The sequence below is a fragment of the Marmota monax genome, unplaced genomic scaffold (assembly GCF_021218885.2).
Source record: "Marmota monax isolate L192 unplaced genomic scaffold, Marmota_monax_Labrador192_F-V1.1 WCK01_AAM20220418_F8-fsc00031, whole genome shotgun sequence".
Taxonomy (NCBI): Eukaryota; Metazoa; Chordata; class Mammalia; order Rodentia; family Sciuridae; genus Marmota; species Marmota monax.
The window spans coordinates 2,690,358-2,754,111 of NW_026695197.1; the positions used below are offsets into that span (position 1 = coordinate 2,690,358).

The 63,754-nt window shown below is 35.0% G+C and overlaps 1 protein-coding gene across 2 annotated transcripts; it reads right to left on the reverse strand.

Moving 5' to 3' along the window:
- Positions 1-14,272: 14,272 nt before the first annotated feature.
- On the reverse strand, positions 14,273-60,678 carry Dsc3 (desmocollin 3). Of its 2 annotated transcripts, XM_046428362.2 has the most exons (17): positions 60,340-60,677; positions 54,527-54,611; positions 52,734-52,933; positions 51,354-51,473; positions 49,102-49,257; positions 47,630-47,774; positions 45,575-45,741; positions 43,034-43,168; positions 42,258-42,443; positions 34,439-34,698; positions 34,185-34,327; positions 32,683-32,907; positions 30,082-30,306; positions 27,902-28,023; positions 23,277-23,531; positions 21,171-21,213; positions 20,944-21,080 (listed from the first exon to the last, which is right to left on the reverse strand). In XM_046428362.2, the coding sequence occupies exons 1-16, from the start codon at positions 60,406-60,408 to the stop codon at positions 21,187-21,189; spliced, it is 2,520 nt and encodes an 839-aa protein (XP_046284318.1). In that variant the 5' UTR covers positions 60,409-60,677; the 3' UTR covers positions 20,944-21,080; positions 21,171-21,186. The 2 variants fall into 2 exon arrangements, with proteins under 2 accessions (XP_046284317.1, XP_046284318.1); XM_046428361.2 differs by lacking the exon at positions 21,171-21,213 and having other exon boundaries at positions 14,273-21,080; positions 60,340-60,678.
- Between the last annotated feature and the right edge of the window lie 3,076 nt (positions 60,679-63,754).

Here is a 63,754-nt window from a genome sequence, read left to right on the forward strand (position 1 = left end):
CATAATAGCAGCATGTTTCATTAAGATAAAAAAAGATAAAACCTGAAGTGGTGGTATTCCAAAATAAATCAGCCTAGCTCTATGCTGATCAGCTTTAGCTTTTGCATTACTATATGGCTATGATGGATATTTTTCAAAGCCTAGTTTAGACAAACTGTTCAGAAAGGAATGAGTTCTCCTGATCAAATGAAAATTAAGGTGAAAATAGATGTCCTTCCTCCCTCCTACCTTGGGAATATTTAAGAACAAGAGACAATAATTTCTCAGTACTGTTAGGTCCTCTCAGGGTTTTTTTTTTTCTCCTTCATACATTATGCAGCAACTATTTTAAACTCGGCCTATCTCTGCGGGGTGGAAGACAGAGAAAATAAATGAAGGAATGCTAGTGAAGATCATCCTTTCTGGAGACAGAAGGCCTATGTCTGCTTCAGTCCCATTTTCCTATTATTCCATAGAAACCAAGAGCTCATATCGTTTTTTTAAAAAACATTGAATTTCTCCACTTTATTCATTTCTCAAGTAACCACAGGATGGCAGCATAGGACGATAAATCAAAATTGATTGCTTAATTCAAAATCATCCACAGAGGTTATTAATCAGACTTGAATCCTTTCCTGCCTAACACATGGAACTGGTAGCAAATTCATTCACAAGGAACGTGTGTGTGATATTTAGTTCTATCCATGTGTGATTGCAATGACCCCTCGAAGTAATTTCTCAATTTAGTCCAGTTAAAAGGCCATGACAGAATCTTTCATGCTATAGCATGTTGAAGCATCACAGCTTTATCAATCTGAAAAAGAATTTGTAGTGAGAAATATATGGCTTCAGAGAAGATGTAAAAGATCTGTCTGTGACACCCTTAGACTTTGCTGTTTTTTGTTTGTTTGTTTGTTTGTTTTTTGGAAATAAATGCCCAGGTTCTTGTTTCGACTCCCATTTCTCTCTCACATAAAAGAAAAATTAAAATGTGCAAAAAAAAAAAAAATCCATCTGACTGCATTAATTTATTTTTGGCTCATTAACACAGGGTTTTTTTGAAAACCTTCCCATTACCTTTTATAGAACAAAACATAATTTATTTCCAAGCAGAATGAACTAGCCAGTGAATATTAGGTGCTTTTTAAAGGGTAAAACTTACAATCTTTTTAAAAATTACTTTGGATTTAGAGTACCCACATTTGATGTACATATATTCTTGCTTTATATTTAGTTTTCATTTTCACACATGCCTACTTTTACTTCAAATGGTATTACTTGTCATGCTTATAAACCCTCACCAAGAACAGCATTTTCCCTAAAGAATGTTCTCTAAGGAAATGTTGTATTATAAGGATTCCATTTGGGAAATTTCACTTACTTTTCCTTTTTTTTTTTAATTTTTTATTGTTGGTTGTTCAAAACATTACATAGTTCTTGATATATCATATTTCACACTTTGATTCAAGTGGGTTATGAGCTCCCATTTTTACCCCATATACATACTTTTCCTTTTGAATAGAAGGTTTATACATTATACACACTGATACATTAAGTCTCTTAAAAGTCCTTCAGAAAGAACTATTTTATCTTTTATAAATCCAGCCTTTTAAATGCTATTACCATGTACTCAGAAATGCTGATTTAAAACATTTAAGCCAAAAACGTCAATATTATATTTCAAGAACTATGATATGTATCACTTATAGCATTAGCATTTTGATACCACAAATACTGAATAAATATCCAATCTATTTAGTTGTAAACTCAAGAATATTTGTTGACAGTGGAAACCCAAACAAATTTCAAACTCCATGAAAACACATTTTAATCCCATTTTAAAGTATCTTATGTTTCAATTGATGTAAATTTTTCAGTTTTTTATAATTTTTGTGAAAATTGTGCACCGTCTAACTGAAACTTGGATTCAATGCTAAAAATGATTCAATTCATCGATGTATATTGCCATCTAGTGGCCATTTTTCAAATCACAGTTGGAATGGACATTTGGTGAAAAGGGGCCTTTCTACTACAGTGTTCACATACAGAAATAGAATTCAGAGAAGATCATCACTAAATTTGGGTTAACTTTTAATTCCATCATGACAAGAGTTTAATTTGTGATGACCGTTTTCCTTAGGAAATCTATTTGATTTTCATTTAATTTAGCCATCTTTTTTTTAATTTATTGAGTACACCTAAGTAAGAGTTAACTAGTATTTCTAGAGGTTTGAATATTAGACCTCTTTTAACCTGCCTACTTATACATATTTCTGTCTGGCTGTTTATCTGCAATTCAATTTATAAATTTTCCAACTATTGTGAGACTAGGACAAAAGGACAGTCTGTGTAGACAATGAATGATTGGGTCAGGAACACAGGGGTTGATTCAAAAGGAAATAAAATAGTCAACACCTCCAGAACACTTTCCCTTCTCACCACCAGTTGCCAAGGTCACCTGCCTCCAGGGAATTATTCCTCCCAGTAAGAAGTTGTTAAAGAATGCTCCCTGGGTAGCTTTTTTCCTGCCTTTCTGGGCAGATATGGAAAAAAAATATGGAGAAGTATCCAAGGATGGCTCCTTTTCCACCTTTGGCCACCTAAGCAAAATAGGAGGAGGGGGCAAGGAGAAAGAAGAAAACCTAAAATCTACAAAAGGGGCAGGACATCCCTCCTTCCTTGGGGTACCAGCTCTGGAGTCCCTCCTTTTTGGAGCAGTCCCTCCTTTTTGGAGGAGTCCCATCCACCCCCACCCACTTCCACCCCAGTCTCCCTCCCCTTCTCTCTCTCTGTGTGTTCAATTTTCAACACCAGAAGAACAAGGGGACCCAATCCTGGTTTTCAAGACTGGTTTCAATTTCAGGTAAATAATAGTCATGATGCCTTTCAGAAAAAAAAGGAATAGTTATAATATCTGTTAATTGTACATAATTAAAATTGAGCTTGGGTTCAATTCTCCCAAGTGATGCCATTAACCCTTAAGTATAGTTCCATTTCATTTACTTAACAAATGCATTGAAATATTTACTTGGTACCTTATTATATGCTTATAAACAAAGATAACTAATAAACAAGAAACATCTAACCTCCATGTCATGACACTTTTGGGAAACCAAATAAATGCTAAGCAAATCATTACACACATACATACACACTCACACACACACACACACACACACACACACAAAAACCAAACATTTCATTCAAATTTAACCTATAATCTTTTCTAACCTTTCCAGAACCATCATCCTGTTGTCTATTGGAGAAGGAGTTTTTGCTTAACTACCCATTTGTGCACCCACCAGCTACTTGTCTGTTCTGCTTCCTGAGCTTTGCTGCAGATATTACCCAATCACACCGCAAAATGGTTTTTCTGTCTTCCCAAAGGCCTTAGGAGGGTTTGTTTTTTCTTTATTGGGTTCTTCCTTTGTTTCTCTAAGTTCCAAAACAAAAGCTTACAAAGGCATAAAAGATATAGTAGTAAATGTTTTGGAGATAAGTGAATAAAGAATTACAATCTATAGAAGAAAAACCTAAAGATGATGCTTATTAGAATAAAAAAAGAAAAGAGAAACACAACCTTCAAAACAGACCACTTGGGAAGTACCAAAATTCCTAGCAGTGTCTCCCTGTCCTTGGATCCAAATTCCTTCTGAAACACTGGCTTTTCAAACCTTTGCATAGATTCAAGGCTGTCAGCCTGTGGGCCATTCAGGGATGCATCATTCTTTCTAGTTTTGGGTCTAGCTGGTAACACTAACCTGGCAAGAGCATGCAAACATTACTTGATTCATGAATCAACCTCTGTCAGCTCAAATAAACTCTTTAAAATTTAATATGCCTAAGTTTATCTTTTAAAATCACCACTGTGCTTGCTTATGACCTCCTTTTCCTGCTTACTTCCAGAAGCAGATGCTGGGTCATCAAAGTCTGTATGGCAAACAGTTAAAAAGAGGAGGATAAAATGGGACAGTGCCACCACACAAGCTGAGCTCCATCTTTGCTTATGCAGGCAGCAATTCTGATAGAAAAAGGAAGATTCAGGTTAAAAGTTAAATATCTCATTTTGTTTAAATTACAGGCAGTGGCAATTGTTACTCTTGCTTTAAGCAAACTTCCAAGAAGAAAAGAAAAGCCATATGACCTGGAGAAGAGGTAACTAGTCAAATAAAAACACATAGACATGGATCTTGTCTTTCAGCAGCTGAAACACAAATCAAAAAAGCATTAACCATCAGTGTCACAAAATAGGGTGCAGCACCCTGGGCTGATTTGTTCACTAGATTAATTTCAGTTCCTTTTCTTATTCAGCACCACCCAAGGTCTTGCCACTGAATTCTAGGTTTTTTCCATGCTTCGATATTATATGGCAGCTGCACTTATTTCTTCCCATTTGATTTACTATGGTTCTGCCCACACTGGTTTTTCAAGTATACAAGCACATCGGAACAAGAGGCCAAACTCTTACTGTTTCAAATTATCTGCATGATCTGTCATAATTTATTTTTTTTATTTTTATTTATTTATTTGTTTATTTTTGGTTCTAGAATTGAAGTGCTCAGGGAACACTTTACCACTAAGCTACATTACTGCATCCTTGTTTTGTTTTGTTTTGGGCTTTGTTTTCTGGACAGGGTCTCCCTATATTACTAAAGTCTTGCCTCAAGTTTGTGATCCTCCTGCCTCAGCTTCCAAGTCACAGGATTACATGTGAGTGCCCCTATGCCTGGCTAGCCATTTTAAATCATACTTGTGTACTTGCTTCTCATTCACCCACTTTTTTTGCTTTGGTCTCCCTTGATGAAAATTCTCCTAAGTAAAGGAAATCTTTACCTAAGTAAAATCCTCCTTATTTCCAGTAGATTCTTCTATGATATAACGTAATCCACACCCTTAGCTTGAATGCTGTTCCTTTGAAAATGTTTGCTTCCAAAATTCTAGTTTTTCCTTACTTTCTCTAAACTCTGGCAGGAGTTTAATCTTTCTGCAGGAGGATCTTTCTCTTTTTTATTTCTTTCAGAGATAGTTTATTTAGTAAACGTCTGGCTCAAATTTTGTTTTCAGAATAAATTTTAGGGGTTTTGTCTACCATTTCTCTTAGCTTCAGTATATGGTTTACTCCTGAAGATTTAGCTCACCTCCTCAAAGATTGCTTTTTATCACATGGTATATATTTCTCATCAACCACCCTTCAACTCTTTGATCTCAAGGATCTCACTTAATTCCAGGAATCAGAAAAGTATCCATGCCCTACTAGGGTTTCCTTCTCCTCACAAGTTGGACATTTCTTTCCCTCCTCACTATTCTCACACAGAGATTTTAAAACTCCATGTCTGCAAAGAAAAGGAAATTACCATGAAGAATTTTAATAGATGGTCTTGAAAGATTTAGAATTATTTGTCAATAAAATCTATTCTCTTGCACCCCATGTAATGAAAATAACTCATGTCTAAATTTACCATCAATTATAGGAGAAAATATTTTTCATATGAAAATTTTCTGAAACACCAAGTATTCTGGTATTTTTCCCTATAGGACAATTGTATATAAACTAAATGCACAGCAAGTCAGAATGAAAATAAACTGAATAAAAACTGAACAACTGCTAAATTGTTCAAGTGAGTTTTGAGTTACAAATTCATCTTTTTGTTTTTAATTTTTTATAGTAAGATAATATTGTTTTCCAAACACTACAAATTTCTTCATAAATTACCATTGTTTCCATGGACTAAGGACAGATGATAATTTTTAATTTAGATTGTTAAAAAACACCTGAAGATTGTTAAAAAATCAACAACAACAAAAAAAAAACACCTGTTAGAGTTTGCTCTTACCACCCAGATTTTTGATATTGGAAAATGAAGCTAGAATATGAGAACCCAATGTGTACACACCTAGATAAATCACCAATGGTTTCTTCCTCAGACTTTATTATAATCTAATATAAAATGCATTAAAATAAACTCACCTTTTATAATCAAAAAGGAATGAAACTTAATCATATGCTCCCAAAACCTTGAAAAGTGACAAATAAAAAAAAAGATTTATAGTTTTATATGTAGCTTTGTTTCAGACCCCATTCCACCCAATGAGAGAGTACTGAGAAAGAATATACATTATTTTTTCAGTCCTGAGTATTTCTACCAATAGCCTTCAATTTTGAAATAAGCTGAAGGATGCTGCCAGGGAAATTACAAAGGAAAAATCTTTGAGGGGAAAAAAAAACTGCTGGCAGCAAACATTCTCATAGTTCACCTTGAGACCTCGGCTTGGGTTGCAAGATCACACACTTTTCATCTTGTAGAGCACTACACTGAATGGAAGATGAAGCTCTGCTACCACAGGAAAGGGAAAGATCCCTAACAGGGATAGTTCTGATCTGCAAAGCTTAAAGGTGATATGTACTTTGTTATTTATGCTTTTCCTTCCATGTTTATATTTTTTAATAATGAGCATGTATCTTTTATTACAACAGTATTTATTCATAATAACAGTACAATTAAAATTATATAATGAAATAATTAAAGACACAAAATACATGCACAAGAAGACTTATCATGATATTAAGTGGTCATTGACTTCCTTGGGCATTGACATTCTAGCACACTTTTATAGGCAGTTGACACCACAAAGCAGCTCATCTCTCTCTAATGTGTGCCCTTATTTCATTATTAAAATAATCCCTTAAAAGTGCTTGGTTGACATTCTCTCAAAATGACCCTTTTATTCTCAAAGGTCTTATTTGGACAAAATTTTATCCATGAAGCACTTCTTAGTTAATTGAAAAGGTAATTGGAGGCAAAAGCCAGCTTTAAAGCCTACTTGTGAGGATATTTTATAATTACTACATTAATTGGGTTGATTAAATCAACATGATTTTGAAAATTACCTTCACAAAGACAGTTCCTATGTCCACATATTACAGTTCTCAGAAGAAAACATATATTTTTTTAAAAAAGAAAAATATGTGAAATCTGTAAAATCTTTTCTAAAAAGGACTTCAAAAAAGAATTCAAGATATTTTATGTTGTATTTTGTAAAGAAAAAATAGGTATATGTTCTTTTAAGTTAAAAGCAAATACTTGTATGATTCTATGATTCAAAAGAAATGTTAAGTGGCATTCAAAGTAAATATTATAGCATTTTAAGTATAAAGGTATTTACTAACTCTGAGGAAAATCAAGCATAGTATCATAAAATGTTTTACACAAATATCACTTAAATCAGAAAACATTTGGTGAATTTTCTCTATAGTAAATATTAACATTGAGCCTAATTCATTCGGATTTAATATCTTACCCTTGATTAAATGGAAAAGAAAGTTTGAGCAGGCAACAATGCATCCTTTGATTTTTTTTTTTTATTTCCTAGCACATCTTTTCAAAGATAAAATGTCTCAAGGTGGTAGAAAAATGGAAAAAGTTGGAATTATTTAGGTAGTTAACAACCCATAAAATCCAACTTCAGCATAATGACAGATTAACACTCCAGACTCTCTTTCCTCCACAGACACATTGAAAAACAAGAGGCCATCAAAATCAACTCTGTAGGAACTCTGAAGGAACTCTGCGTTCAATTCCCAGTATCATCATCTTCATCATCATCATATTAGATAAGGGTCTAAATCCATGTGTATTCAAAAAAGATAACAAATATCCAATAAACCCATGCATGAATAAAAGTTTAACATCATTTGTAATCAGGAAATTGCAAATCAAAACCACAATGGAATATTTTTCATTTGTTAAAAAAAATGAAATAATGATACAGGCTATGACATTAATAAACTTAGAAAATATTATGTCAGGTAAAAGAAGCCAGCCACAAATGGAGACTAATTAAATGACACTACTGGTATGAATTGTTCAAAATAGGCAAATGTGTACAGCCAAAATATAGACTAGTGGTTGCATAAAGTGGAGATATCGCAGGATTATACCTAGTAGGTATAAAATTTCTTTGGGGGTTTATGAAAATGATTTTTAATTGTAGAGATAATTGGACAACTTTGTAAACTATAGTAAAACCCATTCAATTACACATTACAAATAGGTGAACTGTATAGTATGTGAAATACATTTCAATGACTGTTATACATATATTCTACATATATACATACACAAATGTAAAAATCCTTATTCATAGAGATATAATCAATTTTTTAAATAAAACTGGATTGGTATAATGAAGTCGGGAAAGATTAATAAAGGAAAAAGAACAGATGAGACTAAAATAGAACAAATAGCAAGATGATAGACTGAAACCAAACTATATTAATGATGAATTACATTAAATGTAAATGAGTTAAACCCCTCAATTAATAAGTAAGGGTTGTAGGTATTATAGGAAAAAAGTCAATCAAACTACATGCTCAATGCAAGAAACACACACACACACACACACAAAATATGGCAAAGGTGATGGGATTTTTCTCCCTTGATTAGGATATATCCTGGAAGACTCTTTTTAGCAGAGGACTGGCAGAGAGCATAGCAGCCATGTTGAAGGAACTCACATGACAAAGAACTTCCCTGGCCTTGTATGACCTGAACGCAGGCCTCAGAGTTAACAAAACAGTGGAGATCTCCATTCTACAGCTACAAGGAAATGAAATTTGCCAACATCCTAAAGGAACTTGGAAGCAATTCTTCTGCTTTGGGCCTCTCAAAGGAGAATACAGGCCAGGTGACACCTGGTTTGGAGCCTGTGAGGCCTAGAACAAAGGACCCAGCTCAGCTGCACCTGCATTTCTGACTCTCAGAAAATAAATCCATAAAGTTTGAATCCACTAAGTTTGTGGACATTTGCTGTGGAGCGATAGAAAATCAATATGCAGGGAGAGCCCTCAGACAACAAACTCTATACCAGAGATGCTAAAAGCAGCTGAAATCAAGAAGAAATCATATGATGAGGGAAGAAGCAGTACATTAAAAGAGCCAGTGGAAATCCTCAAAAAGTGCCAATAAAAACATTTTCCTTTAGTGAGAGCTCATGCTAAAATAGAAAGATATAGAAGCTGTTTTCAGAAGTTGTATGGGTTCTGGAGTAAACATGCACCAACAAGGACCTAAGTCAGTTCATAGACGAAAAGAATGCAGCATTGTAGAAAGCACAGCATCCATGCACCATAATTGTGGAAATTTACAGAAGAGAGGAGTTGGGGAGGTAATTGGGCCCTCCTTCTTACCCCCATGAAGCTCCTTAGCAAGTGGACTCAGGAAATCCCATTTTATTTAATGCTAATCCTACTTACTCTTCCAGGGAGGAGAAAAAGATCATTAGTTTCACTGAAATATTCAGTGATATTTTAGGCTAATAAAAGAAATGTGATCAAGGATCACCACAGGACACAAACTACACCACATAAATAATAATATCAGGCAGTGTTTTAAGTATTTTCTATGTACTGGCTCAGTTACTCTTCAGATCAATGTCCTGGTATTCTATTTCCTATTCCATCTCATGAAAAGTCACCCGTGGGCTCTTTTCTTTATTCAGTACACAATTTCTGACAAGAAATTTACAAGAGACTTGTAAGTCACTAACGAAAAAGAAAAAAAAGAAATGAGATGAAAAAGAAAGAAAAATGCTGCAAATTTCCTTTGAGGGAAATTTGAATCCAGAAATTATACCACGTTAATGTTTCATGTTGCTAAAACCGGAACATAAGCTGACAGTTAAAATTAAACACGTTTGGTATTATTAATACCTGCCTATTTTTTCTACTTGGAGACTTGTAGTGACATTTGTAAAACTCCCAGCTATACGTCAGAGAATTCCATATGGGCCTTCCAAGATGCAGGGATTCTGTTGATAGATTTTTTTTAAAAAAGAAAAAACTTATCTAAAGATATAGAAGCAAGTATGTATAGTATCTACAAGTTTGACAAATACTATTTGAGGTTAAAAAAAAAAAAGTCAGTAAAAACCAAAAGGCCCTCCAATTAGTCTCTGTCCTAAAATCTTAATACCAAAAATTTAAAAATAGGATTTAAAAAATAGGACGCAGTCTAAAACTTGAGATTTTTACCCAGTGTTGGCAAGGTATGGAAAATAATTTTACCATGAAAACATGTTAGCTACATTTGATTCATATCTGGTATGAACAACAGCAGAAAGACATTTTTTCTGTCCTTATGAATAGGTATCTAGCACACACATGAATTACCCTGAGCTTTTATGGCTTGTGAAATAAAATATTGGATTTTAACTACAGAAGGGGAAAAGGGGGAAAAGAAACTGGTATTTAACTATAGATGCAGGTACAGTTGAAGTAACAATAGATGAAATGGATTAATAATCACCCATCATACACTAATCATGTTAATGCCTTCCGAAGTTATATAAAACATGTTACTTAGACACATAAATAAAGTCAGAAATAAAAAGTTCTGCAGTAGAACAATTCGACAGTTGTCTTCTCTTTACAGTGAACGTCAGTCAACACAATTGGAAGAACTTTTAATTTGCAATCAAAGTGACATAGATTGCCAAATTTAATCTCTTAAAATCTTTGTTTTAATCTGCTTAAGCACCAAGAAGAGTGTTCTGCATGCTTGTTCAACAGGCTTCTTGGAGCATAAATATTTATATCTTTTACCTTTCTTACAAGCATGTAAAAATACAGGATTATTGGTTCAGAGATGAATAGAAAACCCAGACTGTGAGCATACATGGACCAAAGCATGACATAAGCTTAGTGAAGACATACAAGCTCTGTTTAAAGGGAGATGTTTTCCAAGCTTTATAACAAAAGTGGATTGGCTCAGGGCGGAAACAAAATATTCAAAGGCAATGTAAACCAGCTGGAGGGCAAATAGCACAGTTGAAATCAGATCAGGCTCAAGGCTGTAAAGACATGTTGGAAGAGAAGTTGGATTCCCACTGTTACAAGAGGAGCAAGATGCCAAAAGTTGGTATTGGCGACTTAGAACTTGCTGGTTCTTGCCTTTTGTGTATTCCAAAGGCCCAATGGAGGAAGCCGCCCCTGTGACATGCCAATAAGGACATCTGGCAAATGATAAAGTGAAGATGCAAACTCAGCTCTAACTCCAGGAAATAGTAAAAAAACACAAATAAAATAAAGCTGATGGAGGACAAGAGGAGACAAGGAAGAAACTCAGTGGGGGAAGAAAACTAAAAGAAGAGAGGTTGAAGCCAAAGGAGCGAAAGGAAGAGAAGAGGAAGAAAACTCATTTAGCCTGTGGTGTTAAGGACTATTGGAGCTTGGGTGTCTCCTCTTCTCAAAGCCATCCTAGAGTCTCCTACTTTATTAGTGTAAGATGCCAGTCAATGACTAAGGTCACAGAACCCTGGAGACCTGGCTTCTCCCCTTGGCCTTGCTCCCATTCTTCCTCTCTTCCACCCAACTTCAGCCATACTAGCTATACTGAACATACCAACCAAATCCCAACCTCAGGGCCTCCATGTTCCCTGTTTCCTTTCCCTGGACTATCTTTTCTCATTTTCTGCCCTGAATCTACATGGCTTGCTCTCTCACTTCCTTCAGGTCTCTGTTCAAATATCTTACTATAAGGGCCTTTTTAGACCACTCTTAATAAAATAAAAAGTCTCCCGTCTTTCTCTAGGCCCTTAACTCTAATTTACTTTGTTCATATCACCCATTGCTGCAGGATGTATTATTCCTGTATTTCTACATTTGTTTATAATCTATCTTCCCTCTCTTGCAGGGATATAATTACCATTAAAACACAGATTTGGGTTATTATATTAATTGCTCTGTCTTTAGCATCTAGAATTGTGCTTGGCCTGTGGGAGTTGATCGAAAAGTATGTCATTGACTGATTGAAAGAATGAATGAGGAGCCTTGTTTAAACTATATACTGAAGCTCAGATAAACTAAGTATTTATCCAGGTTACTTGGCAAATGAAAGGTTTTCCCATGTTAGGCCAAACAATTATTATACCTGTTCTGAACATTACTTGCATTCAAATTAGAAGTTTATCTTTTGTTCATATATGTAAATGTTTGTTTTTCTGGTTTGGGGACCTTCTCTTTGGATCATTGTTTTTAACTTGTCTTACTCTCATCTATCAAGATGATAACTTCATTCTTTTGTTATATGATTGGTTTGCATGTTAATGTACAGATTGAAGACAAGAATTTAGTCTAACTGGCTGGCTGAAATAATTTGTTTAATTATATTACCTAGCAAATCTGGTCAGAAATTGACTAGAAGTGCTTACATCGTTTTGAAGTATTAGCAAAACACTGCCAAGGTCTAGCCCCAGCAGGGGGAGTGGGGTTCCAGGGATCCTGAAGGAGGAGTGGCTTCGGCAAAAGAAGAATTGGGACAACAGGTTGCAAGTTACAAGCAGCCTCCGAAAAAAATCTCTGCTGCCCATGGAGGGACCTTTACTTTTATACCTTTTTTACAGGTGTTTTTTCAGGTAGTTAATGGATAGCTTCAAAGTCCGAAACATTTTTTACTTACATAATTTTCAAGAGTTACAATCCTTTCTGACATACATTGATTACCTAAGATATTGAGGACATTGTTCAAAATATTTTTCTTAAGCTTTTAGGTTTTTACCTCAATCACTAGTTACGAGGCAACGCAACTAGACTGCATGACTCCTGACCTATTATTCACTTCTAACTTTAAAGCATACCTATAATTATTTCATTAACCTTTAACTTTAAAGCATACTTGTGATTATTGGTAAGCTTTCTTACTTCTAAACTAAAATCCCAGTAAAACCCACTTAAAGTAATGAAAGTCTATTATTTAAAAGACTACTTACTCTGAAGTGCCTCTAAAATGTATCTATGTTGTTTTTACATTATTCTATTTTTAATTTCCAAAGTAATTTTCTTTTTTCATATGACCTATTTAACTGCTTTCTTAAAGAACTTCCTTGATCCTTGGTCAAAGCACACCAATTCTTATGTCTTTGTAATCTTTAACTAAAGGGCAGGCTTTACACCTCAACCCATTTGTCATTTATATTAACTATGTGTTTTCCATTTTCATCATAAGTTTCTGTGTAAGGCAAAAACCCAGACAGTGAGCAATGTATTTTTATTAGCCTCTTTTCCTCAAAAGGGATACCATAAGTTACATACGGTGGTCCTTGTACTGTTGGCACAGCAATTGTTTTTCTGTAGCTGGGCTATTGTACAGGTTGTGGCTTTAGGATGGGATAGGGGTGGGAGGGCTAGTGTAAATTGTTAACCATGGGATAAATATTTCTTGTTGTTCAGGCTTGAGGAGTAACTCTATTGTTTGTATCCTGAGAGATATTGGAACGTACCTCATGGCATGTCTCAATTGTATCCTTAGTCTCATTCTGGGAATTTTCCTGCAATCTCAGGAAATACATACTTTTATTAACGATTGACATATGCCCTGTTATCTATATCATGAGTATCATAAACAAAACACTTAACATTCCTAATGGTTCCAATTTCCAGATGGTGCGGCCCTGCCGCAGCATCCCCCACGCTATGACCCTGTCAGAGAGCCGGTGCAGGAACGACACCTTCACCAAAAGACAATTTTAAAATAAAAAGTGTTGGAGAATCCTAGGTATAAAGATCTCAAAAACAGAAGCTCTTCACCAATTATGTGAAAAGGAGTAAACTGCTTGAAACTTAGACACAGCTCAGTAATAGAGGAATGAGAGAGTCCTAATTGTAAACTACTAATAAAATTATATTTTTATTTCATTTTTTTTACCTAGGTATAAGGGCATGTGTGTGTGCCAAAATAAAGACAAATTAAGTTATGAAGAAATAAAGGTATATTTTCAACATCTTTAAGGGTATAAGAATTTGTTGTTGGGTTTGTTAGTTGCAGCCTCAGTTAGTATATAAAATTTAGTTCAAGATACAGAATCTTTCTTTGTCAAGAGAATGAGGTGAACAGGGTTCCTTTTGAAGAATACGGCCTTTTAAGATATGGACTGAGGAACATACTCATGTCTAACTCTGAACACTGTTCTCATTATGGATATGATATATTCCCCTTCACCAAGTAGAGTCACATAACAAAGATGTGAATAAAGCAACTTGATTCCAATAAAACTCATTGCATTCTTTTCTCTTCCTAGCCTAATATGCTTAAGCCATTCTTTGGCATTTCCCCCAAGTAATCTTATATGTCTGCTTTAACTTGTCTGTGATGATTCATATTTAAAGAAGAAGAAGAAGCTTCAGTGTAGGAATATCTGTGAAATTGCCCTTTAGCCTGGAACTCATCACATCATGTCAAAGAAACCTACATAGTACATGAGCTGTAAGTTCAAAAACAAAGCACAACTCTACAGCCAGTGACACAGACTCAAATTTTATATGTAAAGAGAGCAAATCTGTTTAGGTGACAATTGAAATCTATCTTTTTAATAAAATGAATGTGTATGCACTTACATCACACAACATACATTTACCTTAAGGCACTTTGAAAAGAAAATAATAAAATCAATATAAATTGTGTTGAGAATTCAGCAACAACATTTTTAGTGTCCCTGTGCATCTGTATCTATTAGCCTGGGCCAAGGAAAATGCTAGTTGGTAGTACCCAAAGTGCATGTTCTTCCCACAGTGATTGCATTGTTCACAGGAGTCAGAGAAAAAATTATACAAGAGAGAGTTTATAAGTTTTTCTGCCAGAACTTAGCATTTTCAAATTTGCCCCTGAAGAACCTTCTACTTTTGAAGTTATATGTACTAACAACATGATTCCAGGCTCTGTCAATGTGTTTGTCCTGCCCCAGGAGCCACTCCTGTTCCCTCTAGAGGAGAGGAGAGGTGTGAAGGTGTGTGGAAGGGTGTGCCCCCTCTCTCTGGCAGATACTTGAAAAGAAGCCATGGACACTGGGAGCCAGAGGCAAAGGCATACACCAAGCCTCTCCTACCTTCAGGACTCATGTAGAACTTACCTAGTCAAAAAATTAAAAGAACAGTGTAAACCAGTTTATTTCTTGGATTTATTTCTAATGGCTTCTTTGTTGAAATATAGGCAAGGATCTTTGCATCTCTCATATATCCCAAAAATATATTTTCTTTTGTTTTTATATTAATAAGTTTCTATATCAAGTCTACCTTGAGCCAAGTGATAGAAGATGAATCTCAATCATTTAGGGTTTTATTTTCACCTTGACTTTTCTGAGGTTTAGTGTTAATATTTGCCAGCTCTGATCAGGGAGCACAAGGGCAGGGGAAGGAGAGAGGCTGATGTTTGGAAACTGACTCATACCAGTGGTCACTGAGGCAGTGCCCACACTAATCACAGAGCAGAGCTTCTGAGGGCTTCAAACCAGGAGGCTCTTTTAATCCTATGGTAAACCCTCAGAGAGATTAATCAACACAAAGATGTCTGCTTAAATGGAATTGGAGTTGGGTGCTGAGAACAAATTAAATTGCCAGAAAGAAAAAATAAATTGCAAAAATTTTTGTGTATTACAAGCTCATATTTTTGGAAAAATAATAATTTCTTTATCACCCTTTTTCCCTCCCCAGTCACCCATAATTAAACTCTTTGGCTTTTCTGTTCCCCCAAGTCCTAATGTTTGTCAGTCCTCAGACAGGGACAGTTTGAGAGTCTCTTGAAACTCCCTAAGGCACAATCTAGAAGAAAATGTATCTTATATGCTGGCAAGTCTGATAGTTTCTTTATAGATAGATACGAGACTGCTAAGCTTTGGTGAATTTATTTTCAAGCAGAGGCTAGTATTTCAGTGATGAATATGATAATAAGATGAATATGCAAAATGTAGACAGGGACTACCTAAAGTTCAATGATGCTACACAGAAAGCATCCCAGCACAGGACACAACATGGGCCTTCATCAGAGATCACACTCCAGATCCAACTCCTTCAGGCAGCATGTAGAGGATGGATAGACAGAAAGACAGATACAGTTCTACTATTCTCATCAGAAGAACAGAAAAAATAAAGCCAATTGGAAGTGTGAGTTTCAACTTAATAGAAGAGTTTACCGTTCTGAGTAGGGATAGTAACATTACGACCAGGTTGACAAACTTGTTTGGAAAATATTTTCCAGATAAAATTAAGGAATTTTAATTTTCTGAATTCTTGTACAACAAAATTAAACTTGTCCCAATTTTGTATTCTATATCTCACTGAAATTAATTAAATACGAATAAATATCTTTGTATTTTAATATAAAATTGATGCATTTGCTCAATTGAGTATTTGTATCAAACATTACCTATTATAGCATTGGTGTTCAGTTTTCTTTGTGACCATTAACAATGACCATTTTTGTAGCTGTAAATTCTTACAAAAGGGTACAATGTTTCTACAAATAACAAATTAGTATATACTGTTATTCTTATTATCAGATCTGTTTTTGCTTTCATTCATTTGATTGTCACAAAAGGATCCTGATTTTCAATTAGACAAGAGAATGATAGTCCTATTTATTTCTGAAAATATTCAGATCCTTTCAGATGTCCTAGGATTTCTTTCCAAAGTGAAGGGAGGCATTTTTAAAAATATTTTGTTTTAGTTGTAGTTGGACACAATACCTTATTTTATTTTTATGTGGTACTGAGGATCAAACCCAGCACCTCACATGTGCTAGGTGAGTGCTCTACTGCTGAGCCACAATCCCAGCCCCTGGGAGGCATTTTTAATTCCTGGGGCTGTAGAGAAATAGGGAATGACTGCTTAAATGTTTTCCTTCTGCAGTACTGAAGATGTTCTGAACTAGATTGTGGTGATAGGCGCACAAATTTCTGAATGTACTAAATGCAACTGAATTGTACAATTACCAATGGTTGAAATGGTGAAATTTATAGTTTGTGACTTTCACTACGATTTGTTAAAAAACCAAAGACAAAACACAAGCTTTGAAATTCAAATGTGGAACCACAATAAGTTATCAGAGCATAGAGGGTTGCCAACTTACCCTGGACACTAAGTTTTCCATTTATGCCACCAACTCTAATTCTAAATAATAAAAAGCTGAAAAGAAGCTGTTTAGTCTGGTAGCACCTTACAAACACACACTTCAAAATTTTGTTCTTTGGTTGTAGAAAATAAACTCAGAATGCAAAAGTCAATCATAATTCTATTCTCTTGGAAGACTCTATTCAGGTTTCTTCCCCTCCTTCCCCTGAGGTAAGCACAAACATTTTGACCCTGAAAAAAGAGCAGATATTGTTTTATAGCATATTCAACTATATGATTTTACTGACTATATACCTAACCCAATTTTCTACTATGTGCAGGCAATGCTCTACATGCTTTAAATATGTTCATTAATTTAATCATCCCATAAAGTTGATATTGTATAAACTTTAATCCCATAAAGTTGATATTGTTGTTCTGATGTTAAAGATGAAAAAGCTGAGAGAGGATACAGAGCCTAAGAGACCCCGCTAGTAACAGAGCTGGGATTCACATCCAAGCAATTTGGCTCTAGTGTCTATGCGCCCAACTATTATGACTCAATATTTAACTAAATCAATACTGCTGGACACATGGAATTTAGTCAATGTTTTGCTACTACAGACAAAAATCTAATGAACATCCTTGAAGTCAAATACTTGCACACAAAAATAATGATCACAATAAAAGTTCCTGCAATTGAAATTCTGTTCCAAAGTATATTTAAAATTTAAGACTTTAGATTCAACTAACAAATTTTTGAAATGGAAAATCTCACCTTTGTAAGGGATCACTTTCATACATGGGGAAAAGATTCACTATGAAGTACACACCACCTTATTTGGTTTGGATCATCTTGTGATAAAAGTCAGACATTATCTATCAAGTAAGTGAAGGAACCCAGATTGGAATATTGAGTGCCTGCTTTGGATTTTTGTTATTTAAACTCATAATGTTTTCCCTTGACTATACTGGTCCTCAAAATAAAACTCCTGTCTGAGTGAACTATTTCTGGAACACCTTGCAATTATAATTACCTTGTAATAATATTCATGAGAAATCAAACTCCAATGTAAACATACACATAGGTAGATACCCATTTAAAAAGCAGTACCTCAAAATAGCAATCTCACCTCAAAGTATAATATATATTAATGATATTGACAACTTGATAATGTCCCATTCTTTGAAATATTCCCCATAAATACAACAGTGACTCTGTTGAGGAATTCTATTTCTATGCTAACCTGAAAAACAATTTTGCAATTTATACCAAATCAGTCTCTAAACACAGTACAGACAAGAAACCACATTAGCACTATTTTATTATATTGTATGACTGTAAGTACTATTTACACATTGAATCTTTGCTTATTTTAGCCTGCCAAGTTTCTTTAAAACAAAGTAGTTTCTTCTAATGACAAAATTAAAGCTGTATTTAAAACATGGCAAAATAAACCCCATTGCACTTGAGATAGTTAACTGCTTCCTTATAAATGTAAGAAAAAAACAATCTGCATATTTACAATTTAAAAACCCAAGGAAAAAATGTAAATTTTTTTAAAAAAATTCTTATACACTAAAATAGCATAATTTTCACCTTACACATGGAAGAAAAGAACAACTCTACATGTTCAAATGATTACATTAAAATTAGAAGTCTTGGAAAATGACTGTATCAAAAATCTAAGTCTAAAAAACCTAGAGTTCAGCAGTAAATGAGAGAAAGGAAAATGGAGAACCCAATCCGAAGTTTAGAACCACTTTTAGGGTAAAGACTTTCTTCATGTCCAGAGGGAATCAGGCTTTCTTCTTGAGTGCCTTGTTTGTTCTGCACAACCAGTTCAGACCCATCCTGAAAGCCTCAGGTTCATCATGCAGCCCGCCCTCTCCCTATTCCACACTCCAAACAAGAAGAGACATGACGAAGGGGTTGGCAGACACTTCTCCACAATCAAACCACTGCTGCACTGACTTAAGAAGGGAAAAGTAGGGCCAGGCATAGGAAAGAGTTATGAGGCAGACCACTGGCCTTCACTACCACTCCCAACGTTTGCTGGTGTCTCTCCATGACCTTGAAGGCCTGTTGCTCTCTGACTTTCCAAATACTCCACTCAGGCTGGCCCTCTTCCAAAATGACAATTTGATCTCTTGGGCCTGCCCTCCACTGTGTTCTCAAGGACAACTTGATCTCTTTCTTTCATGCATTCTGAATTCCAGATTTCTTCTATGCAACATTTCTTGTTCCAAAATAAATTGATTAAAAAACAATACTTTACACTGAAAGATGATTGAAAATCTAGAGTACTGGCCACTTAAGTGAATGTCTCCTAGAAGTTTGGAGGACAGTGATGGGAGAGAAATAAAAGAAGGGGGCTCTTGAAACCTGGCTTATCTTGAATCAAGCCAGTGCCACTTTATAACAAGAGAGTGAGTCAGGAAAACATGTCATAGCCCCCTGTTTCTGATTAGAACGCAGTATAAATGGTGATAGTCTATAGGATTGAGTTGATGGACAGCCACTGCCAACTGGATGGTCTCAGTAAGATTTGCCTCCCCGTTCCATGTAGCCACTACATTGTGACTTAGAAGACATGGGTATTTGGTTCTAAATAAAAAAAGATGTTCATAAATAGGAGAGAGAGAAAAAAATGGTGATAGAGGATTTAATTTCAGCAGAGATAAGGTTTAAAATATGGTTTTAGTATTTGATCCCAGGAAAAACACCTTATTTATGGAACCTTCCACCAGAAATCTGGGAGTCCTAACTATGGCGGGTATTTCCTTGTCTGCTACTAATTTGTGGACACAGAAATCTTTATATTGCAAAACAAATTTACCGTTCCAGTTGGTTCCCTCCTTTCTTCCTATTGAAGAAGTATAATTTAAAAAACAAGTATAATTTGCTTACAAGTTTAAGCAAATTATACATGTGAACATAAACTATCCTGATATACTCAGTTATCACATAGTATGTAAGAACTAGGCATAAGAAGCTCTGGTTTTTTTTTAAAACCTCTGATTGTTATTAAAGGACAAACCACAGCCCAGCCTCATTTTAAGTTGTCGCTTTCATTTTTGTTTTCATTTCATTTTTAATGTTAAATTGATAATAATTTCATACCCATACATATTAATTTTGAACATATACCTATAGACTATTGCCACTCAAATAGGCTAGTTCAGCAAATTTTGCCTTCAAGGTCAAATGAGGAATTTGATAGTGAAAATGGGGTGAGGGTTGATCCCAAATCTTCAGAGCAACAAAAATTTTAATTTAACTTACTCTTAATGATTTTTTTTCTCAAAACTTTGTTCATATTTAACATTTCTTGTCTATTTTTTAACCTATCCCTTGAAATTAGTATATGATAATAGCTTTGCTATTTTTGAACTAATATTTACCCAAAACATTTATCAGAAAAATATCTTTAGAGAATGGATCCTTTATAGACCGTAATTCCAATACTATAGCATGATATTTGCTAGTTGTCTGTTTTAACATTTTTCACTTCTTGGAAAAGATAAGTAACAAATTGCTTCTAAAATACAAATTTGGTAAGTCATATATTTCAAAATCTAGAACAATCCATTATATATACAGATGCTCCTCTACTTATGATGGGGTTTTGTTCCAGTAAAACTGTCATAAGCCAAAAACGTCATTAAACTGAAAATGCATTTGATACACCTTATTTACCAAACCTCGTAGCTTAGCAACGCAATATCCTGTGAAGCATCAGTTGCTTCCCGTCATGAAGGCCCAGCTCACTGGGAGCTGAGGCTCATTGCTGCTGCACAGCATTATAAGAGTGTCATACAGCCTATTGCCAACTAGGAAAAAGTCAAAATTCAAATTTCAAAGTCCAGTGTCCCATGAATGTGTATCATTTTCAGATTATCACAAAGTCAAAAAAATAACAAAAACCTGTAAGTCAAACCATTGTTAAGTCCAGGACCATGTATATCTGATTTTGAAACATCCAGAATGCCTCACAAGGACGTGTCTAATTGCAGCACTGTGACATTATCTCTTCGTGCATGCTTCTGCTAATGTAAGAAATTTGGGTTCCAAATTATTTAGAAAGTCAAGTCCATCGTCTTCCTGTTTTTCACTGCAGCAACCTACAGAACCAGCTGGAGATCCCCTTCCTTCGTAATTATATGTGAGGACATAGTCTTGCGATGGCATGTGGTCTTCATTCTGATTGCACACATGCAACTTCTGTAAAATTTTAAAAAAAGAGAGAGAGAGAGATTGTATTATTGTTTTAAACAACGTAAACATATGAACATAAAATTTATTTTTATTTACCTTTCATGTTTAATTTTTAACCAGTGTGTCCTCTAATGGATTCCTATACACAAAAAATGCACATGATTGGTCTATATTATAACCATATCATAAAGTCAATATATTTTACATATCATAAAGTCAATATATTTCTAATAATCCACACAAATAAAAGATCACGTATACAAATGCTATATTTAAGTATATCTGTATTATCATTATATTTGTTCTTATATTTTATTCTAGCATTCAGGCTAGTCCCCCTAGACAATATATATAGGACTGGAATTTGAGCTTTCTTATAGAACATCTTTCATTCTGAGTCAAAGTTCTGGCTTTACCAACTAACTATGACTTTGAAAAAGTTACTAATAAGACCTTAAGTCTCCATTTTCTCATGTCCAAAATGAGAATAAAGACAGTAACCAACTCACATGATTACTTTGAAAATTAATGATAAAACAACACAAGAAATAGACACTTATTATGCCAAGCATATTATAATTGTACAGTAAATGTCAACTAAAATCACTATTATATGCAGTTATAGAGTAGGAAAGAATTACCATATTGACTTCAGAATCAAATTTCCAAGATAATTAAAACATGCAAAATACAGAAATGCACAAGAGAATTCACTGAAATTAAAAATAATCAACATAAACCACATTGCAAAAACTGGATTTTTTGTAATAAAGCAGTCGACCATATCTATTCCCATTGCTATCTTGTCTGGCAGACTGTCAAACTTCTGTTCCTCCTCCCTTTCCCCACCTGCATGCCCACCTTTCTCTAAACTGATGTTCCTTTGGTTGGCTGATGTTATCAAGTGCCTTTCTTCATGACCTTGTTCATCTTACCTTTCATTAATCTCATTAGCAGGTGTGTGCTTTGTAGAACTCTCCTAAGAGTGTCTTAAGCTTTCCTCTTTCTCAACCTGATCTTACATGAATAGAAGAGTATTCATCCGTCTTCAAACAGATAAAGGATTAACATTTGAAATGACAAAAAACTAAAAATGCTATGGACATATGATAACCTACAGCCCTACCACAGGATATTGCCCATTTGCCGTCCACCCAAGGGACTAAGCTTCCAGTCCTTTCTACAATGGCAATGGTACCCTAGGTTCAAAGAGGTAAAAACTTAGCATCAGCAAAAATATTTGATCCAGTGGCTTTCCATCCTAACTTAACATTTAGGTCACCTTAGAAACTTTTTAAAAGAAGCCAAATCAATTAAATTAGAACCTTTCCAAGTGGAGCATTGGCATTTGTATTTTCCACAATCTTCTTAAGGGATTTTGATGTGAACTGAGAATCCCTTGTTCTTTCACATTCTTGCTTTCTTCTAGATTAAAAACACTTCATTTTTATGTGGTGATTTATCTACTAAAAAGATTTCATACAAAGGTGACATTTAAAAAATATTTCAAAATTGCTAAGAGAGCAAATCTCTAATGTTTTTACCATACACACATACAAAAAATAATGGTTTCTTGGGTGATTTTATCATTCTACATCATATATAGATACCATACCCAATATCAATATACAATTATAATGTGTCAATGTAAAATAAACTTAAAAGCTAAAAAACAAATAATAAATAAATATTTCATATAAATAATGTTCATTTTCATTCTCAATAGCATACAAATATTTTTGTTTTCACAGAGAAATACATGCTTGAATTGGGAAGTTTGGAATCATGACAAATTAGAATTTTCCCCATTCTTCTATATCAAAAGAATTCATGACATAAGTGAACACTTAAATTTAAAACTTTAATAAATGGTACTAGACCTCTAATTTTATGGAAGTGAATATGACAGAGGAAATGATTTTTTAAGTAGCTAATGTAACAAAATCAAAGAGCTTATTTAAAAAAATGACCAGAGAAAGCAAGAGAAAGAACATGGAACAATATATAAAAGCAATCTCTAAAAATATACACGTCAAGAGCTTTGTAATGTTTTGAACAACTAATAATTAAAAAAATGTAAAAAAAAATAAAATAAAATAAAAAAGGGCTAAGGAGGTGGCTCAGTGTTAAAAAAAATTAAAAAGTTAATGTAAAAATATACACATATTAAACTTCAAAGTTGAAGCACATAGGGAAACTCACTTCTCCAAGTCGGGGCTGAGTGAAATTGTGCCACTCGGAGTAAGTGTATCTGCAGTTGTCCACATCCACATGTCCTCCCCTGCAGGAATCCAGTGTGTGATGATGCCCAGCCCCCCGGCAGGAGTCCAGGGTCTGGTGTCCTTTCACCATTTCGATAGTTTCCTGCCCTCCATTTCTGATTCCAGATCCCAAGGTGCCACAAAAGCCATGACTAGAGTTGTTGGCAGTCTGGGCTGTGAATCCATTAGCAGAACACTACAATTTAATACAAATAAAGTAAAACCATCAGTGTTGGGAGGAAACGAATTTCAAATAAAGTAGCAAGAAGGCAGAGGGAGAGAGACCATTCATTCAACCTTCTATGTATTCATTCATGTTTTCAACAGACATTTATCAATATTTACTATAAATGCAAAGGCACAGGGATACAAAAGTAGACATAGTCCCTCCGTGACTGCAAGAAGCTTTTATTCTAATAAGAAAAAAAAAAAAAGATAAGACTTTTAAGAATGTGTTTACTCTGCTGTGTAGGTGAACACAAAATGCTAGCAACACAGAGGTCAAAGATTAAAACACAATCCCAGAAAGAATAAGTGGAGTAGACTGGGAAAACTCTGAACTGAGGGACTAAAAACCTGTAGGAGTTGGGGAAGAATGCAATACTCTAGAAGAGTCTGGAGTCAAAGGTAAATGGGGTACTTACTGCAGGGGTCCTCAACTTCAGTGACTTGAGAATGGCTACCACATGAAGTTGAGAGAGAGAGAGAGAGATAGTGACAGGCACAAAGAGAGATGAAAGAGGGCCAAAGGAGAAAAAGATTGCACAGAGAGATGAAAGAGAAAAAGTCCTCCATGATGTGCTAAAAAAATTCCAACTTTATTAATGAGATTATAGAGACCCAATGAAGTGTTTTAAATTATTACAGAGAGGAACACATTTTAAAAATATTACTCTAGGCAATAATGTAAAAGATAAATAAGATGGAGACAAATTAATATCATGAAGATCAGATGGGGCCACTGAATTTTTCCCCATGAAAAATTATAAGGACCTAAACCTAGGCAGATAATGATGAACTCAAAGTGGATGGACTCCATACAGAGTGTTCTGGTGGCTAGATGGATAAGCAGCAAAGGGAGAGTCAGGAATGACTCCTTTTACTTGGCCAACTAGATAATAATACAATTCACTGAAATAAGAAAGAAAAATGTACTTGAGGGCAAGAGGAGGGTGAGCAACTCAATTTTGGAGTCATGTATTTAAGACACATGAAGTTTCAAGTTGAACATATAAATATGCAGCCTTAGAGCTCATGTGAGAGACCTAATCTGAAGACATAATTCTGGGAGTCATAATTTTGGGGTGATAGTTGAAACTTCAGGAATAATTAAGGTACTCAGAGAAAATTGTAGACCAAAATTTAAAAAGGGTTAAGGATAGAACCACAAGAAAAAATCAAGTCTAAAAGCACGGAGAAGAGAAATACAGCTGTGACAGGATCTGTCTAAAACAACCGCTGAGATAATAGAGGGAACTAAAAAAGTAGGACTCTGAAGCCATGCAGACAGGATTGTGAGAAGGAGGGAATGACCAAGAAATTTTTAAAAATTTGGAGCATGATAAGAATTAATTCAAATACAGGACGTTGGGGCTGGGGTTATAGCTCAGAGGTAGAGCGCTTGCCTTGCACATGTGAGGCACTGGGTTCCATCTTCAGCACCACATAGAAATAAATAAAGTAAAGATATTGTGTCCATTTTTTTAAAAAATCTTTTTAAAAAATACAGGATATGCCCATTGGATATAAGTAAAAAAGTGGAAAAGTAGTCATTGGTGACCTTTGTCAAGGAAATTCCAAAAAATACCAAGTAAATAGGAAGTAAAATTATAGATGAATCTGGTATATATTTTTTTTTCTTTCCAGAAGTTAGTTCAAAAAAAGAATGAGAGAGCGAGGGAGGGAGGGTAACTAGCCAAGTGTCAAGGAAATGCTTTGAAATAAAAGAGATTGATTAAACATTAACTTAGCCCTGGACCTTCACTTCAGCACTCTGGGCCACAGGTCAGGGGTTATTTATAGCAGTAAATTGCTGTGTCAGCTGACTATACACCATTATGCTATGTCACAACAAGAACCTTCACTATAATCAGACTGTCCATTGTGCCATCCTCTTATTGATTTAATGTTTCTACTATTTAATGTCTAGAGTCTTTAATGAAACTGGAAGATATTCAAGTTCAAATGATTTATATAACCTGAAATATATCTACAAGTCATGCATGCTATCTCGTTGCCTTTGGGGGGAAAAAATCAAAAAAAGAGAATTGAAAAGTAGCCATTTGGTGGCAGTGCTACCCCATATTTAGATTGCTGCTACAGTCAAATTCCATTACAAGAAAAAATTAATTCCTGACTATAAAATCTCCATGATGGTGAAATTTTGTCATAATAAATACATATCCAAGTTAATGAAAGACCTGAAAATACACAAAAATCTATGCCGATGTTGACCCCACAGTGCCAGACACTGGATCTATTCTCTGTTTTCTTCCTGCTCACATTTATCTGCTTTGTCCCAAAGTTTCACAGGGTATCAACTACTCCCTACTCAGGTCAATAATTCCCCAGATTTACTTTTTCTGATTTTTCACCCAACCCTCGACCCTCTGTATACTTTTAACTAAAACTCTGACCCAAAACTAAAATCATCACCTTTCCTCATTGTACTTATGAGACTTTATGTAATCACTATGAAATGTTGTTAAAGTTTGTAAAAATTTGCTTAAAATTATATTCTGGCATGAATGAATGATACCAAGCACCTTATAGAATACTACTACTACTTCAATTTCTACTAATTATAATAATAATAATAGTAATAAAAGTGTTCCTAATAGAGAACAGGTAAATATGGTAAAATGGCCAATCAATACCATCAGCTCTAGCATCAAATGGCAAAATACAAATATTAAGTAAAGCTTATCAATTCCATTTTCACATATAAAATAAGAACTTACTATGACTCAGGGCTACTTAGCACCTAAACCCATTTTCTGACATACTTTACAATTATGGAGATGATAATAGCATTCTGCAAGTAGACATGTCAAGCATACATGGCTATGATTTTGCATAACGGTGAGAAGGAGGTAAAGAGTTACATGGTAAATAAGAAAGTCTTCCTCACTTGGAGATATAGAAAATGACATACATAGTCATTGTTCCTGCCTATACCCTCTGCCACTTTATCTATACTTTTTACTTTGTCCTTCAAATTCAGTAAACAGCTAAACATTATGTCTTCAAAAATATGTCTTTTTCATTCCTACTTTAAAATTCACTTTTCCATTATCCTAATAGTGCTATCTCATGTTTAAACTCTCAGAAGATCTAGAGCCTTAACTTCCTCCCTAACACACACACACACACACACACACACACACCAAAAAAAAAGGCTTCCTATTCTCTTGATCCCCCATCCCAGGAGTGACTGGCATGATGTCACTCCTCTGAAAAAGTCTGACCTGACTCTTCCTACCAAGAAAATAAAGTCTTTCTTGTGATAAAATCCCAGCTCCTACCTCTCCCTTTCAACCTTTCATCTGAAGCCTCTATTCCAACATGGCTTCTTCCATTCAAAGCAATTTATTTACTATTTGTCCCAACAGTCCCTAGACTTTGCCATCACCTTTATTATTCTTTAGACAATTTTCCCCTCTTTAGTTATTCTCTCCATCTCCTCTAAGTTACAATTAAAGCCACACCCCTTTTCCCAGGCCTTCCTAGTTGATTCAAACCATAAATGTTATACTTATAGATTATAGGTGTCTTTGAATTCCAACCGTGTTTTATCACACTAGTTTACTGTCATATTTTTATTTATCTTTTCCATTAAAGTAGATTCTGTTTCCCGTAAGAAGAGCCATGCCTTGTAAGTACTTTTTCATATCTATCCCACAAAATGATAAGCATAGAACCAAGCAGCTCTAAGGAAACAGGGTGACAGTAATGGTCCAAATCCCCCATCACAATTTTTAAACAGATTATTTTCCTACTTATCTTGAAAACTTTTAGAAAGTTTTTTAAATCTTATTACAAAATAATCAAAGAATAAGATTAAATGAATAAGCTTTGGAAATGTAATTGAAAAGAGTGGCCAAAATATTTTTGTCACAATGAATTCACATCAAAGAATCAGCTTTAAATCATAATACTAAAGAAAGAAAAAAATAATTCCAGAAAATCATATATTTACACTGTGTGCATACATGAAGATATAATAATGAATCCCACCATTATATACTAATGCACCAGTTTAAAATATGGAAAAAAGAAATTTTTTTAAAAAGCAGTCAATTCATTTGACTCAAAGGTCTCAAAATAAATAAATAAAGTCAAAAAATATAACAAAAACACAAATCTGGTTTAATATATTTAATAAATACTACTATAGAAACATTTGAATACTGACAAACCAAATACTTATACTTACAAAATTGGACCTGATTAGAAATGTAAATAAACTCCTATATTTTGGAAAAGCTTCATGAGGATGAGTTAAAGGAAGCAAACTATAGTAGATAGATAAAGATTCATCCAAAAAAAAAAAAAATGCCTACTTACCACTCTATCATCTCCAGGTGCTTCTGTGTTCGATATAATTAAGTTCTGCTGTGCTAAATCTTCAGGGAAACTTTTCCCTTTTCTGGCACTAACAACTCCACATACTAAAGTCAGCAATACAGCTGAGTTAAAAAAAAAAAAAACTTAATTTAACATATGCAGAATAAAATAACCACGTACAACTACAATCATTCCTCATTTCTCATAACTTAGGGGCTACTAGAAGAAAATGAAACTAACAAGCACAATTTCCCGTGAATTATCTTGGCCTTCTAAGTTAATAAACCACAACTTAGCTTAGATTTTAAAATTTGAAAGGATCGTATATGTGATTTGACAATTTTCTGATTTAAGGGAATTCTGCCCACCACATTAAAACATATGAGTTAAGTAACACATTTAAAAATCACTGACATTCATTTAATACAAAGATATTAAAGAGATTTACTGATTCCCAAAAGGGTGACTAGTCTATATAAAAACATGACAAAACAGATCCTTTTCTTTTGGGGGGTAGAGGGCTACTGGGGATTGAACTCAGGGGCACTCAACCACTGAGCCTTATCCCCAGCCCTATTTTGTATTTTATTAATACAAATAAGCAACTCAAGGTCCCTCTGAGTTGCTTAGTGTCTCACTTTTGCTGAGGCTGGCTTTGAACTTGCAATTTTCCTGCCTCAGCCTCCCCAACTGCTGGGATTACAGGCATGTGCCACCATGCCCAGCTCAAAACAGACTCTGTTCTAAGAGTAGATTTATCTCTAAGTATCTTCATTAAACCTAGTTTGCATCTATCTATCTAGAATTTTTGTTCTATATCATAATTATGGGAGGTTCATAATTTATGATAATAAAACCAATAGTAATACCAACAACTCTACAATGATTTAAAGACCCTATAATAGACTGGCAAAGCTATAGCCTCAAATCGCCCACCATATGTTTTTGTATGGACCATGGGCTAAGACTTTATATTTTTAAATGATTGAAAAAAAAACATAATAATAAAAAACAATAAAAATAATGACATGAAAATTACATGTAATTTGAATTTTTAGCTTCTGTATCAAATTCTATTAGAATACAACTATGTCCATCATTTACATATTTCCTATGGCTACTTTTAATTTCAAGGGCAGATTTGATTAAATACAACTGAAACTGTCTGCACAGTTTAAAAAATATGCTTTCATGTCCTTTATAGAAAAAGTGTACCAACTTTTGCCTACTCAAGAGTGCTCCTTTTCTGGTATATAGTAGATGTTAAATATATATATATATATATATATATATATATATATATATATATATTTATTTATTTATTTATTTTGTATAACTAAAAAGAACCAATAAATTATATATACATATTAATATATATCATTTATGCTATAGATAGATAAGATAGTTGGGCTGATGAAAAATAACAAACACTTACTAGAAATTTACCAGACACTTTTCTAAGCATTTCAGGTGAATTAACTCAGCTAATCCTCAGTGCCACCCCATACAGTAGGTTATCACAACTGTCCCCTTTTGCAGATTAGAAAACCTAAAGTTACATAACTTGCCCCAGGACCTATAGCTTGCGATAATAAGGGCTGGGTATAAATCCAGAATCTTGCTCTTAAGCACTACTCCTATCACAGAACAGAGCTAATCCAAGCTAGAGCATAGACAGAAGTAAAAGCAGAGGGGAATTATGGTGCCATTAGAAACTACATAGCTGGCATGAGGGAGGCTAATAGAATTCAAAATTTGCAAGATAAACCCAAGATGAGATTTCTGTGATCTGAACATCTCCCCCATGTCTTTGGCTGAAAGGCAAGAAGACATGAAATGAAAGGCTTTTGTGAACTCTCATATCAGGAGTTTTAGATGCTTCTCTTTAACCCTAAAAGGTGGTAACACCAGGATCAAGGAATAGAAACTGTATGTTAGTAGATTTAGTGCAATCTTAAAAAATATTTAACAATTCTGTCCACAATATGAAATTTTCTATCTCAAGAAAGAGCATGTTTCCTTCCACAGTAAGGTCTCAAAACAAACTCAGATAATAACATAAAGGGAACTTTTGAGGATATTCACATCTGATGGATGCTTGCACAAGCTGACTGAAGACCCAGTCCTGCACTCAGATCTTCTACTATGCATGTGAACATGAAGTAAGTGACAATACTTACAAAACAGTAGTGCTATGCCCAGTAATATTGCAAGGATGGCCCATTTTCCAAGTGACACGTCTGCACTTCTTGAAGTTGAGACACACTGACTGGGGTGAGTACAGTCACAGAGATCAACTCGCAAGTTTCGGGTTGCAGATTGGCCCGCTCTGTCTTTCACAGTAATAGGAATGATATATTTTTGAAGTTCAGCATTTTTCCGGTATGACAGACGGGCAGCTGTATCTGTAAGAAAATTTTGTAAAAAATAAAAAAGTTGTTTTCGAATGATCATGTGTTTTTTCCCTTAGCATCTGTTTGACCACACTTGTTTTTAAAGGCATTATTCTTAGGAGTTGCCAGCCATATGAAAATAAATACAAATGGAGAAATACCTTCAACCCTTTCAAAGAATACTATAACTTAACATGTTACCCCTTATAACTCTGTGGAAGGAGGCCATAAAGAAATAATTTGGCATTGGAATGACCCAGTAGCCTTCCAGCAATATTTAATATTCCTATCTATGCAAACTAGTAGTGCTAGATTCAATCTTAATATGCAGCTCAAGCAGTTTTCTTTAGTACCAGTTCATACACACATAAAGAATTTGCATTCTCTTATCCATTTACCTTCTGGTGTCTGTTCCTTATCTTTAGGGGGAAAGAAAGTTTTTAAGGCTCTCAATAGATCTTTCATGATTAATGCCTTACATCTGGAAGTAATTGCAACACCAAAAAGCTGATTGTATCACTCAGACTAATTATAAGACTGATGCAAAAATAGATAATGAACATCATAAAAGTTTGTTTTCATTAATGTCATAGTTTTCTCCCGTGGTCTTAATACCTTACTTTAAAAACTCCACAGACTTTCAATGGTAATCACAACCTCCTTGAATTTTTATAACAGACTTAAAAATATAACCAACTAGCAAAACGTACATACTAGAAGTCATCTGGAATTTCTAACTCTGAGAACTTGAAGGGTTTGGCTGAACCTCATATCTTAAAGTCCTTCAAGGAATGTGAATTACTACTTGGGTTAATTTGGGAGCCTTCAGGACCATAAATGTCTAGAGTGAGACTGTCAAGTCCCACTCCTCCTTCAAGATTACCAATTGAGCCATGGTCATGTTTTATTTATTCACAGAAGTGCAGCCTCTGATGTTCCTTATCATTCAATTATGCCCTCTTCAAATTGTCCTCCTGTCACCAATGTCAACTTTATAGGGCCTAAATCTGGATATGGCGCTGTCCTCTGAGAACATTTCCTGTGCATACCTGCTGTCACCTACTGTCCAAAGTCAGTTAACTCAGTCTGGCTCCTAAGACTCTTCATCGCCAGAATTTCCTCCCAAACTGAGCATTCCTATAAAAACCTTCTAGACTCTAATAACAACAATCCACTTATTCCTCTAGTATGTTTCTTCTTTTATGAATACTTCTTAATCAAATATTGATTAAATACTTTTTAAACAGTTAGGAACTGTTAAGCACTGGACTAGGTACTGGAAATAACAAAGAATTACAAATCTTGTGAGAAACCCATGTGCTAGAGGACAGAGGAACCCATGTGACAATGCAAGATGAAAGGTGAAATAATGCAGGTAGCATAAGGCTGTGGTGCTGCTCCTTATAATTCAAGAAAGACTTCACAGAGGTTGAGCATCCCAGCTGGGACTGTGTCTGTTATTCATTTATACATACACACACACACACACACACGCACGCACACACACACACACAAACACACACACACCTCCTTGGGATCTTGAACACTGCCTAATAGTAGGTGTTCCAAAAATATTATAAATCAATATAAAGTAAGAAATAATAAAGGAGTTGTTCTAGGAAGAAGGGACAGAATATCCAAAAGTCCAGTTGCATAAAACAGCACGACAAATCCCAGCAGCTTCAGAGACTGAGGCAGGAGGATGGCAAGTTCAAAGTCAGCCTCAACAACTTAGTGAGGCACTGAACAACTTAGCAAGACCCTGTCTCAAAATAAAATATAAAAAGGGCCAGGGATGAAACTCAGTAGTTAAAGCACCCCTGGATTCAATCCCTGGTACAAAAAAAAAAATGACACAGTAACAAAACAACAGAGTGAAATATGAATGAAATACAGAGAACTACATCCCCCCAAAAAAACTATGATCATAGGAGGTATCTCTTGGGGTTCCAATGCCAAGGCCCCTTTTCATATTCCACCATGTTCCTGTACAGAATACCACAGTATATTTGTCTCATTCACCCAGAGTCCTCACTTCCAGAGCCTGTTTACAATACAATTTAAGCTACACATTTTCTGGTCTCTCTTTTCCCTGACTAGTATTAATTAAAAAACACGATGAAAATTTATCTTAACAATAAGCTGCCCAATATTTTGAAAAGCATATTTTGTCTGTCTTGTAAATGTAAATTTTGCTTGCATAAAAGTCACGATTCCCTTCATTTTATTTATAATATGTAACACACTCACCACACAGTATTTGTAAAAGATTATTTGACCTCCTGAAAATCAATTTTGCATTATGTTTTGTGTAAGTAAACAAGTAAATCCATCCTCCAGTAATTCTTTCATTTCCGAGCATATAAATCACGAGTTTTGACTAAATACCATTAACTTTGTTGATGGTCCATATTCTATTGACTTCTGGAGAGGTGTTTGCCAAGCTGAAATGAAATGGAGCTCCATGGACAGGTTCATCAAGATCGATGGCTGAAATGTCAACGTATGTCATCTTTGGTTTGCAAACTACAAGGTAATCTTGGAGTAACTGGGGAGGGTTGTCATTCACATCTTCAATGTTCACTGCAAGAGTTCCAGTACATGATCTGCCATCTGAGAAGAGGAAGAAACCAGGTTTAGCATTGCTTCTAAATTCTTGTTTTGTGGTTTCTTAAGGGGAAAAAGTCATTTATAATCTATATATGACATATGAATTCTTTTAAAAAAATTTTAATTATACATGACAGTAGAATGTATTTTGGCAGAACATACGTACATAGTAAAAAAAAATAACTTATTTTACTGAGGATCCCACTTTTGTGGTTGTACGTGATGTGGAGTTTCTCTGATAGTGTATACAAACACAAGACTAGGAAAGTTATGACCAATTAATTCTACTCTTTCCTATTACCCACCCCCTCCCTTCCCTTTGTTTCCCTATGTCTATTCCAGTGGATTTCTATTTCAATCTCCTTTGTTTGGGGTTAGCATCCACTAATCGGAGAGAACATTTGGCCTTTGGATTTTGAGGATTGGCTTATTTCACTTAGTCTGGCAGTCTCCAGTTCCAATGATGTATGAGTTCTTTAAAATAAACTCTGATTATTATAGGCATGGTGAATAAGAACATGAATAAATAAAATCTGCAGATAATTTAAAATAATTACAGCTGTTAATAATATCAGATAAAAGTTTTAACACATCTTTTACCAGAATTACTACCAAATAATAAATATAAATGTCTGAAATGCAAATTCTGTTTCCTTGAATTCCTGGTGCAAATATTAATAAGCAGCAAGACAGTTACAGAAATTTATCCTAACTTTAGTTAGGTTTTAATCCCATCATGTATTTAAACCACTCAGGGAAATTTTTAAAATATATGATTCCCAGGTTCCACAACCAGATATTCTGATTCAATTGGTCTAAGGTAATATCTATGCCTTGACATTTTAATTTTAATATGAAGCCAGACTTGGGATATTCTAGGATAATTTATGAAACATAATTCAAGGAAAGGATCATCTTGACCTAATAATCACCTGGACTATTTAAAAGCTCAATTTAAAGTGACACAAAGAGACCTGGAGGAATCTCATGAGTCTGTTTTATCTAGTTCTAGATTTAAATTTTATCTTTGTCCTTTAACATAGAGAACCACATAAGCAGTTGAGGTCCTGTCATACATCTTGAGAATACACAGATAAATAAGAGATGGGTTTCTGTTGCTAAGCAGTTTCACCTTGTTAGATGATTAAGACAGATAAGAACAGTCTTTAAGATAATTTCTAAGAATTGCATATGCTTATCACAAAAATAATTCTGCACAGGAATAATTGTAGTTTGTTCTTCCATTCCTTTATGAAACACTAGATTTTTTTTTTTTTTACCTTGGTCTATTGCCAGGACTGTAACATTATAAACATCATTTCTGGGAGCCATAACTTCTCTGTCCAGGACTTTGGAAACTGTTATTAATCCCGAAATTTCATCTATGCTGATCCATTCTTTAGGATCATGCAATTTTTTGTATCTGTTAAAAAAAATAAGAATAAACTCTGGCATCGTGATATGTTTTAAAATAAGAAATTATTTCAATTGTGACAAATGTATTATTAATAAATGATTATAGATTTCTTTGTACCTTAAGCCATTGCTATTTTTAGTTTCAGGGTCATATGCCTTATAGCCATTGACCTTTAACCCCGCTGCTGAGTTTTCTTTAATTCGCACATACTGAGCTGGAGGGTTACATTCAGGCCCTTCATCCTGATCCTTCACTCGAACAGTAACCAAAGCTCGATTCATGGTGGGTACTCTGGTTGCAATATCTCTAATAAATGGAACTTCATTGTTTACTCCAATTTCTAAGATCATTTGATGATTTTCTTCATAATTCAGTGGCTTTATAATAAAAATAAAAACAGATGTATCCACATCAGTGTAAAATACATTTGATATTTCAAACAGCAAGTGAACTTTTGTCAATATGAACAATAAGTTCATTCTCACATTTTTTTTCAATATTGACTTCTATCCCTTGTTAAGGACAGAGGTGATTTTGAGCTAAAAAGCCTTTGGTAAGACTCATCCAAAACTTTATGTAGGTAGTTTTATAAAATTGTAGGAAAGAAATTCTATATTTCTTTCTTACTAAGGAAAACTTTCTTTTATTTCTTTCTTACTAAGGAAAACTGTCCTGAAATATGGAAATACCATAAAATGAAGACAATATTTAGCAGACTGGCCTTAGGAGTCACCTAACTTTCTAGGGAAAAGCAACTGTGACTGTTTCCTACTGACTTGGGGACCCAGGCATTTGACAATTCTTCTAAAGTTAGATATTAACTTCAACAAAACTCAAAAGGTACAATGATTTTATTTTCTGTCTGATAGATGAGATAGTCCAAATGTCTGCTTTAATTCCCTATAAGGCTTTTAACTAAGGCATCTCATAGCAGCTTTTTCTTTGATCAAATCCATCCAGGGTCTCATTACTTCCTAGGAGTCTACTTTGTCTTTTTGTTGGTTCCCTTACTACCTATAGTTATGCAAATTATGTTTTTGACAATCGGAGAATAATACATTGGCATTGTCTATAGTTAGTTTTTCCAGCGAAATTCTGATAGAGGAAACAGAAAGGAGTCAAAGAAACACGAGGTCTTAATGGCACTTGTTAAATACACACCCCTTTTCTAAGAAGTGAAGACAAATATACTGAATCCTCATACTCTCGTGGGGTAGGTATTATCATCCTCCCCATTTTACAGAGCTGCAAACTGGAAAAGAGAGAGATAAACTGATTTTCCTAAAGCCAAAAGTATGTGTTTGAGCTGGAATCTGAAATCAGGTTCTTTGGTTCAAGTCTTTTTCCTTAACCAGCTGGCTATAATCCCTCTGCTAAACTAAGCTGCTTAATTGGTTCACTAGCCTCTGTCAATTTTTAAGTCAACACCTTAGTAATTGATTTTTAGGTAGTAAATCCAGCAAAACCCTTAAAACACTATTTTCCACCACACAGTAAAGTTAAAACACACTTTCTCTGATTCTCTTTCTGCTTATCAATACAACCACTGGATAAACATTGAACAAAATCAAAACTGATAAATTAAATTGTTTTTAACCTGTCCTTACAACCAGGTATTAACAGAATGAGAGATTGATAATCATGAACCCTCTAAGAAATCAAGAAAATTTTTGAATTATACAATACATAAAACATAGGTGAAGCTTTTTATTTTTATGAATATCCCAGACACTATAAAGTCAAGAAGAAAAGAAGGCTAATATTTTCTTTTTGATGCTGATGAACTCCATCTCAACAAATTATAGATGATGGCAGGCCCATGCAGAGTGGAAGGGCAACTGTTGGCAATGTTGCACAAGTAGAGGGGCAGTTATGTGATCCAGAAAATCTTGCTAAGCTTACAGTTTCTTCAGGTAATTTTTCAAGGCTTAAGTTGGATATTACCTTAGTTCCTTAAAACTCTGCAAAAGATATGAAATCTGGTAGGCTGAATCTCAATGACTAATGAAAAAAGGTAAATTCTCTTCCACCAGCAGTGTTTTTGTTTTATTATTTGAAAAAAAATCTTCATGTTCATGTACAAATACAGCAGAATGAATTTTCTATTATGTCTAATTATAATGCACCAATGGAAAAATAAGAATTGCTCAAAAATATCCCATATCTTCCCTGAAATTTTAGTAACTCCTTAGGACATGTATTTTAGCGGAGATGGAACTGAGAGCCATCCAGATTGAGAATGATGAAGAACAATGCTGTCCTCACTCAAATCCATATGCATTATTGTTGGCCCTGACAGGAAAAGAAAACACTGAGGTGGAGAGATCTTCCAGGACTCAGATAAAGGCACAGTCAGCTCATACTATAGTTACAGAAAAGTCATCTGTTATGGAAAAGTGTAACATTGGTCCCAAGAATATGGTATGACTTTTTAGAATAAAATAATAAAATTCTATAGTTCACCAAGTGCTTTCACTTTCATTGTGTTTGAGTAACTATTAGTTAGGCAGAGAGAAGCATTATTTCCATTTTACAGATAATACAAAGATAACTTTCCAAGGTCACAACAAAGAGAAGCAACTTAACATAATGCTTAACAGCACATGCTTGGAACCATAGACATATGTCCAAACCTTGTCTGTAATACATCTATGCTAAGTGACTTTGGGACAGCTTCCTATCCTAAACTTTCTGGTCTGTTCAGTTGGTTTAAGAATGACATTTATTGCTTTAATGTACAGTAAGTGCTTTACACTATTTTCCACCACACAGTAAAGTTAAAACATACTTTCTCTGATTCTCTTTCTGCTTATCAGTACAACCACTGGCTAAACATTGAACGAAATCAAAACTGATAAATTAAATTGTTTTTAACCTGTCCTTACAACCAGGTATTATGCAGGAAAATTGAGAGAATAGTGATGTGTTTGTTGCTGTTGTTAACAGTCAAAATGCTATAAGGCAATAATAAGATAAACTAACAAAAAACAATGTTTGCATTTTATTAATTTATTAAGCAAAAGAAATATAACTGAACAATTCTTAATTTACTCTACTGATTACTTAATCCTTCAGGTATAAAAGAAAAAGAAAAATGTGCATTTTTCCTGAACATGATTCTCAAAAGTAAAAACCAGAACACTGGAAAAGGAGAATTCCCTTAGAGTAGAGAAGAACACTGCATATTTCACCAACAAGGAGGTCAATCCTCATTGGAAGACAGGCTACCAGACTTAAAGATGAATTTCAAATGCACTGGTAAAAAATAGAAGATGTCTCACTTGAGTTTAAAGGTACAACTACACAGTCTCAAACATTTTCCAAGGAAAAGAATTTGATACTTTTAAATCCAATGTGGCTACTAAAGGAACTCCAATAAATTCAGGTTTTCTAAGATTTTCCATAAATATGGAAAGGAGACATAATATGACAAATACAATTTTTATTGATCAAAATGTTAAAAAATAGCATTTAACTCAGATTAAAAATGAATAAGCTTAGCAAAGGAGCTGATAAGGACAGAAGGTGATTATTTAAAAATCAAACCCAGAAAAATAGAAGTGAATCAAAGTTCCAATAAAAGAAGATACCCTGATGCCAATGAAGGTGTTGCTTTATCAAGCCAAGTAACACAAGTGTACCCAGCTGGAAGAACAGCACAGGGATTATGAATAAGGACCCTGCCTTCATAAGGTCTGGGTTGGCATTCTGAATATAAAAACAGAGCTATCTGTCCTGGATAATTACACATGTGATGACCTAAATTCAGGGGACAAATCATCTGTCCTAGGCACCTATGAATTATAATATATTACTTGTCTCTGTCTCCTCATCTGGAAATGGGAGGAGGGAGAGTAAGAATCACCTGGTGTTGCTGTGAACATGAAATACATTTTTTTTAATTCAATGGTGTTTGAGTTTTTTAAAACTCTTTCAAAGCATGGAAAAAAGAAAAATAGATATATTATTTTAATGAAACAAGCATAAAATTGATAGTAAAAAAACATCAATTATACAAAAGAAGTAAACTATAAGCAAATCTCTCATTTGTGGATTTGGACATAAATCCTAGATATAAATTATCTATAGATAATTTTCCTATAGATATTAGGAAAAAAACCTCAACAAGAAAAGAACATTAAAAATTTAATTTATCACATAAAAAATAGAAATTATCTTAATTAAGTGATTCCATTTCTATAAATTTATCTTCCATTATTGTAAAGTGATATGTATACATGGCTATTCATTGTAGAAAATTTTGAATTCACAAAAGAGATTATAATTCCCATTGATAAGCCTAAATTTCAGTTTATAGGAATTGATAAAACATTTTATATTCATGTTATATGAGTATTATACTATAAAATCTATAACATATAGCTATTAAAGATGAAAACATCATATCTAATAGGTAATTTTCTCAGAGATAAGTTGTTGAATAAAGAATGATATGATCTAAATTCATGGAGAGGGAACAGGTTAAAAATACTGAAGCAGGCCAGAAACCCCCACCCAGAAGACTCTTGCCATAATTAAACAGAAACCCCCATTATATTTGTAACATATAAATTCTTCTTCTTCAGAAAGCTTTCTATCAGCAAAAACTTCTGCATGCAGAAGGGCACTGTGGTTGGTAGTTTCCTCTTTTTTATAAATGCCAGGTGTGCAGAAAAAAAGCAAACAAACTTGTGAAACCTCTGTGTACTCCCCCCCCACACACACACCCCTACCCCAGCCCCGTTCACTGGGTATAAAGTTCAAAGAATTTCTACACTCATTGTTCAGAGGAAGAATTCTTAGGCCAGAGCCACCTCTGAATCCTGCTGTCAATAAACATGCTTCTTGAAAATTCCTCAGGTGTCCAGCCCCTTCTATTCTATCTACTTCAAAATACTGTGTTCATACCATGAAATATCAGAGTGAGAAATATAATAATTTCAGAGATATGTTAATACATGCTTAATAAAGAAACATGGTAAAATTCCTTAAACACAATTGCATGTACATAAAATGCCTTTGAAACAATATCAATAAATGGGTAACACATTTATTGATTCTTCCAAGAACTGAGTGTTGGGGGACCTGGGTAAATTACTTTTTATTACACACTTTTACTTTTGTACTTCTGAATGGGCTTCTTACTCAAAACTTAAATTAAAAATGAAAGACATGTTAATTATAAGTTAATTATCTATTGACATCTAAAACAAATAAGATACTACACTTGACATGAGGTCTTGCACTCAGGGAATAAAAAATATTAGTCATTATTGCAACTGTTGGTTTACTATCAGTTGTGAATGTGAGAATATAATTGGATTCTGCAATAAGAAGCAGCAAATGGACACTATCATATATTGAATACAGAGTGCTATGTGGGCTTAATGGGGCAAGACTGGAAGTAATAGAGAGATCATTGACTTTGGAACAATATTAACCAGGTCTGTATTCCAAGCTGGATAATTACAGTATATTCAATGTTTGGGAATTGAGTTACTTCCATCAGCCCAGGTTATTATTGTTTTTGTTGATGTTATTATAAATTGAAGAAAATAATGCTTAGTCCCAAAGGGGATATGACAATTAGATATAACATACATAAAGGACCTAGTATCATTCCCCATGATATACAGTGTGCCTGGTTCATAGCAACTACTTTTAACATTCTTGAAATACTAAAAGTAGTTACTAGAAGTAATAGCTAAGATAAAATTGTTAAATAAAAGTTGGACTATATTATGATAAAAAATAATGAAAATAAATACTATTGGGCAGAGAATGTTTTATATTTTTCATATATGAAATTTAAGTAAACTGAACTAGAGACAGAATAGGAAAGTATGTCATCTAATCAGTGTCCATTCTGGGGACTCCTGCAGTGTAATACAATAAGACATTCATAAGAAGTGAAACTGATGTTTACCACTCACTTGGAATCAGAAATATTTCAGGATCTAGGCTATAATTTCCAAATAAATTTGGACAAAAACTTTAATATCTGTGATCAGTACTCCTTGGGAAAAAAGACATACTGAATATATTTACCTATACTCAGTGATGAGGTTCTTTTAAAATGCATTTTTTGAGAAAGTTTACTAGAGATTATTTTTAATTGGTCAAAATTTTTAATTCTTAATGCTATTTAAATTTTGTTTCCCTAAGCAAAACAAAACCATCGAGATTTTTAAATAATAATAATAATAATAATGTTTATGATACAGTTTCTTCAAATGGGCCTTGAGTACTGGCCTTGAATGAGGGAAACCTAAAGAGTTGCCTTCTGACAGAGAAGCAGATTGGGAGCACTTTCAAAGTTCTGAGTTTGGGTCTCTTACTTCAGGTGGCATAAACTATCCACTCTAGATCTCAGACTACTCCTTTGACTTATTTCCAGGAAGAAAAAAAAAAAAAAAGATGTGTGTGGTAGGGAGGAAAAGGAGATGCAAGGAAAATATTTGCAATTACATCAATTTTGAATCAAATTCCTGTACTACAGAAGTCTCCAGCCTTGGAAACTGCACTAGATGCATAACAACACTTTTTATAAAAAAAAAAAAAAAAATTATACACCACAACCCTTCAATCCACCCTTAAGTTCAGCCACAGCTGTGGTGGACAGAGCTCATTTACACTGATTCACATCTGGAACACCAAAGATTCAGCTCTTCAGACTCAGAATTTCCTCCGAAGCCAGAAAGTTCCTTTGACAAATGGCAGGCACTGCCCAGCCCAGAGTGCAGGGGAGTGATCTAAGGATGGGGGTAATGGGTAAATGCCTAGGGTGACCATCTTTGAACAGGTAATTCTGGGGTACAGTCTAAAAATTTTCTTGAATGCTTGAACACCCAAGAATTCAGACGTGATTGGCTTTCATCCTTCCTTGTCTTATTTGCCTGTTTCACTCTGGCTTCCAGGGATTCTCTTTCTAAATATCTATCTATATTGTTTTGGACTTGGTTTTCTGGAGAGTCCAAGTACAGGATGGACCAGTAAGGCAGAAAAAAATAATTAACAACATTTTCTTATTTCTTCTTATTTTATTCTTAATATAAAGCTTAATTTTTTAAAAGTAGCTGGTGTTTACTATTCAAACTGAAAAAGGGAGAAGTTTGAATATATTTGACTGTTCACGTCTGGATAGAACTTGCCATAGTATATCATCCCTGAAAACTCTTAAAAAGAAAACAACTACAAATAGGTCTATGTAACCAAGATGCCACTATATTATTGCACTACATTATTTCCTTCATACAGTGAATGACCTACTCTTTTTTGTTCTTGTCTAGAAATATAAAACCAGTATCCTTTTCAAACAGAGCCCATCCTTTCTTAAAACCTGAGCCCTAGAATGTAGCAGTTCTACCAAATGTGCAATATATAGAACAAAAAATAAGTTTATTCTGTGCTGTCTGAAATGCTACTATACTTAAACTTCAAAATTGCCCCTAAAGGAGCAGATGTAACTATATATAAATAATGAGAAGTGTGATTCTAACTTATATTATGTAAGGATTAAAAGAATTAGGAATATATCCTAGAAAAGAGATATGGCAGCATTTTCCAAAATTTGTATGAGTTCTCAATAGCATTAGAAGTAGAATCAGGATGAAAGACATAGATTATAAGGAGAATAATTTGTGCATAATAGGAGTAATAATTTCTGAGAATCAGAACTCTCCAAATATAGAATAATTTGCCAATGGAGATATAGAGATCCTGATAATTAATATTCAAGCATATGCTCTGAGACTAGTAACTGGCAGTAAAATTACAGAATAGGCAGGCCTCAAATAGGAAGAGCCAGACTAAATAGGTTTAAGTTCTCTTTGAGCTGGTAGAGTCCATGATCTGAAACTACTTATAGTTGATTAAACCATAAGCTGATAAAAATATGTGAAGCTTCCACATTGTTAATAAATTGTTGTTACTGTACCTTTACAACACAGAGAACACCTTCATTAGTTGCTTTGTCTGTGCTAATTTTGAAGTAACCATTTTCATTTCCTTTTAAAATGGTAAAATTAGCCCTCCAATTTTCAGTATTAATTGAATCCTTATCTTCTATAGGTATTCGTAAGATTTCCACATTATATGTATTTTCATCTACTGTTGCTTCATACTGAAAGAAACAGAATTCATTAAAAATTTGATTTGTAAAGAAAATTTTTACAAAGAAAGTAAAATGTTTCCTCCTCTTTAAAAATAATTATTCTTAGCTGGGCACCAGGCATGGTGGCACACACCTGTAATTCCGGCAGCTCAGGCAGCTGAGGCACAAGAATCCCAAGTTCAAAGACAGCCTCAGCAACTTAGCGAGGCCCTAAGCAACTTAGTGAAACCCTGTCTCAAAAACTAAAAGGGGCTCAGATGTGGTTCAGTAGTTAAACATACCACACACACACACAAAAAAAAAAAACATTTATTCTTATAGATTATTTTAAGACCATGAATCATAAGTAGAACTATTTCATTCAATGTTATCTTTTAAATAAAAGAACTTCCCTACATGAGAAGACTAGAATGTCATTGGCCTATGAGGTAGATCATATAAATACTATAGTATTAATAAATGAAAGTATTATATAATGTACATAAATTTTAACATTATTCATGAATTACATGTGTTTCAAAGTATGAAAAATATTTTATTAATTCAGATTAATAAAAAAAAAGAGACAAGACGGACAGATTTTTATATTATATACTTACAGCATTTTGTCTGAAAGTAGGTGCATTGTCATTTGAATCTTTTACTGTTATGATACAAGTTGATGTACTGGACAATCCAAAAAATTGACCATCCATGTCTTGGACTTTCATTATCAATGTGTACTTGTCTATAACCTGAAAACAAAGCCAATGCTTAATCTTAGATACTTTTGTTTAATTTCATAAAGGAAGCCTCAATTGTACCCTTTTCTATTTTCATGCTTTAATTTGATTTCTGTACTTCCATATATTCTAAGAATCTGGTAGAGAAAGGTAAAACTGAAAACGTAGGCAGAGGTTAAATTACAATGACATACTAAGAACTTAGGTTTATGTTTTAACAGACAATAGGGGAAAGTTTTAGGGGAAGCAGAGAAAATGCAATGTAGAAACATTTGAGTTTTAGAAAGAAGAGTCTTAAAGAAGATTGAGCATAATTTGGAGTAAGCTAAATGAGCTCACTCACAAACTACAATAACCTAAGGCTGGTGTCCAAACCTGAGGCAGAAGCAATAGGGACAGAGGAAAGGGTAACAGGAAAGCACTTGGGAATTACAATGGAGTAGGACTTGATAGTAGATTCCATATACAACTTAAGAAGAAAAGAGAGAACTGGTTAAGTATGATGCATAAGTGTCTACTTGGACAGGTGGACAGGAATATGACTGGCCAATGCTGGAGATGCAGAAAGAGAGACAGTTCTCTGAAAGTGTGAACTATAGAGTGAAGGGATAAAAATAAGAGTTTTATTTTACAAATACTGAATTTTGCGTGCCTAAGGTAAATTGAATGAAAGAAATTTAGAAGTACCTGGGTATATGTCTCCATACTTAATGGAGAGATCATGGGCAGAAATACCAACCTGGGCATCATCATTATGTAGAGAGTGGTTGAAATTGTGGTGGGAATCAGATTATCCAGGAGACAGTACAGGATGAGAAGAGCTGAGGACATGAGGAACAATAGCATTTGAAGCATAGAGAAAATAAGAAGTCAATGCAAAGCACGTTAAAAAGGAAAGATCAGTGAAATGAGGGGAACCGGAAATCCAAGGGAAGACAGTTTTCATAAGTGCCAACTAGAAGCAGAGACATAACTGTTGGATTGAACAATTAGGAAGCCACTGTTGACTTCTGCACATGGTGTGGTGATGTGAAATTAATTCATTAGATTGTGAAACATTCATCATTGTAGCCTCTTATTTTATTCATTTTTGGCCTTCTGTTGGTTTCTTTGTTGGATCCTGTGCTCTCTCTCATCCCTCAGTCTTCATTTTGCCCAGTTTCCTTTCCACAGTGGAAATCCCCACTATACAATGTCCCTCCCCAAAACTTCAGGACTGTCTGATACACTGTGTTTCCATTCACCTAAATTCAGTCTCTTTCTCTCCCTTATTCATTTCTTTAGTTCCTGTGTGGTTCTCTACAACACACTCCGACTGTTCCACACAAAATTCCAATAGATTATTTTTTTTACATGAGGCAAACACACCTGGATTTCCCCTAAACTGGAACAAATACATTTTATAATCTTAAAATAGTTAATATTTCTAAACATCATCTATTTCCATTTGCAATAAATGGGAAAACCTTGTCTTGCTTGATTGCCATGTTAACTGTACATGTACCAAAGATACAAAAACATTCACATTATCCCTTTCAATCTTTCTTATTTGTTATTATCGTTATGTGCTTTACCACATAAATGCTCCAATCCTGAAAAAATTAAAATGATGGTAACTACAACTTTTAGATTACATTCAATTCCTTTCTATAGATTCTCTTATGTCTTTGGTGTCAATTACATTGATTTCTCTTTCATAATCTCCTTAGCATGTCAACCCTACTATTTATTTTATTCTCATAATAGGGATCATTGAAGTGTTCCAATAAAGCTATTTTATAGATATGAAATTGATTCTTTTGTCTCAGTTAATGAGATATAATTCTGATTTAAATGTAGCCTGACAGAGTGGACAGAGAAACAGTAAAAACAAAAGATTGGAAGTTTCTGTGAAATAATTGGAATTGGTCAATTCAGTCTTTCTGACCGTGACATTTCTCCTCTATAGGTTAGACATAGCACCTATCTAGTCAAACAAGGAAATTACAAAAACCACATAAATCTATGCATAAATAATTTGAGCAGAAATTACTATATGAATGACAATATACTATTAATATCATTGAAATAGTGTTACAGAATTTTAATGATTCAACACCTTTATCTGAACTGATCCTTTTCTGATAAAAAGTATGTACATCTATAATAACTGAAGAGGGATCAAGTTATGATCTATATGCATGAAATAAGCAAAACTTATTGTCCTACCTGAGAACTGGAGCCTTTATTGAACAGGGACCAAGAAACCACAGACAAGGAAATAGAATGTAAAGGACAGAAAAAATGCAATGAATCCTTATTGTCTTAAAACTGTAATAAATTAATAAATTCTTAATCCATAGGATAACAAATTATAGCAAAGGAGCAAAAGGCGCTCAACTCCCAGTAAAATGGCATTCTGCAAAATGTGGCTATTACCTCTCTGTCCAAGTAGTGAGAAACTGTGGTGATCACACCTGTGCTGGGATGCACAGAAAAGAGCCCAGGTGATTTCGGATTCTGCTCCAAAATGCTGTACTTCAGACGTGTGTGCATTGTGTCTGGTTCATCTCTGTCTGTGGCACATACCACTCCCACTGTTGTACCTGTGCATTTAAAAGAATTTTTAAGCCCAGCGCAGTGGCGCACACCTGTAATCCCAGTGGCTCAGGAGGTTGAAGCAGGAGGATTGCTAATTCAAAACCAGTATCAGCAACTGAGTGAGGCACTAAACAACTCAGTGAGACCCTGTCTCTAAATAAAACACAAAACAGGGCTGGGGATGTGATTCAGTGGTTGAGTGCCCCTGAGTTCAATCCCTGGTACCAAAAAAAAAAAAAAAAAAAAGAACTTTTAATTTCCACAATTGCAAAACATGTTTAGAAGTATCTATACTTTTCAAACTTTAAGAGTGATGGTGAACTCCTCATTCAAAATGTATTTCTTACCAGAGGTAATTCTCTTTACATAGAATTAATAAAGATGACTTTATATGAATAATAAAACATTTTAATGCTGAGAATCAGCTTGTATTTTGCTTACAATTTAAAATGCTTGATAATGCATTACTAAAAAATGGCAATAAAAATTATTTCAATATATACTCTTATACTTTGCAATAACAAACCTAGCTGGAAGAATAAACCATGTCTCCTAAATAATTCAGATTTTTGCAAATTAAACTCTTGATTAAGTAAGTGCTAAACTAAGGGCTATTTAGAATAAGATCATATAGATAGTCAGGTTGACCTTTAATAGTCCAATTGCCCAGTATTTCCTTTTTATGATTTGTTTGTTGTTGTTTTCTAAGCTCTGATTCATTTTCTTTCAACTTCTTAGTATGAAAGCCTTAAATGGCATAAATCTCCTGATGTGATTACTTCAAGAACCAGGTGTTGATGGTGGCATCAAAGTATTCACCCTAGGTTCTCTACTGCTACTGAAAAAAAAAAAAAGCAGAATCCTCAATATAAAAATTCTGGAACTGTTTTCTCTATTTTTGAGAAAGGAAAAATGAAACAGAGTCATAGAATTGTGAAGCTAAAAAACAGTATTGATCATCTAATGTAATTAGCTCTTTTTACAAGTGAGAGAACTCAAAGTAACTTCCCTGAGTTCTCATGAATTCATGAGAGAACCGCCATGAAAAATTCTGTTTTCTAAACTCCAAACCAATGATCGTTGTGTTTTTTAATTGTACATGTAGATAATAAACAGGTTTACATTGATGACAACAAATTATCAAAGAAAAATATAAAGAGGAAAAATAATTGAAATAATGCTGCAAAAATCTAAGTGACCCTGAGAAAACTTAATAGATGAGTTAGAAAAGTCACCCTTCATGATGGGGTGCACATTCTTTCAACTTTATTACAGGATACCTATTCTTCATTTTACAAGTCTCAGAAGACATCATGAATGCTACATTTAGGGGCCAAGTAAACTGAAATACTTTGATTTTCCACATGTGAGAGTGTTTAGGATGGGGAATGCATTATGTAACTTTTTCTAATGTTATTCCAGTATTCATTCTAAATTGGAAGTATTGAAGTAGTAGTTTTGAAAGAAGAGATACTACAAAAAAATGTTTAAAAAATTGTGTTCTCAGTGGATGTCATTTAACACCTCTCTATATGAAACCTCATTTAAAAATCTTCACTACTTTTTAGTTTTATTGCTCATTTCCCCCTGGAGGTGACAATAGTAATAAACCCACATAATAAGAAAATGAAATAAAATACATAAGTCAAATATGATACAAAGCTTGAATAACTGTTGGCTGCCATTATAGTCCATTAGTGTCACATTGACAATGCTAAAAAGATTACTGAAACACCTGGTAAGATACATGTTAATAGAATGTGAATAAAAGTTTTCTAATAAGTAGGTACTAATCTAGTGTTACCTCACAATGACCTGGCCATGAGTATTAAAAAAAAAAAATCAATGTCTCCAAAATGCACACAAACATATTTAATATAGAAACAGCCTTACCAAGTCTACTACTTTCTGGAACTTCAAAATTATAAATTGTTTCTGTGAAAATAGGGTGGTTGTCATTTTCATCCTCCACTTTGATGGGTAGTGGAAGAGGTAAATCCGCCGAGTACCCATCTGCAGTTGATGCGTAGGCAATCAACTATAAAACAGGAAAAGTAGCTTCAAAAGTCAATATCAATTAGAGCAAAAGGATAGGATGCTCTATCAACTATTTTCACTGCAAATATTTTCAGCAACAATTTCAAAGATTTGTATTTGATGCTGTTTAGATCAAAGCACCAAATGGAGAAACATTTTATAGCAAAGAAATTTTAGTATTTGGTAGAAATGGCTTCACTTCAAATAAAACCTAGGTCAGAATATAGCAAAATCGGGAACTCTGTATGCTGTTCTGAGGCATTATTTGGGCTATAATAACTTGGATTATAGACCTTACTTTCTCTATAATCATAAAGTCACATTGGAAGAATAAATAATGTCACTGCAATGGGAAAAATCCCCACTATGTGATTTACATAAAGTAATAATTCCCAATCTTTCCATTTTAAGCCCTTTTATTATTTTACCTTATAGATCACATATTTGCTAGAGTTTTTCTAACAAAATACACTTACTAATTTCTCCATTGCTAATTAACCAAAGGCAATATATGGTCAAATAAAATGTATTTCTATTCAGTCTGTATAGAAATACACTCTATTTATAGAAATATACTGTATTCACTGAGTTGAACATTTTCTAAGCAAAAGTAAAGTATATTATATGGGGGATGTCTCCCACGTTTGCTGGCCCAGAAACTCTTTCCGCCTATAAAAACAGAATCTCTGTTTCCAATAGGGAATCCTTCCTCCTACCCACCAGGGAGAATATACAGATATATACTGTGTGATGATTACCACAGTCAAATTAATGAACCCCCAAATCATCATACACAGTATTTACCACATTACAATGAAAATTGTCTGACTTATTTGTCTTTGATTACAAGCTTTTCTCTATCAGAATGCTTGTTTACTAGCCTTTGTTTGAGCTTGGTTTTATTTCTTTCACTTTTATTTCTTCATCTAATTTTCAGACAGGATTACAAAGTCATAAATGTGGAAAGAAAACAAAAATGTAAAGCAGTAGAGAAGTAGGATCTATTTGAACTCTGGACAAGTACTGGAGAGAAGAAAAGGTACCAGTGACCAGAGAAAGTATCTCATAAACAAAACCAAATTCCTCCAAAGGTACTGGAATTTACATTCAAATATAATTAAATTCCTTTGCTTCATTTCAGGATTTCCTAACAAAAGTTAAGATGAAATATTGACCAAGCATTCCAAATTATGGCACACTCTATGTTCCTTTGATTTTAAGATACCCTCTAAGATAGAGTGCAAGAAGATAAGAAAGAGTAGGTGGAGTACTAAAGGAAGAACAATTTAATAAAAAAATAAAGTCATATTTCTCAATAAAATTCCTACATCAAAAACATCATATTCCTCACGATCCACGGGCCGGGTGCAATACAAATTTCCAGTGTCTCTTTCTATGAAAAACAAATTTAAAGGTTCTTGGTCAACTCCACGCCCACTTATTGAGTAGAAGACAGTATAATTCTGTGCTGCATCAGATTGAACCTACAAGGGAAAAATGTATATGTGAGAAATTAAAATTAAAATGCTATCTTTAAAAAATTCAGCTGATGTATTCATATATATTTTTTGTTTTAAAGAGAAGAATTCAATAGAAAAGAAAAATAATACCCATTGTTCACAAGGTTGAGGCAAACAGGATCTCCCATACTGGTGGGGGAATTGAAATGTACACTAGAGAGAGGAGCTCACAAAATTACAAGAATGAGCTAGCTATAAGAAAAAACAGGGAAGATTCTTCCTGACAGAGAAAACAGGAAGTACAACGGAATCAGGCTAGGGTAGTCCCCAGAGTGTTCAAAGTTCTGCAAAAAAAAGCCACTATTGTTGGAGCAGAAAAGCCAGGAGGAGAGTAGGAGATTAGCCAGTAATGAGATGAGAGGGGCCACATCAGGCAGGTGATTCCAAGGAAGCCAGATTTTCCTTGTAGAAAATGAAGATAGAAAGTCATTGATGACTATCAAAAAGAGTAACATTGATAATTTTTAAATGATTTTTTTAAAAAATTAGACACTTAAAAACTTAAGTATTTTTAATTAAATTTTTTGAAAATAAATATTGTATATACAACATGATGAGTTGCCCTTATAGATATATATCGTGTGATGATTACCACAGTCAAATTAATGAATCCAACAATCACCAGGATAACTGGTTGAATGGTTTGCTAGAAGGAATTAAGGACAGAGAGGTTTAGTAATGCAGTGACTAAAACTATCTATGATCAGGATAACGTCAATAATCAGGAGTCATTTCTCAACATGCCTCATCACTGTTTAAGGTAAGATATTCATTGAGGAAGAAGAAAGGGTCAAGTGCTGGGTAGAACAAAAACTGAGTGGGGGACTGGGGATGTGGCTCAAGTGGTAGCATGCTCGCCTAGCATGCATGAGGCACTGGGTTCAATTCTCAGCACCACATAAAAATAAAAATTGTGTCTACCTAAAAAACTAAAAAATAATTTTTGTTTAGAAAAAAATAAAAACAGAATATTGAAAAGTTAAATAAGTGGCACACAGATCACAACAGTCTTAAAAAGCAATCGCAGTAAAGAAATTTAAGGGACAAAGAAACAAGCACGAGGCCATAGACTTACTTCAGCAATTGCTTTCATAACCATGCTCCATATAGAGCATGTTTAAACCTGATCCTGTTTCTATACTGCTTAAACTGTCTCCCTGATTTTAAGATGCAGTGGAACTTCCTAGGAAAATGCACAGGGCTTTTCGAGCTTTGATACATACCTGCTGTTTCTGCCCCTTCCCTCTGCTCCACCCTTATCATGCCTGGGAGCAGTGCTCCAGTGCTCCTTTAAGGGGCCAGGCTTGCTCTCATTCCTCTCATCTCTGTACTTCCCTCTACTTCCCTCTTCTTCCACAACTATTTACCTGCACAGAACTGTCCCATCCTTCAGGTCTCAATTCAAACAACTCTTCCCTTGAGCTCTTTCTTGTTTTCAATACCTGATCTGAGGACTTGGTGTTTAACACATGCATTACCAGCTAACTCTAATGGTTATATCTCTGACATTGAAGTCCTTACCAGGAGTTATAATCATTTATCTATTTCTACCTCCTTTTGCTAAGTCAATGAACTACACAGAGCAAAGGCCAAGACTAAACTTGTTTCCATCTTTAATACCTAAAGCAATGCCTGCCACAGAACATAGTAGGTGCTCAGTAACTATCTGCTAAATGAATGAATAAGTGAATAAAGATCATTCAATGGCTATAGAGTCCATCTGATATCATCAGTATTTTAATAACTTTTTGACTTTGTTTTTTATTATACTTCATAAACATATTTAATCAATTTATTTATTTATGTGTTCTTTTTAGATATATGTGATAGTAGAGATGTATCTTGACGTGCTAGACATATACGGAGTATAACTTAGATCTAATTCAGATCCTTTTCTTGTGGTTGTACACGATGTGGAATTACACTGGTAGTATATTCATTTATGAACATAGAAAATTTATGTCTGATTCATTCTACTGTCTTTACTATGACCTTCTAAACCTGAACAAAAAAGACTCTCATAAATAAAACACTCATAAACAGAAAAAATATAGACCTACTTGTTGAAGAAACAGAGGGAAGGGGCCCAGGGAATTCTCTTGCATTGAACAAGGAATAGGTGCCCATCTCCTCTTGGCTCTCCTGAGAACAGTTTCTTTAGTGTGTCTTTTCTTCAACATCTGAATTTAAAGAAAGAATACATAAACAAAAGCATCACAGTCTGCTTTATTGTAAAATGGTGGGCAGCCTATAAACATAAAGTCTCTCTAGAGATTCGAATAGGAATTTCCATGCTCAAGTTAAAACCAATTAATAAATCTTTGCTCATTATAAGTACAAGAATGTATACAGATATTAAAGATTTCTTGACTAGAGAATTTCCTTTGCATACCTTCCCAGTGCTGACCATACTTATAGGTTAGGAAAATCACTATACTCTTAGTTCTACTCTGGCCTAAATAGAGAATGCATCCTCTCTATAACCATCAGTAGGAAGTGAGGGTGTGAAACTCAGCAATAGGGCACTTTCATAGTATGCTCAAGGCCCTGGATTGGATCCCAGCATGGCAAACAAAAATAAAACAAAACAAAAAGAACCCTCTCACTCTGCACAGCACTTATCTGTTCTTCCTGTTAAAGCCTCACATTCTCATGTGAACCACAAAAATAATATGTGTGTCCTTCACTGCCTTAACACTCTATCTACACTTTCCTATATGGTAGCCACTGGCCATCATTAGCCATGGGCTTATTTATATTAACTATAATTAAATAACATGAAAAGTTGTATCCATCAGCTGCACTAGTCACATGTCTCAGTAGTCATTTTTACTGGACTACCATACCAGACAGTGCAGATCAGAGAATATTCCTGTCATGACAGAAAAGTTCTATTGGACATTTTAGTGATATTCATTTCATTTCAGGATGTATAGCAAGGGAGACATTAGATTTGATGAAAATAAATAGTTATATTAAACACTGAGTCAAGTGCTAAGCAGTCATTTTAATCAACTTTATCATTTGTGCAGTTAACATAGAATAGGAGTAACACGATCTAAGCTTTCAGCATTTTGTGAGTTCCTTCACATCCCCATTCATCATGATTTTTTTTATTGTTTGCACTAATAAAAAAAAAAAACCTCAATGCTATAATAGTACGATTGTCAAATTGATGATGGGCATAAAAGTCATTAACCAAAATTTAGAGATGGAAGAAAACTTCACAGAGGGGGTATCCCTTAGATTTTAACAGAGTAAAACCAAAGCCAGTGTGTAGTGGTGTGGAGAGAAAGAGAAAAGGGGAGAGAGGGTAACGGGAAGAGGAAAGGAAGGAGAGGAAAATATACTATTTATCCTTTGGTCCTCTTGGCAATTTTTAATGAGTGTGTTTTACTGAAAAAAAAAAAAAACATCATGCCTGGAAATATTTGATGTACCTTTTTCTGGTGTTCCAGGAGCACATAAATCTCTTTCAGGGTCTGTGTCTTCCTGTCAGAAAGTCCTATGGTGAATGATCTTTTCTCACTAGACAACACAATGGCCCTGGCTGTGTACACGGAACCGTCATCCAGAACTCTGAAATCAGGATCATTTGACTGGATGGAGTCTGCAGACCTGAGACATTCCTTCAAATCAACTGCAGATAAAAAAAAAAATTATAAGGTAGAAACACGTACAAAAAGAAAAAGTATACTAAAATCATTTCTATAATATTCCAGAACACCAAGAAGTGAAATTATATAAACCACTTTATATTTAATAAATATATGAACTAGTCCTCTTACATTATTAGAAAATGTTATTCTAATTAAAAAAATAATTCTCAATTGCATATTTCTATCAAACACGGTGTCTTAAGCCTTAATAAGCTTCTCATAGGCTTATGAAAGTGACCTTCCAATTAAAGAGGAGTAGTTATTTAAATCGTGACAAAGTTGAGCTACACACCCCCACATACACCTGAATAAACACACAGAAAAGTTTCCCTTAACAATACACTGTAAGTCTTTTAAGTTGTCTTCACTCAGAAATTTTACACATGAGCACAAAGAACAATGGGGTTAGGCAAACAGTCAAGAAAGAAGAATCAACCTTTGAATTCTGCCCATTGGCTCTCTTCTGTGTACTTTCCCCCCATGAGTCCAAGGTTGTATGTATGGGGTCTGACTTTCTGGTATCCCACTAAAAACTCTACATGGTGTCTTCCCTCCCTAGAAATTTTGACCTTTAGTAAAAGATAATGGAAATATATAAATATATCTGGTTCTCATCCCATTCTTTATCTACATACTTTTGAAGAATCCAGACAGATAAATTAATAATTGAGTATTAATTAAATTAATCCTCCCAAAGGATCCATATACTATATATGTATGTGTAGTACTTTCACTTTAATCTGAATCTGTCACAGGTGGAGATGTTTAGCCAAAATAAGTGAATATTTCTCTTATTCTCACATTTTTAGCCAAATGATAAATTCTGATGTATTCCCCTAAAGAAATACCCCAGACCTCTCTATATCCATTCGTTTTTTTCCTCCCCATAGGAATAAAGTTGTCATTTGTTTACAAAAGTTATCTGAGGGTTTTTAACTAGTAATGAAATATTTTGTTGAAAAAGTAAGATTTGATATCTCTGGAAGACACTATACCTTAAAAAAAAAAAAAGTCATGATGCTTCCCTCCAATATTCTCCGCATCTACTAGGACAGCCCCTCTGAGCAGAGCTAGTTTTGAATGGAATGACTCACATTTTTATGTTGCTCAATGTAGCAAAAGCACTGATTAAGATACTGCTCTGATTCTCTCAGCTCTTCATATATATTTCTCTAATGCTTAGAAATCTGGAATACTGAAAGAATTATGCTTTATGTATAATTCTTTGTGGAATTTTTAAACTATTAAAACACAAATGACTACAAAAACATGGATGAGAACACTTATGCTAGAACCAAAAGAGTCATAAAAAGCAAAGAAAATGTTTAAAATAATTTTGAATTTTGTATACTTACAGTTAGATTCAGGCCAATTCCAGAGAGGCAAAGATAGTATATTGTATCCTTTCAAGCCTGAGTAAACTAAATTTATATTTTTAAAAGATTGTTTTGCAGGGTTCAGGGTGTAGATCAGTGGTAGAGCACTTGCCTAGCATGAGTGAAGCCTTGAGTTCAAACACAGTATCATATTAAAAAAAATTAAAAACATAAAGAGATTGTTTTGCAATTTCTCACCTCTGCCAATCAATTTGTCTGCCTCTAGCTTAGAGGGTACATTAAATATCACCCTTTTGCAGGCTTCACCAGCAAAAGTGAAGACCTAGAATAAACAAAGAACACATTAGTACAGTACAGAGTAAGGAACAAAAACTACCTGAGAATCTCAATAAATGCTGAACAAGCAATTGACAAAAATCTAAGGGAACTTGCTCAATGTGATAAAGGGCATCTATGAAAAATTTGCAACTAATTCCAACTTAATGAATAAACTTTCCTCTTACATCAAGAAAAATATAATAATGTTCACTATCACTACTTCTATTCAACATTGTACTGGTAATTAAACAAGACAGGGTAATTACACAAGAAAATAAAATTAAACCCAAATTGAGAAGGAAGAAGTAAAATTATCTCTATTCACAGATAACATAATCTTGTTTGTAGAATCTCCTAAGGAGTCCATTGAATAACTATTCCCCCACCAAAAAAAAAAAGTTAATGAATTCAGCAAGGCTGAACTGGATACAAATGAACATACAAAAATTAATTACATCCCTGTACACGAGCAATGAAAAATCTGAAAACAAAACTAAACAAAGTAGAATGACGTGAGTAGAAAAGGTCTGCAGAGCTGAGGCACTCCTTCAAATCAACTACAAATAAAAATTGCAATATCACTTGCAATCCACATGCAATATAATCAGAATAAAATATTTTGGGACAAATTTTGTCAAACAAGTACAGAATTCTTTATGAAAACAATAAAATTTTAGTGAAAAAAAAAAAACTTAAAAAGACCCAAATAAGTGGAGATGCATCTATATTCATGGATTAAAAGACATATTCCCCAAACTCATGTACAGATTTAATAAACCCCTATCAACATCGCAGCTATCTTTTTCTTTTTTTTTTTTAAGAAGCTGAAAATTGATCCTTATTGAAATGCAAGGGAGTCCAAATAGACTTGACAAAGAACAAAGTTGGAAGACTTACATTTTCCATTTTCAAAACTAACTATAAGGTTAAATAGATGCCAGAGTTTGAAATGGCAATAAGATAATTATGTGGATAAGTGGAGTAGGATTAAAATTCTGGAAATAACTTCACTTGTTGTTAGCTTCCAGAAAATTCAAGAGAAAGAAATCTGTTTAACACATAGTGCTGAGAAAATCAGATATCCTCATTCAGTGAAAGTGAATATGAACCCCCAAATTATACCACACACAAAAATTAATTCAAAATGGATTGCGGACCCAGATGCAAAAACTAAAACTATTTAAAGGGAAACTTGAGAGTAAATGTCCATGTTCCTGAGTCAAGCAACAATTTATTGGATATAACACCAAAAACACAGTGATCAAGAAATTAATAAACAACACAATCAAAATGTAAAATGTTTGCTTTTCAAATGATATAAGCAAAGTGAAAATATAACTCAGCGAATGAGAGAAAATATTTTCAAATTATATAACAATAAGTGACCTATATAAATAATATATGAAGATACCTTATATCTCAATAACAAAATGACACAAAAGTAGGCAAAGAATTTGCATAGATATTATGTAAAGAAGTTATATAAATGGACCTTACATAGATTAAAAGAGGCCCAGCCTCATTAGACATTAGGAAAATACAAATTTAAACCATAATGAGATACCTGCTATGATGGCTAAAATAAACAAGAGAAAAAACAATCAATTGTTGATGAGGTTGTAGAAAAAATGAGAGCTTCCTGCATTGATAGTGGAAATGTAAAGTGGTGCAAATACCTGGGACACAGATCAGTAGCTCCTCAAAGAGTTAGGCATAAACTCAGGCTATGATTCTGTAATCCTACTTTGTCTAAAAGAAATGAAAACCTATGTCTCCATAAAAGCATGGACATGACTATTCACAGCAGCATTATTCACAATGACCAAGAAGTATTAAAAAAAACTCTCACGTATATCTACTGATGAATGGATAGCAAAATGGTAAATATTGGTAAAGTGGAATATTATTCAGCTATAAAAAGAAACAAATGCATGCTACTACATAGACAAATAATTATTCCCAGTAAAAATAAGTGAACAAAAGGTTCCTGTTGTATAATTTCATTTACATGAAATATCCCCACCAAAGCAACTGACTAGATAGAGACAGATTAGTAGTTGCCTAGGACTGGGAGTAGAAATGGAAAGGGATTGTAATGGGCATGAGCCTTCTTTTTAAGGAAATGGAAATGTTATAGTAATGGTTGTTCATTCTGTGGACTTGTTAAAATTTATATTCAGTACTGAAAGGGAAAAAAAAGAAATGTATGTGGTATCTGAAATGTAAAGGGGATTCTCTTGACTGAGCAAAAAGATAACAAAATTTTAATTTTTTTTATTTCTCTTGTGGACACTTGCCTTCTACAAAATGGAAATAGGACCTTTCAAATTCTTAGCACTTGGAAGGTAAATGGCAAAATTTACTTCTTTATATTCAAAGTACTTAGATCATTCTAATAAATTTCCTTATAACCAATCTCATTTTATGATGGAAATTCTGGCTAAAAGGAAAGTATGATTAATTGCAGGTGCCATATATGGAAGACAACTGCTGTGGGGATGACAACAGAACCAAAAAATGTGCATGGGTGTACATTCATTTAGTCATTCAGAGGTGGCTTCTGGGTCTAGCTGCATCTCAATATGAACATCAACAATTTTGTTTTACAAAAGTAACTAATAATGCATCAGTTTAAATATATACTAAAATTTGACTTTCTTAAGATTGTGGCTGTAAAATGAACTCCTTCTCATTTACTTACTTTACTTGCCTAAATCTTTTTGTTGTTATTGTTGTTGTTGTTGTTTTGGTTTTTGGCAAGCATATAAGTCAGTATAAATTGTTGTGTTCCCTTCTATTTTAAAAAGTATGGGTATGTCAAAAAAGTCTCATAAAGGAGTCACACACCATTCTCATTGATCAATGTTATAAAACCTGAAAAGATTGGAATGTACACTTGTCAACACCAGGTGTAGGTAAAGTTCATATATATCCCAAGAGGGAAAAGTACAATAGTGTATGGAGGAGGGGTTCATATGCCAAATGTTACCACTTTAGTTTCTTTGGAAGAAAAGTCCTCTTAGCCAAATGATACACTATATCCGAAAATATATCATTTATAGCATATAAATGGGAATGATACCATTCTCAAGGTAGATTTGATATGGAGAACACTATTAAACACATATTTTAAAGAGTCCTACTATTTGTAACATTGAGAAGACAACTTATCTAATGAAAACTAGTTTTCACCATCCCTAATAATTTTTCTTACATTAAAAGAGAAAACACTCTGGGGTTATGTTTCAGTGGTAGAGGGTTTGCCTAGACCCTGGGTTTGATCCTCAGCACCACATAAAAATAAATAAATAAAATGAAGTTATTGTGTCCAACTATAATTAAAAACTAAATTGAAAAAAAAAAAAAAAACCCCTCTGGCCAGACACAATGGGTAAGCCTATAATCCCAGCGGCCCAGGAGGCTGAGGCAGGAGGATTGCAAATTCAAAGCCAGCCTTAGCTATGGCAAGGAAACTCAGTGAGACCCTATCTCTGAATAAAATACAAAGTAGGAGGGCTGGCCTAGTGCCCCTGAATTCAACCCCCATACAGCCCCCCCTCCCAAAAAAAGAGAGAATAAACACTCAGAAAGACACTTAAAAAATTTAAATAGTGAGATTGCTGAACATGTTTCTTTCCTATTTTTCTCCTCTCCTCAGTTTGTGTGTGTGTGTTTAATAGAAACTCTCTGACAGCAGTTTATAGTATGGTTGAGGAAAGAACAGAGGGAAAGAGAAACAGGAAAAGAAAAGTGCAAATTGGGAAAATTCCTCTACCTTCTGGCACAGCTCCGTGAGAAGGCTACCGTGTTAGAAATCTCAGATTGGTGTTAAGACTTCCTTTGAAAAGCTTTCTCCTTAGAACAAGCAATTGTTTTTGAAGAGACCCATTAGTTTCTAGAATATGAACAGTTTTTCTAAAATGATATGCCAATAATGACATACTCAAAGTTGGAAGAACATACAGAAAAGAGAGGATCAATTGAGGTCTTAATGTACCCATCAGGACCCAAAGAATTTGTAAATTGAGGGTTGCAGATGAAAGAAATTACCATTCTGTGTAAACTCTCCAGGTCTCCAAATATACTTACTTAATTTTAGTAAGTACACTACTAAAATTCCTTTTTAAAATAATCCTGAAGGAGTATGTCCTAGACCAGAGCTGGAGCTTTCTCTGTTTCACTTCTACCCACTTTGGCACTGGTACTGCCTACCCCTATTGTGACTCTGGGTCAGGACAGCTAGGTGTCTTCCGCATCCTCCCCTGGAGCAAACACTGGGAATCTGGAAACATAGTACCTGCGGTTTCTTCTCCCCGTTCCCTAATCCCTTCTCAGAGAAAACACAAAACACCAAATTAAAGGTTTTTCATAGAAATGCAGGAAATGTCTTCGAAATATCACAGAATACATTTTGCCAGCAGTTCCCATGTGTAAGGAGTCAGTTCTTGAACTCATTTTGTGGGAACGGTTGCAGAGCTGGTCATGCCCTTGTTTGTACAATTTCTTGCCTGCAGATATATCTTAGATCACAACTACTAACCCAGTATTCATAGCTCTCCCATTTAAAGACAGAATAAAGTTTGGACCCACTCGTCCTACTTGAGGGTGAGGGAATCCCAAGACCGGCTTGGCCACAGTGAACCCACTTGGTAGACACAGTCCTTTCACCCTCCAGACCTCATGCCCATGTTTGGACAAGAGGAAGTCTGTAGCTCTTTCCCCTAGGTCCCAAGTGTCACTCTGGTTAGGTGTGAAGTTTCACAGATAACTGCTGTCAGATTTCCCAATTTTTATCAAGTCTCCTTGGGTTCTTTGAGAACTTCTTGTCCAAGCGAAACTTGTCCTCAGCCAAAAGGCAAAGAAACCCTTAGTGGGTCTCTGCAGGGCCAAAGGGCTTCCTAGAGCCGGACTAAGTACCACCCATCCCACTGCTTCCTATGTCATCCCAACCGACCTTGATTTCATTCTTAAGCTTCACTCCAGTCCTAGCCACCGGGCCATCCGTGCTACCACCATGTCCCCAAGAGCAACCCTTGCCCAACCTTCCCACACCCTCGCTCCCCAGACAGACATCGCTGCGGGCTGGGTGACAAGGGGGGGGGGGGGATAGTTTGGGCGAACTCCTGAGCAGCCTTTAGGAGACGCGTAGCCAGGAAACCCGTTTCTCTGAGAAACCCCCACAGGGTACTCAGGGGCACAGGTCCGACCACTCCATTCACAAACGTCCCCATTCGAGGTCAACAGGAATCTTAGAGCAGGGCAAGCAGTGGCAGTTTGTTCAGCCCCATCTCACGTCTGTCTTTGCTCCTTCCAGGATCCTAACTGACCAACAATCATCCTTTGTCCCTCTCCACCCAAAGGCGCGCCCTGTTACCTTTACCATCCCACCCTGCGAGCCAGAAGAGTATAGCGAGTCCCAGTTCCCTGCCCACCCACGAGGGCTCTCAGCCAAGTGCGGAGAAGTTGGAAAGCAACGCATGATTCACACAATTAGGCTAAAACAATCTGAGTATACAGCCGCCCCTCAAAGATCCTTTTTCTTTCTCCACCCCAAGACTGAACTTGGGGCCTGTATCTTGCTCGGCAGAACTGAACCGAACAGTGAATGTTACCTTTGGGTCCATTTTGTCCCCTACCACCCCATCACACCCACCCGCAGCGACCACGACTGATCGACCCCCTTCGCCATCCCGGCTCCATAATTAAGATAGGGACCGGGACCGATGGCTCACCAAGAGGGTCAGCAGCAGTTGCATGCAGAGGGCTTCATGCAGTGGCTCCCGGAGACCGGCGGCGGCCATCCCTGCCTGCGCGGGACAGTGGCAGGAGAATGCGGGCGCAGGGCGGCGAAGCCCAGAGCAAAGGCGCGGGAGGAGCTTTGCTGGCTGTTGCTTGTCTTGTAGTCGCTTTGGCCTCTCTCAGGCTTGTCTGCCCGGGAGCGTGTTCTCTCCTGAAACCGGATTGGACCCAGGAGACGTAGAGCAGCCCCTCCTAGTTATTTCTCAAGTTTTATCACCGCGGGAGCCGCTGGGGAGCTGCCCGAGCCTGCCATCTCTCTCCCCGTGGCCGTCCGGGCGGGCGCTCGCTCTCGGGAAAGCGGTCCCAGGCCCACCCTCTACCCGCTCTCCCACACCCCTGGTCTGCCCAGCGGGGAAGCCGCCCAGATCGTCCCGGGGCGTCACCATCGCTGACGCTGCGCTGCGCTGAGCATTCCCACTGCAGAACCCAAATCTGCCTGTCCCAACTCGGGCCCTCCTAGGTGCCAAGAACACCTTGTGATTGGATCAGCAGTTTCTCCCTTCAACTCCTGAACAAATTCTGGGCAATGTCGTGTTTAAACAAACAACAACAACAACAACAATATATATATATGTGTGTTGTCTCTGGAATGTGTCTAAGGGGCCACTGTAAAGGACTGAAGGAAAATTATCTCAAGTGGCATGAATAAACCGGCATTTTGGTGTGCCAGATATTAAAACCAATGAAAAGAAATTCAGATCCGATCATTTTTTTACACACCCAAAATGATAGTGATTATACTAAGAGCATATTTACTGACAAGTTTCGTGGACTTATATGAACCTTCTAAGAAAAAAAAAAAATGTCCTTAGATGTGTATATTAGTATCTGGTGCTTACTTCCATAATTGTACTAAGATGAATATTTTCAGTTTGTGGTTGAAGGAAAATCTGGTGCCCAAAATCTACTAGAAAATGAGGCCCTCAAATTTAATATCGTTCAGTATTTATCAAGTTCCAAAGTCCACCAGGCCTTACCTGGAGGTTTGTAGGAAAGGAAACCCAGAACTGCCCAGAGCAATCTAGGAGGAAAGAAGGCTATCATCAGAGCATACAATGCATAGTTCATAACAGTACAGGTGATAATTCCTTAAGTTCTCTCTAAACTGAATTTTATGTCTTCTAATCCCCTACGAACTGGATACAGGAGCAAAACCATCTCAGAGATGTGTTGCTGCTCTTCAAAGACCATTCAAAAGTTTGGCGGTGAGAACCCTAGGACAGTCCAGAATCGTTAAAGAAGGGTATGATGGTCTTCATTCATTCCACCTTAGACCCCTAAGCCATGTGTTCCAGGAGGACTGGGGCTTCCCTGAAATTCCTGAATCTTAGCTATCAGGACTCAGACACCAGTTCAGCTGCCCAGTTTCATCTCTGCGGCACCTGACACAACCATCAGAGGAAATCAGTTTGAAAGGAACTTCTAGGCTCAGAGAAAGGGCTCCAGACTTCTTTCCACTCCAGCATTTTCACTTCCCATCCTCCAAATCTTTACCTTTACCCATGACCTCAGAGATAGCTTCTCAAAGTTTCTTTCAGCCTCAGCCAGCTTTGGAAACACAAGTGGAATTGGCTTCTCTGAAACACAGATGAAGAAAGGAGATGCCAACACCAATCACCCAACAATCTCTCTGCAACTGTTAAAGAAAAGGGTTGGGCAAAGGGGTTGGAGAATTAAAGTAAAGGGCTAAGATGTTAGGAAATTTTGGAATAGAGGCTCAAACTCATCTGAAGAAGACCTTGAGGAAGCAAAGATACCTGAGGTAAGAACAGAGAAAGTGGGAGGGTTAAGAGAATGTTCCAGGGATTTCCTGGAAGAGGAGCAGGATGTGAGGAGCCCTGAAGAGACTTATGATCATTTTTTAGATCAAGGAAGCAGGAGTCAAAAAAATCTCATTCTGTCCAGATTCTGGCTGGGAATCCAGCCAAAATGAGACTCCTAACCAACCTTGCTGAGAAACTGGATTTCATTCTGATAGAAACAGAGTAGAAGTCCTCAGTATGTAAAAAGAGTTGCTAAGTGCTGTTACAGAGTTGATCACTTTCCGTGAGTTTGTACATTATTAATGAACCTGTTTATAACTTAATTTGGATTTCACTTAGTATTCATATAGCACATGGTTTTTGATAGAATTTTCTCTATTTAAGTTTTCTTATGACTTCAACAGTATCTTCAAGTTAACTAATCTAACCTGATTAAGACTATCTTCCAAGTGACAAAAACTATAAAATTGCTGTCCTCTGGTGGTCTGGGCTATGCTGTCTGAAAGAGGATATTGTTAAGTTTGCTGATTACATGTCAACTTCTTTGAACTTCCACATTTAGCTTCTACAAAGTAAAAGTTGTAATAATCTATTCTAGAAACACTGTATTAGAGATACTTGTATTAGAGATACTTGTAATTCATATTCCAAATATTCAGGTCCCACATGACTGTTAAATAACCAAAGGTAGTATTAGAAACTATTTTGGAATTTTCTCTTTTGTTAAGGCAATTACTTGTCTGTAATGAGTATATTAATCTAAGTTCTATTATAAAGCAATGCATGTTTATTAGAGAAAAATCTTTACACAGTTATAATGACAACCTAAAAATGTGCTAAAGATAAATGAAACTGCTAATATTTTTCCTGTGTAGGATATAATTTAAGATGAGTTTGTTGAAAATGTATTTAAAATGTGAATTTCAGTTTCAATGAAGTTAAAATTGGAAGCTTTCTATAATAAAATTAATTTCAATCAGCATGAGACATATCTTTATTTTATTATCATGTCCCCTAAGCAATACAGCCAGTTATGCTAAATGAATAATGGACCAAAGTGTGAAATTATCTTCCCTTGTTTTGGTTTTAGTGTGAAAGATAAGAGCAGCAATAAACAAAGGATCAAAAACTAGAAGAGATTTTAGGGGGAAAAAATAGCACAAACCAAGGAATCCAAGGGAATTGTAACATTTTTAGCAGGAAAAAAAAAAGCCTAAGATAATAGGAATTTCTGAGCATGGACTTAATCTTCTGACTTATCTTACAAAGTGGAAACTGACCCCTGGCCCACTGACCCAGGCAGCCTTGTGCATTTCAAGGTCAACAGGTCTAACTCATCTCTGTCTTTTCATGGTCAGCCATGTGACAAATGTAGGCCACCTAAAATGCTTTATAAAATACTTCCCAGACAACCATATGATGTCAGAAACAAATTTGCTAGCAAGAAAAGTGAAATATATGAAAAGAAACTTAAATTAAAATCAAGTAAAAGTTCAGTTTGAATAGTTCTTGTGACACAAAGTCTGCCACGGATTGTTAGCTCATAAGCACTTTTGAAATATGATTTAGGATAAAAAGTTATGGT

What these genes read in the sequence shown, in the direction of transcription:
- Dsc3 (XM_046428361.2), bottom strand. Translation starts at nt 60,408, where the DNA reads ATGGCCGCCGCCGGTCTCCGGGAGCCACTGCATGAAGCCCTCTGCATG. An exon ending in TCCTGGAACACCAGAAAAAG is followed by an intron (nt 51,474 to 52,733) that starts GTACATCAAATA and finishes CTTTAAATTCAG; the next exon opens with ATGTTGAAGAAAAGACACAC. An exon ending in GGGCATAGCACTACTGTTTT is followed by an intron (nt 28,024 to 30,081) that starts GTAAGTATTGTC and finishes TTTTTAACTCAG; the next exon opens with CTGTATTGCTGACTTTAGTA.